The sequence below is a fragment of the Hypanus sabinus genome, chromosome 3, assembly GCF_030144855.1.
Source record: "Hypanus sabinus isolate sHypSab1 chromosome 3, sHypSab1.hap1, whole genome shotgun sequence".
Classification (NCBI taxonomy): domain Eukaryota; kingdom Metazoa; phylum Chordata; class Chondrichthyes; order Myliobatiformes; family Dasyatidae; genus Hypanus; species Hypanus sabinus.
In genome coordinates, this window is record NC_082708.1 from 183567402 (window position 1) to 183639490 (window position 72089).

The 72089-nt window shown below is 43.8% G+C and overlaps 1 protein-coding gene across 1 annotated transcript; it reads right to left on the minus strand.

Moving 5' to 3' along the window:
• Positions 1-3889: 3889 nt before the first annotated feature.
• Positions 3890-51872, minus strand: LOC132391945 (RING finger protein 145-like). Its single transcript, XM_059965752.1, has 10 exons — positions 50710-51872; positions 46504-46612; positions 35927-36018; positions 30973-31208; positions 29617-29795; positions 23224-23364; positions 17058-17240; positions 8154-8301; positions 6807-7163; positions 3890-4665 (listed from the first exon to the last, which is right to left on the minus strand). The coding sequence occupies exons 1-10, from the start codon at positions 50876-50878 to the stop codon at positions 4057-4059; spliced, it is 2223 nt and encodes a 740-aa protein (XP_059821735.1). The 5' UTR covers positions 50879-51872; the 3' UTR covers positions 3890-4056.
• Between the last annotated feature and the right edge of the window lie 20217 nt (positions 51873-72089).

Below are 72089 nucleotides of genomic sequence, written 5' to 3' on the forward strand. Positions count from 1 at the left end.
CTTTTTATGTTATGTGTCAATGATTTGGATGAAGACGATACCAAAAGTAAGTGGGGGAGCAGGAGTGGACAAGAGGTCCACAAGAATGATACCAGGAATGAAAAGGCTAATGCATGAGGAGTGTTTTATGGCTCTAGGTCTGTACTTGCTGGAATTTAGAAGAATGAAGGGGAGATCTTATTGAAACCTAACTAATATTGAAAGGTCTGAGTAGAGTGAGTGTGTAGAGGATGTTTCCTATAGGGGTGTGTCTAGGACCAGAGGGCACAGCCTTGGAATAGAGAGACAATCATTTAGAACAGAGATGAGGAGGAATTTCTTTAGCCAGAGGGTGGTGAATCTATGGAATTCATTATCAAGGACAACTGTGGAGGCCATTTCATTGAGTATATTTAAAATGGAGTTTGATAGGTTTTTTGATTAGTCAAGGCTTCAAAGGTTACAGGGAGAAGGCAGGAAAAATGGGATTGAGAAAGATAATAGATCAGCCATAATGGAATGCCAGAGCAGACTCAATGGGCTGAATAGCCTAAATCTGCACCCGTGTCTTATGGCCTTATTTTCCTGATTTTCAGGGAATAAAGTTCTAACCTATTCAACTATTCTCTATAAATCAAATCTTCAAGTCCCAGCAACATCCTCGTAGAGTTGCTCTGTATTCTTTTTATCTTACTGCTAACTTTCCTGTAGGTACCATACTCCAAATTACGGCATCCCAATGCAAGTAATTAATTTATCCACTTTACACACATTCTGCAATGAATTTCTCTGTTCTTCTCCTCCTCCTCCCACAGTCCACCTGTCCCCATGTTTAGCCATCCATGAATACTGAAACTGCATTTCCCAATCTGGAATTCAAATACTTTTCTCAATGTTCACATTCCATCCAGGTAACCGATCCCAAGAAGGCTATCCAATCAGACAGCTGATGCAATAACATTCAGAAATCCAGAAAATCAAAAAAAAGTTGGAGATATCATTTCAAATATTGGAGGATTGAAAGGGTTTTACTTTGAATGATAGGTTTAATTATGAATCGGCATCTGCTCAACACTGAACTGATTCTGCAACCAAAGGACTCACTTTCAAAGATTCTAAAACTCGTTCTCAATATTGTTTATTACTTTTATATATTTTTTTGTATTTGCAGAATTTAGCTTCTTTGGCACAGGTGAGAGATTGAAAATTGTACCACAATAACCTCTCACTCAACATCAGCAAAACCAGAGTGCTGATTATTGACTAGAAGAGGAGGATGAGGAGACCACAGGTCCATGAGGCAGTCCTCATCAGGAGAATCAGAGGTGGAGAGGGTCAGCAACTTTAAATTCCTTACCATTATTATTTTGGAAGACCTCTCCAGCATGCAAGTGCCATCACAAAGAAGACACTGAAGTGCAACTACTTTCTTAGAAATTTGCGCAGTTTTAGCATCTCATCTACAACCTTGACAAACTTATTTAGATGCATAGTGGAGAGTATATTGACTGCATGCATCATGGCCTGACATTAAAACACCCAATGCCCAAGAACAGAAAAGCCTACCAAATGTAGTGGATACAGCAAAATCCATCTTGGGTAAAGCCCTCGCCCACCATCGACGTTGAATGTTGTCCTAAGAAAATGCACCCCTCAAAGACCCCCCAGGCTGTGCTCTCTTCTCACTGCTACGTTCAGGAAAGAAGTACAGGAGCCTTAAGTCCCAAACACTGGGTTCAGGAACAGTTATTACCCTGCAACCTTCTGGCTCTTGAACCAGCATGGATAACTTCACTCACCAACACTCAACTGACTCCACAACCACAGGACTCACTTTGAAAGACTCTACAATTCATTCTCAATATTATTTATATATCCATAAAATCTGATTTCTTTAGCATATTGGTTCTCTGCGTAGTTTTTCATTGATTCTACTCTTTGTATCTACTGTGAATGCCCCAAAGAAAACAAATCTCAGGGTAGTATAGGGTGACATGCATGTACTTTGATAATGAACTTATTTTAAATTTGGATGAGTCTATCAGCATGACAACTTAATGCTGAATACAAATTCATGGTCAATATCACCATCTAGTGGTAAGAGTCGATATGGCAGCAAGATAAGGGTAGGAGTTAGCATAACTCTTTATAGTACCACGCTGCTGTCTTTAAGGAGTTTGTACATTCTCCCTATGACCACCAGGGTTTCCTCCATGTGCTCTGGTTTCCTCCCATATTTCAGAGACTCACAGGCAGGGATCAACAGGTTATGCTATGTTGACACCAGAAGCATGACAACATTTCCAAGGTGCCCCCAATACATCCAAAGTTCAAAGTAAATTTTATTATCCAAGTGCATATATGTCACCATATAGAACCCTGATATTGAATTTCTTGCGGGCAACTCAGCAAATCTATAGAATAGTAACTATAATAGGATCAACGAAAGATCAGAATGCAGAAGACAACAAACTGTGCAAATGCAAATATAAATAAATACAGTCAGCCCTCCTTATCCGCGAGGGATTGGTTCGTGGATACCAAAAAACACGGATGCTCAAGACCCTAATTTAACCCGTCTCGGTGCGGTGGACATTAGGACCGGTGGCAAAGTGCTGAATTTGCAGTATTTCTGTTCATGAAAATGATCACGATCATGATTGAAAATAAAGTGGAAATAATAAAGCAATTGGAAAGAGGTGAAATGCCATCGGTCATGGAAAAGCGTTAGGCTACAGTCAGTCAACGATCGCAGCAACAATTTTAGAGGATAAAGTGAGAAAGGTCCTGCCCCGATGAAAGCTACAATTATTACTAAGCAACGCAGTGGTTTAATTATTGGGTTTTGGGTTTTTGATCCTCCACATCAACCCGGCACGGATGGAGAGCACGCTCGGGAGCGATCTGTCACTGGATCGAACTCGGGAACTTTCGTTCCTGAGCCCGGTGCTGAAACATACGTTCTTTAGTGTTTTAATATGCATAGAAAGGTAAAATATATACTATATACTAAGACAAACATTTGACTAGCTGACGCTAATACCAGATGTATCCGTTCCAACTTACTAAGAGAGCTTCCGATTTTTTTTCGATCCCGATCCACAATAATCTATGCACATCGTCCCGTATACTTTAAATCATCTCTAGATTACTTATACCTAATACAATGTGAATGCTATGCTAAAATAATTGTTACACTGCATTGTTTAGGGAATCATGACAAGAAAAAAAAGTCTGTACATGCTCGAATAACAAGTGCTGGAAAAACACTTCTGGGTTTTCTCGATTTGCGGTTGGTTGAATTCGTGCATGAAGAACTTGCGGATAAGGAAGGCCGACTGTAGTAGTAAATAACAAAAACATGAGATAATGAGATAGAGTCCTTAAAGTGAGATCACTGATTGTGGGAACATCCTCTGATTTTGTTGGCCATTGACATAGGACGACACAGCTCACAGTATGCTTTGATATACATGTAACAAATAAAGCCAGTCTTTAATGCTCTGCCTTTAGCAACCATTATCCAGAGCTGAACTGTTGACAACTTAGGCTTTAATTTTACTGACCCTCAGTAAATTTTGGTTCTTTGAGTTATGAAATAAAATTCAAATACCAACTGTTGCCCTGTATAAAGAGCAAGGAGACCCAAATTAAAATTAGAAACCATCTCAGACGAGTCGACAAAGGAGACTCCACTTGAAGTGTCAGCTGTTTATTCTCCCTCATAGATTCTGCCTGACTTGCTGAGCTCCTCCAGCATTTTGTGTGCATTACTAAATTATTGGATGTGAACCAATGTACTTGGAGACTACAGATTGGCTCGTGCCCCTCTCTGCTTACCTGCCCTCAGTGGCATCTGTGTCAAAAAACCCTTTATCCCTGCTCAACGAGAGGCAAGCTAATTAAAAGATCAGAATTAAACCACATCTTTTTAATTAGACAGACCTCACCACCCTGATTGTCAACATAAGGCAAATTGTGTTTTCTCAGCCATACAGTTTATAGAAGTTTATAATTTGTTTCCCCATTTGTGTTGTGCTCCACATGAACTCATCCCTGTTCAACCCGTAAGCTGAGTCATTTTCCTGAGAAGCTGCTCGTGTGGGAGAACGGTGAAGGTTCCCCGTTCTCCGTCAGTGTCCCAGCCGAGTCTGGTAAGTGTTCCAAATCCAAGCTTGTGACCAGCGGTCCACTGCCCAGGCTGTCCACTCCATTCCCTCCTTGAGGGCCAGGCTGGAGGTCCAACTCACCATGTGGAGCCGCCTCGAGGTCTGGGTTCTCCCTCTCCACCCAGTCCCCGCCTCCTGGAGACAAGATTCCCTCCGACTCGTCCATGCATGGCTCAGGGGTCTGTACCATCTCGGATGCTGGACACTCTCCATCGCCCTGATCCAGCTGGGAACTCTCTCCGCCTTCAGTACTCCAGGTAGAACCGTCCTCGGAAACAGGAACCTCCGCCCGAGCGCCTGATCCCTCGGGGCTTGCTGAGCCCACATTGTCCGCTGCGGCTGGGATCCCGCCATCCTGATGCTCCTCCCCTGCTGGCGGAGGAGGCTCCTGCAGGGGGGAGGACGGCTTTATGAGCTGGTGGCACATGGGGCAGGTCTTCTGCACGTAGAGCCAGCGGCGGAGGCAGGAGGAGTGGTAATAGTGGCCGCACAGAGTGATGACAGCCGTCCTCATCACCTGTCAGAGAGAACTCACTATTAAAGCCTGCACAGCACACACACACACACATAAACGTTCACCATCGTTCCCACTCTCTGCTCACCACCTGTGACTCCTTCCCCAGGCCAACAACAATACTAGTGTAGAGAGAATGCAGGTGCTGGAGTCTGGAGAAGCACACATACCCATATACACACATAGATAGGGTGTGAGATGACAGGTCGGGCAGAACGCAATGAAATTCCTCCACTGAACGTGCAAGGATTCCAGGGGCAGAAGAGAATGCTCCTGAGCCACCTGATGAGGAAACTGGGGTTTGGGGTGGGAGATTCTGTGACCTGTGCACATTCCCCATTCCGGTTCCCCTCTCATCCCTTCTCTTCTCCTCACCAGCCCATCACCTCTTTGCCTTTCTCCCATGGTCCACTCTCCTTCCCTGCCAGATTCCTCCTTTGTCACTTCCGTCACCTTATCCACCAATCTCCTCCCAGTTTCTTACATCATCCCCCCACCCACCTTTCCCCTCACCTGCCAGCTTGTACTCCTCCCACTCCCCATTATTCTGGCTTCTCCCCTTTTCTGGTCTCAACCCTTTCTTTGACTCTTTAATCCCTTCCACAGACATTGCCTGACCTGCTAAGTTCCTCCAGCATTCTGTGTGAGTTGCTCAAGATTTCCAGCATCTGTAAAGTCTCCCATGTTTTTGAAAACACATGCCACCATTCTCAGATAACTTATGAGTCTCTTGAACAGAACTCTGGTACGGCAAGTTAGACTTAATCTCACAACATCCTTGTTGTGGCCTTGGCACATTACCTGCACTGTGTTTTCTCTGTAACTGGAATACTAGATTCTGCCGTTTTCCCTTTGAATTACTTCAATATACTTATATAACAGAAAACCTACTCTAAAGTTAATCTAACCCTTTCCTCCTACATAGCCCTCCACTTTTCTACTATTTATGTGCCTATCTAAGAGTTTCTTCAATGTCCCCAATGTTTCTGCCTCTACCACCACCCCTTGTGGCGTTTCCATGCCCCATCAGTCTTTTAAAAAAAATTACTACCTCTGATATCCCCCTATGCTTTCATCCAATCACCTTAAAGTTATGCCTTCTCATACTCGTCCATTTGCACCCTGGGAATATGTCTCTGGCTGTCCACTCTATCTGTGCCTCTTAACATCTTCTACAACTATCAAGTCACTCATCATCCATCATTCCAGAGAGAAAAGCCCTAGCTCACACAACCTGTCCACATAAGACACGCTCTCTGATCCTCACCACCATTCAGGGCCCCAGACAGCCCTTCCAGGTGAGGCGACACTTCACCTGTGAGTCAGCTGGTGTGATATATACTGTGTCTGGTGCTCCCGGTGCAGCCTTTTATATATTGGTGAGACTCAACGCAGACTGGGAGACTGTTACGCTGAACACCTACGCTCTGTCTACCAGAGGAAGCAGGATCTCCCAGTGTCCACACATTTTAATTCCACGTCCCATTCTGATGTGTCAATCCATGGCCTCCGCTACCATCGAGATGAAGCCACACTCAGGTTGGAGAAACAACATCTTATATTCCATCCAGGTAGCCTCCAACTTGATGGCATGAACATTGATTTCTCTAACTTCTGTTAATGCCCCTCCTCCCCTTCTTACCCCATCCCTAATTTTTATTTATTTATTCTTTCTCTTTCCCTCTCACATTAACCCCTTGCCTGTTCTCCATCTTCCTCTGGTGCTCCCCTCCCTTCTTTCTTTCTTCCAAGGCCTTCCGTCCTATGATACTCCCCCTTCTCCAGCCTTGTATCCCTTTTGCCAATCAACTTCACAGCTCTTAGCTTCATCCTCCCCCTCCTGTCTTCTATCATTTTGGGTCTCCCCCTCCTCAATCTCATTACTATCTCTTTTTTCCATTTGTCCTGGTGAAGGGTCTCGACCCAAAATGTTGACTGTACTTCTTCCTATAGATGCTGCCCGGCCTGCTGCGTTCCACCAGCATTTTGTGTGTGTTGCTCTCTAATCCAATCTAATTTGTGCCCTCTCCAAACCTTTCACATCCTTCCTATAACGAGGCGACCAGAACTGAACACAACATTCCAATTACAGGGGGAACAAGCGGGAGGAAGGAGACAGGAGGTGGATGGTTTTCTGATGCTACCTGGTAGCAGATAGCGCAGACATCGCCATAGTCCTGGAGCTGCTGGGCAGTGGCATGAGGCAGAGCGCTGATCTTCTTGGCAGCCTCCCGGCGGAGGAGGAAGCTGTTCCAGCCAGCCCTCGCCCGCAGCCATACGTTGAAGTAGGAATGGACGATGATGACCGAGGCCCCCATCCAGCTCCACTCGCCCAGCACCGACTCCAGGCCACCATACGCCACCACGCAGACGGCCACCAGGAACTCCAGCACCCGGCACCCACTATTCACGTAGTAGATCACGTCCTCCAGGTCCTCGATGGGATCTTGCCGCAGGTGCTCCACCAGGAACAGCCCGTAGATGAAGAGGGTCCCCGTTACCTGTTTTCATTCATTTTAAACATAAAATATATTCCTGATATAGATTAAATACAACACAATAAGACAAGATCAGAATTAGGCAGACAATGAGTCTGCTCCACCATTCCATATCCTTCTCAACCCCATTCTCCTGCCTTCTCTCTGTAACTTTTGATGTCCTGAATAATCAAGGACCTATCAATCTCTGCTTTAAATATACCCAATGAATTGGGCTCTATAGCTGTCTGTGGCAATGAATCCTACAGATTTACTTTCTTCTCGCTAAAGAAATTCCTCATCTCTGTTCTAAATGGATGTCCCTCGATTCCGAGCCTGTGCCCTCTGGTCTGAGTCTCCTCCACTATAGGAAACATCCTCTCCTGGTAATAAATATTAGCTTTATTTGTTGTGCAGGTGGCACAGCAGTGTAGCAGTTAGTATAATGCTATTACAGCAGCAGCGATCGGGGTTCAATTCCTGCCACTGACTAAGGCATTTGTACGTAATCCATGACTGCATGGTTCCCTGCAGGTGCTCCACCTTCCTCCCACATTCCACAGATACATAGCATTAGTTTTTGGGCACGTGTGTGCAATTGAGTGGAATGGGATCTTCGGGCCGGGTGGGCCAGTTACTGCACTGAATCTCAAAGTTTAAAAAAAAAATTATAAAAACATACTTTCAAACAAATGGTGAAATGTGTCACTTGCATCAACGACCACCACAGACCGAGGGCATGCTGGGAGCAGTCGGCAAGCGTCGTTATGCTTCCCATGCCAACATAACATGCTACAACTTACTAATCCTTACCCGCATGCCTTTGGAATGTGGAAGGAAATCTGAGCACACGGAGAGAACGTACAGACAGCAGCAGGAACTGAACCACAGTCCCTGGTGATGCAAAGCATTGAACTTGCCGCTACACTACCATGCCACCACACTACCATGCCACCCAGAAATGGGTCAGACACTTCACACGTGCCCGCCCTTCACCCCTTGGTGCTGACCCACCTGCAGGGAAGTCAGGGCGCTGCTGGAGATGATGATGAGCAGCCAGAAGTCCATCTCAAAGAATTGTGAGATCTTGTAGGCCATGAAGCTTGGGAAGACCAGCAGGAAAAGACACATGGTGACTGCTCGGAAATGTTTCCACAAACTCCTGGCATGGCGGGGCAGAAAAAAAAAACAAACAAACAGGAAAGTAACTAGTAACAGCAATCAGGATAGAGTCACAGGGCTCCACAGCCCTTTGGCCCACCTAGTCTATACCAGCCTGGTCTTCCACCTAGTCCCATTGACACTCACCTGGACCATGGCTCCCCAAACCTCACCCATCCATGTACCTATCGAACCTGCTCTTAAACGTTGAAATGAAGCCCACACTGAGCACTTCCATAGCTCGTTCCGCCGAATGAACAAGCTCCCCCTCAGATTTCCCTTATATATTTTGCCACTCCCAACAACAAATCACCCATCATGGGTAAAGCCCTCCCCACCACTGAGCGATACCTACACGAAACGTTGTCACAGGAAATCAGTGTCCATTATCAGAGATCCCCACCACCCAGGACATGCTCTCTGCTCACTGCTGCCATCAGGAAGGTGGTACAGGAGCTTCAAGACTCACACCACCAGGTTCTGGCGTTACCCCTCAACCATCAGGCTTAGGAACCAGTGGGGATAACTTCACTGAAATGTTCCCATCATCAACGGACTCACTTTCAAGCTCTCTTTATCCCATGTTCTCAATATACCTTTCTTCTTGTACTTGCACAGTTAGTTGCCTTTTGCACAACAGATGAATGACCCAGTTGATACATCTTTCATTGATTCTATTATGGGTATTATTCTATTATCGATTTATTGAGTATACGCACAAGAAAATGGATTACTGGGTTGTATATGGTGACATATGTCCTTTGATAAAAAACTTACTTTGAAATTTGAACCTGTATTTCTCATATCACCCAACCCTATCATAATTACCCCTCATAACTGTCTACCTTTATCAAATTTCCCCTCATTCTCTTATGTTTCAGAGAATAAAGTTGAAGATGAGGCGTGGCAGTAGTGTACAGGTTAATGTAACGCTATGTAATGCTTTGGTTAAGACTTTTACTGCTAATTCTATACAGTATTTCATTTAGAAGCTTTCTGCAGAAGCAGTGTGTCCTGCTGATAGCATGTTTGGGTTTTGGCTAAAGGGGCTATGATGTTCAACTTAGAAACGTTATGTCAGTCAGAGGGTGGAATTGGAAGATGATTCTAGAGAAAGCTGGGAGAGTCATTTGTGATGGACACTGGTGGGAGTTGAGGAGAGGATCGGAGGGATGATTACTGAAGAAGCCGTTGGAAGGAGTGCCCCCAGTGCACAAGGTGCTTTGTGCAGGTGAATGGTTCCAAGGAGTAAGGGCCAATACTCCAGAGAGAGCACCAATTTATTCGAGATGGATTTCCAGTGATTTTCGGGATGTAGTGCGTTTTCACACACACTTGGGTCCAGCACGCGAGTAAAATGGACAACTTCAAGATGAGCCCCAACTGTATGTGGACATGGACTGGGTTAACTGTAATGGGCCCTTTGATTTTCTCCCCTTTTTCTTTTTCCTACTATCTGCCTGATAAAGCTGAAATTTTTCAAAATATTTCCTTTAACATTCTGCTTTGTACGAATTGTTATTTTTTGCCAACTGGTAATTGTGTTATGGAAAATTTATATAGCATCCTCTCCAATCAAGGTTTCTTAATCAAAACATCACGACGTTCCCGTTTGGTTGAACTCCAAATCATACAGACCCTAGAAATATACCGTTTATGAAAAATGGCCTTCTCACTGCCGAGTCCTGTGGCTGTTTAGTGGGGCCAGCAACAAACCAAGTTTCCATACAAGCCATTACAACACTAACGACTGAGTTTCAATTCTGCTTTTCTCAAAGGAGCTTGTAAAATCTTTGTGACCACGTGGGTTTCCTCCTGGTGCTCTGGTTTCCTCCCACATTCGAAAGATGTACAGGTTAGTAGGTTAGTTGGTCAAATGGATGTAATTGAGCAACATGGGCACACAGGGCTAAAAGGACCTGTTACCATGCTTTATCTTTAAAAATAATAAAAATAAATGCCTCCCTAAACTAATCCCTTCTGCCGACACAATGCCCGTATCTCTCCATTCCATGCACACTCATGTAACTATGTGGGAGCCTCATGAATGCCTCTATCACATCTGCCTCCACTACTAACCCTGGTAACCCATTCCTGGCATCACGTACCTGTCCTCTCTAAGCACCTCTGGTTAGATTGCCACCACCTTCCCAACAGCATACTCCATGCACACACCCCTCTGTGTGAAAAAAGTTCAAACTTTAAACACAAGAGAGTCTGCAGATACTGGAAATCCTGAAGAAGGGCCTCAGCCTGAAACATCGAACCAATGAAAATTCATTTCCACAGATGCAGTCTGACCTGCTGAGTTCTTCCAGCATCTGTGTTGTTCAAAGTAAATTTATTATTAACATATGTATATGGTGACATATACGATCTTGTTCATTTTCTTGCAGTTGTTTACAGAAAAATAAAGAAACACAATAGAATTTATGGAAAAAACCATAACAGAATGACAATGTGCAAAATATGCAAATAATAACAAAAAAGTAAATAAATAATACTGAGAACAAGAATTGTAGAGTCCTTAAAGCGAGTCTGTAGGTTGTGGAATCAGTTCAACATTGAAGTTATCCAGGCTGGTTCAGAAGCCTGACGGTTATAGGGTGACATCTGCTCCCGAACCTGGTGGTGTGGGACCCTAGGCTCCTGCACCTGGTGGTGTGGGACCCTAGGCTCCTGCACCTGGTGGTGTGGGACCCTAGGCTCCTGCACCTGGTGGTGTGGGACCCTAGGCTCCTGCACCTGGTGGTGTGGGACCCTAGGCTCCTGCACCTGGTGGTGTGGGACCCTAGGCTCCTGCACCTCCTGCCCGTTTTTGCAGCATGCTGGAGGATTTGGCAACTCATACCTCCTAATCGAATATCCTGGTGAACAAAGTCTGCCAAAATTTCACTGGTCTCAGTTTCAAGTATACAAACAGCATGGATTAGGTATGTTAATCCAAAGAAATAGGCCATGACCAGAGAAACACACAAAATGGTGGAGGAACTCAGCAAGTCCGGTAGTATTTACTGTATGGAAATGAATAAACAGTCAACATTTCAGGCAGAGACCCTTCATCAGTACTGATCGTGCCAGGGATTAGACTAACTCAAAGATTCTGAAGCAGAAAATCAAAGCCATTTCTCCTTTCTCTCCGAGACTGACCAAGGTCGTCACCATGAAACATAGGTGCTTGGATCTCAAACCTCCAGAAACAACCCTGTAGCACAAACCTGAGAGACTGGTTAACAAGATCCTGTCTCATTTTCTGCTGGTGAGGAATGCTCAAATTCACGTTTACTGGCATAGACATACACACAGGACATAAATGCCATGAAAGTTAGCTTTTTGCAGCAGCACAGAATATTGCAAACATAAGACGACAAAAACAATTAACAAATTCTACACAACTTCCATGACAAAATAAAGCCAACATGAGTGAAAGGGGTGAGGGAAGGACAATGGACAATAGGTGCAGGAGTAGGCCATTTGGCCCTTCGAGCCAGCACCACCAATGTGATCATGGCTTATCATCCACAATCAGTACCCCATTCCTGCCTTCTCCCCATATCCCTTGACTCCGCTATCTTTAAGAGCTCTATCTAACTCTTTCTTGAAAGCATCCAGAGAATTGGCCTCCACTGCCTTCTGAGGCAGAGCATTCCATAGATCCACAACACTCTGGGTGAAAAAGTTTTCCTGAACTCTGTTCTAAATGGCCTACCCCTTATTCTTAAACTGTGGCCTCTGGTTCTGGACTCCCCCAACATCAGGAACATGTTTCCTGCCTCTAGCATGTTCAATCCCTTAATAATCTTATATGTTTCAATCAGATCCCCTTTCATCCTTCTAAATTCCAGTGTATACTGTTACGCCTGTGGCCCCCTCCTTTTTGAGAATCACAGGATCACTATTGATTCGGGTCAGGAGACCCAGGAAATGAGAGAGAGACATGCAGATTCCTTAATGTTTGGAATGTGTCCTGGGCCTCCGAGAGACAAAGCCAAGGATAACGGCCATTATCTCTTGGAGACGGAATTGTGTATTGAGTACTGTACGATTCATCGAACCCCCCAGGCAATGAACAGAGGGGGGTTGGTTGAGGGATTGCATCATCCCAACCTGATTGACATCTGAGACCCTGTGAGTCAGGATAAAAGAGGGTCTGGGGAACAGCCCCTTTAGACGCACCAGGAGGAACGCTAGAAATCCCGTGACAGCATTAATAGCGACAGCCGGTGGGGCTTGCGTACGTCCTGTTCCTTGGCCTAGAAATTGGCGGGCGTCCGCGTAACGGCTTAGCTAAAAGGACCGACTACAAAAAACGAACTCTCAAAGGATCGACATCATAAAAAGGAAAAGCTGGCAAGTTTAAACATCTGTCTTTCTCCAACCAAAGGCTGCAGCCTGAATGAACTAAAGTGACTTTTATATTTCCATCCGGCAATACATTATCCCCTAGACAACGATAGAGCTATTTCTTATTGATTATTATTATACCCGCGCTTTCAGATTTAGTATTGATGACGCATATGATCTGTATGTTTGCATTGATATTATTTTTGTGTATTTTTATCAATAAATACTGTTAAAAATAGTACCATCAGACTTCAACGGACCTCTCTATCTTTGCTGGTAAGCGACCCAGTTACGGGGTACGTAACAATTGGGGTTCTCGTCTCTGGATTTGACACCAAATTGGGAGGCCAGTGAATCGGGCTTGTAAGTCCAAACTTGGATCTGGTACGCGGGTAGCCAGACAGGAAACCAGCAAAGATGGATGTGGATGAACTTATAGAAAACCCCGCTAGTGGGACGGCTCAGTTAGAGTTGGAGAAATTAAGGTTGGAACATGCAATTAAGTTAAAGCAGCTGAGGAGAAAGAAAGAGCCGAGAGAGAAAAAGAAAGGGCCGACAAAAAAAGGGTGCATGAAATTCAGTTAAGACATCTGGAAGCAGCTGAAAAGGAGAGAGAGGGCCGAGAAAGAGAGAGAGAGTATGAGGAGAAGGAGAAACAGAGGCAACATGACTGGGATATGGAGAAGTTAAGGCAAGAGCGAAGAGTTCAAGGGTCAGACCGAGAGGAGCGGTTTTATGTTAGTAGGGAGTTTAGGTTAGCACCTCCATTCGAGGAGACGGATGTTGATAGTTATTTCGTGCATTTTGAAAAGGTGGCAGTGAATCAGAAGTGGCCCAGAGATCAGTGGGTGGCGTTGTTACAAAGTGGGTTAAAAGGGAAGGCAAAACGGGCATATGTGGCGTTGTCTTTGAAGGAGTCTGAGAATTATTACAAAGTAAAGGAGGCCATTCTCCGGACTTACGAATTGGTACCTGAAGCGCTTAGACAAAAGTTCAGAAATTTAAAGAGAGGGTGGAATCAAACGTATACCGAGTTTGCCTATGAGAAGGGTGTGCTCTTGGATCGTTGGTGTGCAGCAGGAATAGTGGACGAAGATTTTTGGCGTCTCAGGGAGTTAATTCTGATTGAGGAATTTAAAGGTTGTGTTTCGGATGATATCCGGATGTATTTGAGTGAGAAGCCGAATAAGTCCATCTCCGAATTTGCTAGGTTCGCAGATGAATATGCCCTAACCCAGAAGACAAAGTTTTCCTCAAATAAAAGTTACCAGAGAGACCGTGGAAACAGTAGAGAAAGCCCGCCGGAAGCTAGTGGTAAGATTGAGGGGGAAAGGCCAGACGGCCAGAGATTTCCGGGCTTGACCTGTTTTAATTGTGGAAAGGGGGGACATATTGCATCTAGGTACTTTGCTCCGAGGAAGGAGACAAGAAAAGGGAAATCAGCCATCCCTATTGGATGTGCCGTGGTAATCAGTAAATTGACAAGAGAGCCCCAGGTAGACAGAGTACAAAAAGGGTCTGAGACTTGTATGTCAAATGGAACCGTGTCTGTAAGAGAGGGAAACACACCAGTTCCAGTGCGGATCTGGAGAGATACGGGGGCTGAACTGTCATTGATTAGCAGTAAGGTACTGGATTTTGGTCGCAAGACGGGCATGGTAGATTTGAAAGGAATAGGAAAAGGGACGGAAACGGTGCCCTTACATAGGGTCATTATGAATTGTGAGCTGGTATCTGGACCAGTTGAAATAGGGGTGCGATCAGAATTCCCGAGAACTGACGCGGACATCCTTCTTGGTAACGATTTAGCCAGTGGTAAGGTTTGGTCAGCAATGAAGCTGACGAGTCGGCCTGTGAGTGTTGCGGTCCCGCCCCTAGATTCCAAGATCTATCCCGCATGCGCGGTCACTAGCAGCATGTTGAGAAAGGCAGCTGAGACGGAGAACAGTTTAAATCAGGCCAGTATCGATTTGGCCGAGACGTTTTTACTGACCCTGTACAAAGGGGAGGGGGGGGGGGGAAACAGAGAATAGAAAAGTGAAAGAGAGTAAGGGAGAGGAGGTAGTCCTGCCCTTAGCGAGGAGAAAATTTATAGGGGCACGACGTAAAGATGAGAAACAGAAAAAGCTGTTAAAAGGTCCAGAGTTGGACATGGACAATCTGTCTGGTTTGGCAGAACTGTTTGAAGAAGTTGAAAATTCTAAAGGTGTTCCCGATAATGAAATGAGGGCGGTCCTAGATGAAAAAGATACCATTACCTTGAAGAAGTCTGCTGGGTTGGCAGATGAGGTTGTTTCAGCCCGCGGGGGTGAGTTTACTCTGGAAGGGAGTTGCCCAGAGAGTAGCTGGGAGAATCAGGGGAATTTAGAAGTTGGACTGGGTACGGGTATTGAAAGCCTGGAAGAGGCAAATGTCCTGTTTGAGTGTGTCCAAGATGTGGATGCATGTGGTACTGAACCTAGTAATGGAGCTCAGAAAAAGTCTGACGTATTTGATTCAGTTGAAAAGGAATGCAGTCCTTGTGGGTCAGATGGACTTGGTTCAGTGAAGAAAGGGTTAACCTTGGTAACAGTGGGAAGTGAGAGTTCCCAGGTGTTTGTGCTCGAAGGTGTGTTAAAAGTTAGTGAGGAGGTCAAAAGTGGTGAGATGAATATTATTATTGAAGGAAAAGGGAAATATGTAGTTCCCAAATTGAATGAAGAAAATTTAAAGGCTGGACTGATATCAGAAGCAACAACCCGGCTACAGAGACAATGGCTTGGTACCAGAAAGCCTGTGAATCAATTACAGGTTGAGTTGGAAGGTAAAGGGACCCCACACGCTATTGTTATTCCAGAGTGTGGTGCGAAAAGGCAGAATTTGAAATGCTGTTTGAACAAAGAGTTTAAACTGAAAACTAATAGCCTGAAGGGTCCTGAAGAGAAAACTAGCAACTTGCGTAAAATTAAAGAATTGGGTGGAAATTCAGAAGATGGTCTAAGTTTGGAACACATTGTTGATAAAATAACTCCTACGGAAGGAGCGGACGAAAGCCTATTTCGCCAGGGTGCACAAGCTCCCCACGTGGGAATTAACCGGAAAAGAGGCGAGGGTTAATGGGGACGCCATTTTTAAATAGCAGAGGCCGGTTTTAAGGGATTTCGACAAAGCATGTGAATAATAAAGACAACCCTTTAGTTTTGTTTGCTAAAGAAAATAAGAAATAAAAATAGGTGGTTATTAAATTGGAGTCTGATGCTACAAGACTTTAGTAAGGTACAAGATGTTAAGATATTAAAGTAAGTGACAATGTAATCGTTAACTATCTAGATGCTGAATTGAATGTATAACCGTATTACTCTGTAGTGAAAAAAAAACTTTTGTATTGTGTTAGATTCTAAAATCCTGTAAGACTCTGTATTACTTCGTTTTTACTGATGGTAAAAACATGTTGAAGAAAGGGGGTGTTACGCCTGTGGCCCCCTCCTTTTTGAGAATCGCGGGATCGCTATTGATTCGGGTCAGGAGACCCAGGAAATGAGAGAGACACGCAGATTCCTCAATGTTTGGAATGTGTCCTGGGCCTCCAAGAGCAAAGCCACGGATAACGGCCATTATCTCTTGGAGATGGAATTGTGTATTGAGTACTGTACGATTCATTGAAGCCCCCAGGCAATGAACAGAGGGGGGGGTTGGTGGAAGGATTGCATCATCCCAACCTGATTGACATCTGAGACCCTGTGAGTCAGGATAAAAGAGGGTCTGGGGAACAGCCCCTTTAGACGCACCAGGAGGAATGCTAGAAATCCCGTGACAGCGTTAATAGCGACAGCACGGAACTCTCGAAGGATCGACATCATGAAAAGGAAAAGCTGGCAAGTTTAAACATCTGTCTTTCTCCAACCAAAGGCTGCAGCCTGAATGAACTAAAGTGACTTTTATATTTCCATCGGGCAATACATTATCCCCTAGACAACGATAAAGCTATTTCTTATTATTATTATACCCGCGCTTTTAGATTTAGTATTGACGACACATATTATCTGTATGTTTGCATTGATATTATTTTTGTGTATTTTTATCAATAAATACTGTTAAAAATAGTACCATCAGACTTCAACGGACCTCTCTATCTTTGCTGGTAAGTGACCCAGTTACTGGGTACGTAACAATACAAGCTCAGTCACTCCAATCTTTCAACATATGACAGTCCCACTGTCCCGGGAATCAAATATAGTTAAAGATAGAATTGGGGATTTTCAAGTTGCTTCAGGAACCAGAGAGCTGTGGGAAGAAGCTATTGTTGAAGCTACAGGTGTGGGTCTTCAGGCTCCGATAACTCCTGTATTGAGAAGATGACGTGGCCTAAATGGTGGGGGTCTTGGATGATGGACATTGCCATCCGGACACGGAAGGAGGGGAAGTGCTGCTCACCTGTTCCTGGAGGCTCCAAGCGCCAGGACGATGGGGTCTGTGATCTCCAACATGGACTGCAGGATTGAGGCAACAATAATGAAGAGTATGATGCTGAGGAGGAAGGTGCGTTGCAGGACGTGCAGGTCGATCAGATCCGTCTGCAGGGCCAACAGCAGGAATGTCACGCCCTCCGTCACGCCTCTAGAGGGAAGAGTGCATTAGCACAAGGGAAAAGGTACCAGCACACCACCAACAGAACCCCACCTTCAATCTTCAACCAGTGACATTAAAAGTTCAATACTCAATCAACATCAACCAACCATGCCTGCATCAACGGTGCTGAGATTGATAGTGCTGAGAGCTGCTAGTTCCCAGATGCTAACATCACCAATAGTCTGTCCTAGTCCAACACTATAGGAACCAGAGCTAAAAAAGCACAATAACACCTCTGCTTCCTTGGGAGGTTAAAGAAATTTGACATGTCCCCATCAACCCTTACCAATTTTTAAAATCGCTACATCATAGAAAGCATACTCAGAAGCACCACAGCAGCTGTGTACGGGACTACAAGAAACTACAGATAGTTATGGTCACAACTCAGATCGCAAAAAAAGTACCCTCCCTTCTATGGACGGTATATACTTCTTGCTTCCTTGGTAAAGCAGCCAATATAATTAAAGATCCCAGCCACTCTGAACATTCTCGTCTGCCCTCTCCCATCAGGCAGAAGTTACAAAAACCTAAAAGCATGTACCACCGGTCTCAAGGACACTTTCTACCAGCTGTTAAAAGATTATCGAATGTTTCCGCAGTACAGTAAGATAGACTCGTACAATCTTGCAGCTTGTCTACCCCCACTGTACTTTCTGTAGCTTTTACACTTTAGTCTCCATTGTTATTGTTTTACCTTGTTCTACCTCTAGATAGGGTAAGTGCAAGCAGGCTTTTTCCACTGAGGTTGGGTGAGACTACAACTAGAGGTCATGGGTTAATGGTGAAAGGTGAAATGTTTAAGGGGAACATGAAGGGAAACTTCTTCACTCAGAGTGGTGAGAGTGTGGAACGAGCTGCCAGGGCAAGCAGTGGATGTGATATTGATTACAATGTTTAGGAAAAGTCTGGATAGGTGCATGGATAGCTAGGGTATGGAAGGCTATGGTCTGGGAGCAGGCTGATGGAACTGGACAGATTAAATGGCTCGGCACAGACTAATGGGTTGAAGGGCCTGCTTTTGTGCTGTAGTTATCTATTACTCTACCTCAATGCATTGTGTATGACTTGATCTGAGTGAACAGTATGCAAGACAAGCTTTTCACTATCTCAGTACATCGAACAATAATAAATCAGTTCCAATTGAGAGGCAGGCAGATCAGAACAGGGTGTGCGTCACACTTTTAAGGATGTCTTTCACCTGAGGAACCAAGAAAGAATTAATGATCCCATTCCAGAGAGAACATCTCGCGTCTCCGAGCAACAGACTGTTCCAATGAAAGGCTATTGGCCCTAAAAGTACATCTCTTCTCTCCATCAAGCTGCTAAATATTCTCACTTTACTGTGTTTCTCTCCCCCGGCCAAATTTTCCAGTGTCCACGATACTTCCATTTGATTTATTACTGTCACATGTACAAAGAGAAAGTGAAAAGCTTGTCTCGCATACTGTTTATACAGTTTAGATCATTAAACAGTGCACTGAGGTAGGAGGGTGAAACAATAACAATGAGAATGAAGTAAAAGCTACTGAAAAAGTGCAGTACAGGATCATAACGAGATAGATTCTGTGGCCAAGAGCCCATCTTAGCGTACAAGAAGACCATGAGATAAGACAGAAGCAAAAATCCAGTCTGCTCCAGCATGACATCCATTTCCCTCTCAACCCCATTCGCCTGCCTTCTCCCTATAATCTTTGATGCCCTGACTAATCAAGAACCCATTAGCCTCCGCCTTAAATACACCCAATAACTTGGCCCCCACAGCCACCTATGGCAACGAATCACACAGAATTACCACCCTCTGACTAAAGAAATTCCTCCGTCTCTATTCTGAATGGATGTTTCTCTTGAGGTGTGCACTCTCGTCCTAGCTTCCTCCACTATGGAAAACATCCTTTCCACATCCATTCCATCTAGGTCATTCAACATTCCATAGGTTTCAATCAGATTCTCAGTCCCTCATTCTTCTAAATTCCAGCAAGTACAGGCCCAGAGCTATCAAATACGCCTCATATGTTAACCTTTTCATTCCTGGGATCATTCTCATGAATCTCCTCTGAACCCTCTCCAATGTCAGCACATCCTTTCTAACTTTGTCGTCATCTAAACCCTCAGTGCCCTTTCTAACATAAGGGGCCGAAAACATCTCTCATTACTCCATTCATCCTTGCTTTTATATTCCAGACCTCTCAAAATAAATGCTACTGTTGCATTTGCCTTCCTTACCAACATAACCTGCACAAGGACTACTAAGTCCTTTTGCACCTCCATTTTCTCTCCATTTAGAAAATAGTCTGCACTTTTACTTCTCCCAAAATGCATGACCATACACTTCTCAACACTGTATTCCACCTGCTATTTCTTTGCCAATTCTCCTAATCTAAGCCCTTCTGTAGCCTATTTCCTCAACACACCTACCCCCCCAGTTATATTCTTAGCGTCTGCAAATTTGACCACAAAACCATCAATTCAGTTATCCAAGTCACTGACATACAACATAAAAACAAACAGTCTGAACACCAACCCTTGAAGACCACCACTAGTCACTGGTAACCAACCAGAAAAGGCTTTCTTTATTCTCACTCCTTGCCTCCTGCCAATCAGCCAACACCTTATCCACACAAGTATCTTTCCTGTAATAGCACGGGCTCTTTTCTTGCTAAGCAGCTTCATGTGCGGTACCTTGTCAAAGGCCTTCTAAGAATCCAAGTACCCAACATTCACCAATTCTCCTTTGTCGTGCTTGTCATTTCCTCAGAATTCCTTTAAGGAAATCATGCTGACTTTGGCCTATTTTATCATGTGCCTTCAAGAACCCCGAAACCTCATCATTAACAACAGACTCCAACATCTTCCCCATCACTGAGGTCAGACGAACCTGCCTATATCTTTTCTTCTGCCTCTCTTCCTTTAAGAGTGGAGTGACATTTGTAATTTTCCATTCCTCCAGAACCATACCTTCAGACTTTTCAGCTTCCCAAGTACCTTTTCCTTAATAAAAGCAAAGGTGTTCACTTCTGCCTCCTGACAGTCAGTCTCAGACTTCCAAAATACTGCTAGTGCATTCTACAGTGAAGACTGATGCAAAATACTTATTTAGTTCTTCTGCCATTTCTTTATCCCCTCTTACTAGCTTGTCAGCAGCATCTTCAGGCAGTCTGATATCTACTCTCGCCTCTCTTACTCCTTATATATCTGAAGCAGCTTTTGGTATCCACTGATATTATTGGAAGTTGACTTTGACCTCTCTTGTCAGCCACGGTTGCATCATCCTGCCTTTAGAATACATCCCAAAGGAGGAGTATCAGCTATCCTGGACCTTCCAAATTGTTTTCAGAAGCTCCAGCTATTGCTGCTCTGCCATCATCCCAGTGTCCCCTTCTAATCAACTTTGGCCAGCTCCTCTCTCATTCCTCTGTAATTTCCTTGACATTGTAACACAGATACATCTTACTTTAGCTTCTCCCTCTCAAATTGCCAGGTGATTTCTATTGTATCACGATCACTGTCTCCTTTACCATAAGCTTTCTATCAAATCCAGTTCATTACACGACACCCAATCCAGAACAGCTGATCCCCTATTGGGCTCAACCGCAAGCTGCTCTAAAAATCCATCTCGATGGCATTCTACAAAGTCTCCCTTGGGATCCAGCACCAACACTATTTTCCCAATCTACCTGCATATTGAAATCATCCATGACCATCATAGTATTGCCCTTTTGACATTACTTTTCTATTTCCCATTGTAATTTATAGCCCACATTCTGGCTTCTCATCAGAGGCCTGTATATAATACACATCTGGGTCTTTTTACCCTTTGCAACCTCTTAGCTCTACCCAGAAGATTTCTATATCTTCCGATCCTATGTACCCCTTTGTAAGGATTTGATTTCTTTTTTTTTAAATCAACAAAGCCACCCCCTCACCTACTTGCCTGACCTTTGGATGTGTATCCTTGGATGTTCTCACAATTACCCTCTTTCAGCCATGTCTCAGTGATGTCCACAATGTCATTCCTGTTGATCTCTAACTGCGCTACAAGATCATCTACCTTATTCCACATGCTGTGTGCATTCAAGCATAACATCTTCAGTCTTGTATGTCACCCTTTTCGATTTTGTTCCACATTCAGTGGTTGGTAAGTTGATGGAGAAGATCCTGAGAGACAGGATTTATGAACATTTGGAGAGGCACAATATGATTAGGAATTGTCAACATAGCTTTATCAAAGGCAGGTCATGCCTTATGAGCCTGATTGAATTTTTTGAGCATGTGACTAAACACATTGACGAAGGTAGAGCTGTAGATATAGGGCATATGGATTTTAGCAAGGCATTTGATAAGGTACCCCATGCAAGGCTTATTGTGAAAGTAAAGAGGCATGGGATCCAAGGGGACTTTGCTTTGTGGATCCAGAACTGGCTTTCCCACAGAAGGCAAAGACTGGTGGTAGACCAGTCATATTCTGCATGCAGGTGACCAGTGGTGTGCCTCAGGGATCTATTCCCAGGACCCCTACTCTGATTTTTATAAATGACCTAGATGAGATAAATTTGCTGATGACACAAAGGTTGGGGATGTTGTGGATAGTGTGGAGGGCTGTCAAAGGTTACAATGGGACATTGATAGGATGCAAAGCTGGGCTGAGAAGTGACAGATGGAGTTCAACCCAGATAAGTGTGAGGTGGTTCATTTTGGTAGGTCAAATATGATGGCAGAATATAGCATTAATGGTAAGACTCTTGGCAATGTGAAGGATCAGAGGGATATTGGGGTCTGAGTCCACAGGACACTCAAAGCTGTTACATATTGACTCTGTGGTTAATTAGGCATACAAGGCCTTCATCAATCGTGGGATTGAGTTTAAGAGCCGAGAGGTAATGTTGCAGCTATATAGGACCCTGGTCAGACCACACTTTGAAGATTGTGCTCAATTCTGGTCGTCTTACTACAGGAAGGATGTGGAAGCCATAGAAAGGATATAGAGGAGATTTACAAGGATGTTGCCTGGATTGGGGAGCATGCCTTATGAGAACAGGTTGAATAAACTCAGCCTTTTCTCCTTGAAATGAAGGAGGATGAGAGGTGTATAAGATGATGAGATGCATTGATCGTGTGGATAGTCAGAAGCTTTCCCCAGGACTGAAATGGCTAGCACAAGAGATCATAGTTTTAAGGTACTTGGAAGTAGGTACAGAGGAGATGTCTGGGGTAAATTTAAAAAAAAAACGCAGAGAGTGGTGAATGCATGGAATGGGCTGCCAGCAGCAGCGGAGACGATAGGGTCTTTTAAGAAACTCCTGGATGGCTACATGGAGCTTAGAAAAAGAGGGTTATGGGTAAAACCTAGGTAGTTCTAAGGTAGGGAGATGCTCGGCACAGCTTTGTGGGCCGAAGGGCCTATATTGTGCTATAGGTTCTCTATGTAATACTCCAACTCATCTCACTGACTACAATTTTGCCCCATCATTTGTCTGTCCTTCCTGACAGTCTCACTACACACTGCCTCTGCTTGTAAAGCAACAGCCCTATCACTCTGGTTCCTGTACCAAATTCATTTAAAACTCCCCCCATGTTTAGAGCAAATCTGCTTGCAAGGATATTGGTTCCCTTCAGGGTCAGGTGTAGCCCATCCTTTTAGTACAGGTCATACCTTCTCCAGATGCAACGCCAATCTGAGACCCACCCTGGAGCCTAGGAGACAACATACTATCCTGTTGTCTCTACTGCAACCACAGAATTGCGGGACTACTCCTCTAAATATGGAATCCATTCAAGATTCCATAGATCCTACAGAGGTACATTTATGAATCTGATAACACTGGGATGGAAGCTATCCTTGAGCCTGGTGGTTCATGCTTTCAGCCTTTTTCATCTTTAGCCTGATTTCTGGACCTGTTCACTGCTGTTTGTGGGATCGTGCTGTGCACAGAATGGCTGCCAAAGGGGCGGAGAGCCCAACCTCCCTCCTTACCTGTGCATGAGGTTGCCATTACGAAAGCCTGAGTAGCCTTGGAGGTAAATCTTGCAGAGAGCCAGCAGGCCGAGTGACAAGCGGGAGACAGCAAACGTAAGGCCAATTATGGAGTACGGTGTCACACAGCAACTGGCCACACTGTCAGAGGGCAAAGGGGAAAGAATCAAGTTTGCCATCTGACCGTACATGTATACAACCAAACAAAACAAGGTTCTTCCAGAATATGACAAAACAAATCACACACAGCACACAAACCAAAATTACACTACCTATAAGTTAATAAAACATAATTCAAAGTGCACGCAGGTTGCAGCACTGGTAAAGAGTAAACAGCTCTCTGGCCTAGTAGCAAGACCCCCATCGTGGCAGTGTTCATTACAACACACACAAAATGCTGGAGGAACTCCGCACTATCTATGATAATGAATAAGCATTCGATGTTTCAGCCATGGCCCTTCTTCAGGACTGGAAAGGAAGGAGGAAGACGTCAGAATAAAAGTGTGGGGAGAGGAAGGAGGACAGCTGAAGGGGTGAAGGGTAGGAAAATTAAAAGGGCTGGACAGGAAGGAATCTGATAGGAGAGGAGAGTGGACTATGGGAGAAAGGAGGAGGGGCACCCAGGGGAGGTGATAGGCAGGTGAAAAGAGTTAATAGGTAAGTGTGGGGAATAGAAGAAGGGGTGGGTTTTTTTTTTAAAACCAGAAGGAGAAATCAATATTCATGCCATCAGGTTGGAGGCCACCCAAACAGAATACAAGGTGTTGCTCCTCCACACTGAGGGTGATCTCATTGTGGCGTACAAGAAGGGCGTGGATCGACATATTTGAACAGGAATGGGAATTGGAATTAAAATGTTTGGCCACCAGGAATTTCCACTTTTAGCAGATAGAGCGGAGGTGCTCAACAAAGCAGTCTCCCGATTTACAACTGGTCTCACCCAATGTAGAGGAGGCTGCATCGTGAGCACTGGACACAATAGAAGACCTCAGCGGATTCACAAGTGAAGTACTGCCTCACTTGGAAGGACTGTTTGGGGCCCTGAATGAAGCTGAGGGAGAACGTGAATGGGAGGTGGATGCTTGCAGGGTCGTGCTGAAAGGGAGATGAGTGGGGACGGATGAATGAACTAGGGAATCTCGAAGGGAGCTAACCCTGTGGAAAGCAGAGGGGTGGGGAAAGCAAAAGGTAGGTTTGGTAGTTTCCCTTTGGAGATAGCAGAGCCGAGGAGGATGATGTGTTGGATGCTGAGGCTCGTGGGGTGGTAGTTTCACTTGTCCTTACCTATCACTGCTAAGGCACTGGGAAGATGGGGTGAGTGCAGATGTTCAGGAAAATGGAGAAGCGAGTGAGGGCAGCATCAATGGTGGAGGAAGGGAAACCCTGTTCTTTGAAGAAGGACGACATCGTAGAAAGGATTGCCACATCCTGGGAACAGATGTAGCTGAGAAGGAACTGAGAAAAGAGAATAGCATTTTTACAGGAGTGAGGGTGGGAAGAGCTATAGTCAAGATAACCGCGGGAATTAGTAGGTTTATAAAACATATATGTCGATAGTATGCCTCCAGAGATGGAGATGGGAATCAAGAAAGGAAGGGAAGGTGTCAGAAATGGACCAAGTGAGTTTAAGGGTAGGATGGAAGTTAGAGGAAAAGTTGATGAAATTGACAAGCTCAGCAGGAGTGCATGAAGCAGCACCAATACAGTCATCAACAGTGCAGGAAGAGTTGGGGAGTATTACCAGGGAAGGCTTGGAACATGGAGGTAGGCAGACCTGGGGCCCACGTGGGTGCCCACGGCTACCCCTTGAATCTGGAGTTAGTGGGATGAGCCAAAGGAAAAATTGTTGAGGATGAGTACCAGTTATACCAGGCAGAGAAGGGTGTGGAGGAGTGGAGCTAGCTGGTTCTTTAATTAAGAAAGGGTATTTGTTAGTCTCACTGCCCAAGGGAATTTAGCTGTTACCCATTCTAGCAAAGCAAAACCCTCCAGTCCAGAAAGGTCTCAACCAGAAACATCAACAGTCCATTTCGTATCACAAATGCTGCTGAGGTTTTATGAGGCTTTGCTTAGGCAGCATTTGTAACAGTGGGGGGAATTTTGGTCCCCATATCCAACAAGAGTTGGAAAGGAGAGTCCAGAGGAGGTTCACAAGAATGACCCTGGGATTGAAAGGGTTAACACACGAGTAGCACAAACGCAAAGCACAGGTTCATTTCCTGCTGCTGTCTGTAAGCAGCTTGTTTATTCCCCCTATGACTGCTTGGGTTTCCTCTGGTGCTCCGGTTACATCCCACATTCCAAAAACATAGGTTAGTAGGTTAACTGATCGCATGGGTGTAATTGGGTAGCACAGGCTCACTGGGTCAGAAAGGCATGCTAACATGTTGTACCTCTAAATCAGCAGGTCAGGCAGCATCTATGGAGGGAAATGGACTGTCCTCATGTAGAATCTCTCCCGAAAAGTTGACTGTTCATTTCCCTTCACAGATGGTGTCTGGCCTGCTGAGTTCTTCCAGTGTTATGTTGGTGTTGCTCACGATTTCCAGTATCTACAGAATTGATTATGGCTACATATGAGGAGTGTTTGATGGCACTAGGGCTGTACTCGATGGAAATTTTTATGGAAAAGGGGTTTCTTCTTTTTTCTTTGTTACTGTGTATGTAATCAAAATGGCTTCTTTGTTTTGTTAAAAGCAGGAATGCTTCTTTGTTGCGAGAGAGTGCTGGAAGCTTGTTTGGGTTAAAATTTACTGATAACGAGAATTGTATTCCTTTGTAAACCAATTGGGATTAATGTTGTTCTTTCTTCTGAGTCTGTAAGCTATTGTTGGCGGGCTTTTGGGGAGATCGGCGCGAGGGGTTGAGAGAGAGGACGCGATGCTGTAAGCTGGGCGAGGAACGGACCCCAAGCGGGGGTCCAAGGCCAGGAGGTACTCCGAGGAGAGGAGATGAAACTAGATGTGCTTGGTTGACCACTTCGGATGGTCCTAAGCTGCAAGTCGAGGAGTTCGGAGGGGATCGAATGGTGGCCAGAAGACTTCAGTAATTGAGCTCCAACGGTTGTGCACGAAGTGGTTTGGACTTTGATAAGTTTGGCGCCTTTTCTTTTTTTTTCCTTCTTATATACTGTATCGTTATTAATCACTTAGTTATAGTAACCTTTATAAATTGTACTCATTTAATCGCTTCTGGTGTACTGTCTGTTTTTGGGCGAGGTGGGGACATCACACAGCATCCCCACCAGCTGATTACCCAGTTTGGCGGGGCCGGAGGCTGCTCCCCCTAGACGAGAACGAGCTGAGCGAGCCTGAGGTGACCCAGGGGGTTACATTTTTAAAAAATGAGAATTTCACTGAAACCTACCTGCTAGAGTGGATGTGGACAGGAAACCTCCGTTAGTAGGAGAGACTAAGATCAGGGGGCACAGCCCCTTAATAAAAGGATATCCCTCTAAAACTAGTAATAAAAAATAATAATTTTGTGTCTAAGAAAGTTCTCAATCATCCAGGTCATTGTATATCAAGGCAAATGAACTTGCTGCACACAAAACGCTGGAGGGACTCAGCAGGCCAGGCAGCACCCATGGAAAACAAGTACAGCGGATGTTTCAGGCTGAGGCCCTTCAGAACTGGAGAAAAAGAGATGAGCAGTAGAGTTAAAGGTAGGGGGAGGGGAGAGAGAAAAACACAGGGTGATAGGTGAAACCAGGAGGGGTTGGGGAAGGGGTGAAGAGCTGGGAAGTTGACTGGTGAAAGACACTGGCTGGAGAAGGGGGAATCTAACAGGAGAGGACAGAAGTCCCTGGAAGAAAGAAAGTGGGAGGAGCACCAGCAATGGACAGGCCAGATGGGGAATGGTGAATGGGTGGGGCCTTAGCAAAAGTTCAAGAAATCGATATTCATATCACTAGGTTAAAGGCTACCTAAGTGGAATACAAGGTGTTGTTCCACCAACCTGAGTGTGGCATCGCGACAGTAGAGGAGGACATGGATACACATTTTGGAATGGGAATGGGAAGTGGAACTAAAATGGGTGGCCACTAGGAGATCCTGCTTGTTTTGGCAGATGCGTGGCGAAGCAGTCTCCCAATCTACGTCAGGTCTCTCTGATAGTCAAGAGGCCACACCGGGAGCACCGGACACAGTACAAAACAGATTCACAGGTGAAGTGTCGCCTTCACCTGGACATAGTGTTTGGGGTCCTGAATGGTAAAGTAGGAGGTGTAGGGTCAAGTGTAGCACTTGCTCTGCTTGCAAGGATAAGTGCCAGGAAGGAGATCAGTGGGGATGGACGAATGGACAATGGGGTTCGCGTAGGGAATGATCCCTGCGGAACACAAAGTTGAAGTGGGGGGCAGTAGGAAAGATGTGTTCAGTGAAAGGATCTCATTGGAAATAGCGGAAGTTGATGAGAATTACGTGCGGGACGCAGAGGCTGGTGGGTTGGTAGGTGAGGAAAAAAGGAACACTATCCCTGGTAGAGTGGAGGAAGGATGAGGACACAGATGTGCGCGAAATGGAAGAGATGCGGTTGAGGGCAGCATTGAATATGGAGGAAAGGAAGCCCCTTACTTTGAAGAAACTCTCCTTCTTTCTGGAATGAAAAGCCTCATCTTTAAGAGCAGGTGCAGTGGAGACAGAGGAACTGAGAGAAGGGGGTGGCATTGTCACAAGTAACAGGGTGGGAAGAGGTATAGTCCAGGTTGCTGAGAGAGTCCATGAGTTTATAAGACATCGGTAGATAAACTGTCTCCAGAGATAGACAGAGAGAGATCGAGAAAGGAGAGGGTGGTGTCAGAAATGGACCAGGTAAATTTGAGGGTCAAGTGGAAGTTGGAGGTGAAGTGGATGAAGTCTGCATTCTGCAGGGCTCATTCCCTACATGATTCCTTTGTTCATTCTTCCCTTCCTACTGATCTCCCTCCTGCCACTTGTCCTTACAAGTGGAACAAGTACTATACCTGCCCCTACACCATTTCCCTCACTACCATTCAGGGCCCCAAAAAGTCCTTCCAGGTGTGATGACACTTCACCTGTCAGTCTGTTGGGGTTTTATACTGTGTCCAGTTCTCTCTGTGTAGCCTCCTGTACATCGGTGAGAGCCAACATAGATTGGGAGACTGAATCTACATTCCTTGTAGTTTTAAGTATCGAGATCCACACTTTAGGAGTGTAGTTCAAAAAAGATGACCTACCAATTATCTTTTGAGGGCGATTGTTTAAATTTAAGAGACCAGCCAAAGAAGACCTGAGAGCTTGAGCAGGATTAAAAAATAAAAATGACTCTGTGATGTACTCCAGTCCCAGACCATCAAGAATGTTAAAAACGAGTAAGAGAACTTTAATCAATTCCAAAGGACACAGAAAGCCAATGCAGAGTAGTCAGGACAGGAGCGATATGTTCTCTCAACATGGCTTTGGTTATAAGTCTAGCAATGGTGTGCTGAATGAGTTGAAGTTTATTGATAGATTGTTTTGGAAAGCCAGCATAAAAGTGCATTACAGTAATCTAGTCTATTTGATATAAAGATGTCTAAGCTGAAATGAGGTGGAATTTCTTTAGCAGAGGGTAGTGATTCTGTGGGATATATTGCCACAGAGGGACGTGGAGGCCAAGTTATCATATGTACTTAAGGCAAAGATTGGTAGATACTTGATTGGTAGTAGATTGGGAAAAAAAATTGGCTAAGATTGAATAGCACATTCAATGTGGCAAATGGTCTAATTTGCTCCTATATCTTATGGTCTCATGACCCATTGAGTTCATCCAGCAGATTGTTTGTTGCTCCAGATTCCAGTATCTGCAGTCTTGTGTTGAACCATACAGCGTACTCTTAATCATCCAGATCAGAGACCTTCTGTATCCGTGCCATTTTCCTGCACTATTCCCCAGATTCCCTGAATATTCAGAAACCTAGCGAGTTCTGCACTGAATGCCTTAGATGAGATTCCGTAAAGGGTAGAGCATTCCAAACAGTCTCCAGTCAGCAAGTGACAAAATATCCACTTCTTTCTGGACTGCAGACACTGGGAGCTGAAGCAAAACACAATCTGCTGGAGGAGCTCAGTGGACTGTGCAACATCTGTGGGAATTTAGGAACTGGTGAAAGACTGTTAATCTGTCACATGCACAATGAAATGTGTTGTTTGCATCAACAAACACAGTCCAAGGATATGCTGGGGGTAGCCTGCAAGTGTCGCCACACTTCCAGCCTTTTAAAACACCTCTATCACATTTGCCTCGGCCACCATTTCAGGCAGTTTATTCCAGGCACCCACTGTGTTTAAAAAAACACATACATCTCCTTTGAACTTATGCCACTCCCTCTCACCTTTCAAGTTTGGTAGCCTCCAAGGGAAGGTAGACAGGGGAGAGGAGGGTCAACCATACCTGGTGAGGAAGACAAAGATGAGGCCCTCATTGGAAGCAGCTGTCTGGCTCTGCGAGCTGAGGTAGAAATAGATCTCGGCGGCAAACAGCATCAACCAGAAGACGGTGAAGAGGACAGGCACAGCAAACTGGTTCCACAGCATTATTCCAAGGCCCAGCATCCCATACAGCTCACTCCCCTGCGCAAAAACCGCAAGGAGTCAATGCTTGTTTTCACCATGAGGACCACACACACACCCAGCCCCATCCCCTCAGTTCCTTTCAACCACTGGTTCTCGAATGAACTGGTGAAACTTAGCCAAAGGCCCCATCCAACCCAGAAATTTTTAAAAAATTAGTTTTATTTGTCACATGTGCATCAAAACAGACAGTGAAATATATTGTTTGCATCAATGACCCACATAATCCCAGAATGTGCTGGAGGCAGCCACAAGTGTCACTATGCGCCCAGTGCTGACATAGCACGCCTATATTTTACCAATCCTTATCCATGTGTGTTTGGAATGTGAGAGTAAACCGGAGAACCCAGAAGAAACCAGTGTCACAGGGAGAATGCACAAAGCCCTTTCAGACAGTGATGGGATTTCAACCCCCATCACCTTAAAGTGTAACTAGCCGCAACACTACCAGATTGCCTCCCCCCGCCCGATACAAAAGCATGAAATCTTTTCACTGTACCTCTATAGACTTGACAATAATTAACCCATTCCAATTCCTAACGGTCAGTATATTCCACAGTGAACAAGGACACAGGCTGTAGACACGTGGGAACACAATCATCAACAGACACTCCCCTGTAAGTCACATTTCACCCTGAACTGAAAATATACTGTCACTCGGTTCTAAATCCTCACTTTACTCCACACATCAGAAAGAAATCATAAAAATCTACCGAATATTGAAAGGCCTAGATAGGGTGGACACCGAAAGGATGTTGCCTAAAGTTGCAGAGTCTAGGATTAGAGGACACATTCTTGGAATACAAGGATGTCAATGGAGACAAGGAAAAATTTCTTTAGCCAAAGATTGGTGAATCTGTGGAAATCATTGCCATAGATAGCTGTAGTGGCCAATTCATTGGGTATATTTAAACTGGAGGTGGGTCAGTTCTCAATTACTAGGGACAGTAAAGATTACACTGAGAAGGGAGGCGAATGAAGTTGAGAGTGATAATAAATCAGCCATGATAGAATGGTAGAGCAGACTGGACAGACTGAATGGCTTTATGGTCTAAGAAATGCAGCAGTTTAAGGACTCAGTTTACCACCACAAAATGCCAGCTCCCAAGACTTGGTTCTGTCATGCCTTGGGACACGCCCACAGTTAAAAGCTCGGTCACCCTCAGAAGTGACCTACCTGCACAATTTCGCGGTAAGCTGACTTGGCCAGGTAGAAGGGCACAAACATGTTGCATAGCAAGAAGTAAATGACCTCAAAGGTGGTGAGGGCCACAGTCAACTTGTTGAGGAGGAGAAGGACATTGAGGGGCATCATGCAAAGTCGGGCTAGCAGGGGAAGCAGATGAGCACTGAACAACCAGAACGGCTTGGACTTCATGAAGTAAGAACAGAATGAGAAGACCAAGAGTTGACCTGGGAAGGGAAAAAAAAAGTTTAAGGTCAGAAAATCCTGATCAAATTCATTAAATGCAAACAGTATTAAAACACATTTGTTTAATATCAAGACAGACACCTTGTGATTCCCTTCTCCATTCATCTGATCTTCCTCCTGGTACTTATCCCTGCAAGTAGAAGTGTTACATCTGCCCATTCACCTCCTCCCTCACCTCTATTCAGGGCCCCAAACAGTCTTTCCAGTAATACATCACCTGTGAGTCTGTCAGTGTGATCTACTGTATCTGGTGTTCCCAGAGTGGCCTCCTCTACATCGGTGAGACCCAATGTATATTTGGGGACCACTTTATCGAGCACCTTCGCTTCATTCGAAACTGGCAGGACTTCCCAGTGGCCAACCATTTTAATTCCAATCCCATTCCTATTCCAACGTACCAGTCCATGGGCACCCCTACAGCCAAGATGAGGTTGGAAGAGCAGCACCTCATATTCCATCTGGGTAGCCTCCAACCTGATGGCATGGACATCGGTTTCTGTAACCACTCACCCTGTTCCCCTTATCCCACTGGCCTCATCACTTTCCTCTGCCCTGTCCATTCCCACCATTCCTCCCTCCGGTTGCCCTGCCCACCTCCTTCCCTTTATTCCATGCTCCACTGCCCTTTCCTATCAGATTCCATCAGTCTCAGCCCTTTTAAAGATTAGCTATATTTGTCATACATGCATCAAAACAGTAAAATGTGTCATTTTCATGTCAACAACCACAGTCCAAAGGTGTGCTGGAGGCTAATCACGAGTGCTGCCATGCTTCCAGTGCCTACATAGCATGCTCACAACTGATTAACTACAACTTAACGTCCTTTTGGAAAATGTGGGAGGAAACTGGAGCGCCCAGAGGAAACCCATGCGGTCACAGCGAGAATGCACAAATTCCTTACAGAAAGCAGCAGAAATTGAAGCTCGGTGTTCTGACTGCCAGCACTATAAAGCATGATGCTAACCACTATATAATCTTGCTCCTTTTGTCACTTCCACCGAGAGTCATACTGCACAGAAACAGGCCCTTCAGCCCACCTGCTTCATGCAAACCAGGATTCCCATCTAAGCTCAAGCCATTTGTCCGTATCCCTCTAAACCTCTCAGATTCATGTACCTACCCTATCTATCACCTATTTCCTGCTAGCTTCTAACATCACATCATTCCCACATCAACTCCCTCACCCGGATCTACCTATCACCTGCCAGCTCGAGCCCCACCCCTCCCAACTTTTTAAATAGTCCATCCCTCTCTTTCTTTTCAGTCCTGATGAAGGGTCACAACCTGAAATGTTGACTGTTTATTCATTTCCATGGATGCTGCCTGACTTGCTGAGTTCCTCCAGCATTTTGTGTGTTACTCTGGATTTACAGCAGAATCTCTATCATTTATATATAATTAAATTTCTTCTTCCCTCTATTCCCCTCCAGCTTCCATTCCTATCAGGATCCTTCAGTTTGTTGTCAATTCCAATTCCAAATATCTCCCCCCAGTTTCTGACACTTATCCCACTCTCCCCCACTCTATCTGCCCAACATCCTCTCACCCAGATCCACCTATCACCAGCCAGCTCTTGCTCCAGCCCTTCTCTTCACTGTTTTATAACAGTTATCTCCTCTGTCAGTCCAGATGAAGGGGCTCAACCTGAAATATTAACTGACCATTTTCCTCCATAAATGCAGCCTGAGCCGCTGTGTTCCTCCAGTATTCTGTATGTGCTGCTGCAGATTCCAGCATCTGCAGTCATTCGTGTGTCTGACAAAGAACAATCTGCAAAACTTCCCTCCTCCCCGGAATAAAGAAGTGATTTGGTGTGCTCAAACTCACCTTAAGATAGTTCACATTTCAAATTAAGTTTAATATTAACATATGCAATTATCTCCATATACTACACCAAGATTAGTTTTCTTTATAGGAAAACAAATACAATTCAATTTATGAAAAACTATAAATAACAAAGACTAACAAACAACATACAGTTTCAAGAAAATTTTGTGAACACTTTGCAATTACCTGGTTTTCTGCATTAATTACTCATAAAATGTGGTCTGATCTTCATCTCAAGTCACAATAATAGACTAAAGCATTCTCCCTAAACTAATAACACATAAGTGTACTTCCTTTTGTCAATACTGAATACACCATTTAAACAATCAGTCTACGTTCAAAAAAATGTGAATCTCTGGGGTTTTTCACCCAGAGAGTGGTGGATATGTGGAATGCTCTGTCCCAGAAGGCAGTGGAGGCCAAGTCTCTGGATGCATTCAAGAGAGAGTTAGATACAGTTCTTATAGATAGTGGGGTCAAGGGATATGGAGAGAGGGCAGGAACGGGGTACTGATTGTGTATCATCAGCCATGATCACAGTGAATGGTGGTGCTGGCTAGAAGAGCTGAATAGCCTACTCCTACACCTGCTGTCTATTGTCATGGCTTCTACAAAAGGTATTTAGAGTCAGGTGTTCCAATCAATGAGATGAATTTGGAGGTGTGGGTTGTAGAGGTTCCATGCCCTATATAAAAAAAAAGACAGAGTCAGGTTGCTTACAGAGCTGCTTATATGCACCATGCCTCAATCAAAACAACTTTCAGAGGACCAAAGAAGAATAGTAGATATGCATGAAGCTGGAAAAGGCTACAAAAGCATTTCTAAATACCTGAGTGTTCATCAGTCCACAGTAAGAGAAAGTGTCTACAAACGGAGGATTTTCAGTACTATTGCTACTCTCCCTTGGGGTGGGTGTCCTACAAAGATCACACCAAGAGCACAATGTGCAATGCTGAAGGAGGTGGAAAAGAACCCAAGGGCAACAGCCTGCAGGAAGCTCCAGAACTTGCTAAAGTCTCTGTTCATGTGTCCACTCCAAGAAAAACACTAATCAAGATTCATGGAAGGACACCACAGAGAAAACTATTACTTTCCAAAACAAAAACATTTTTGCACATCTCGAACTTGCAAAAAAAACCTGGATGTTCCTCAATGCTTCTGGGACAATGTTCTGTGGACAGATGAGACAAAAGTTTAACTTTTTAAGCAGAAATTCACTCTATATTTGGAGGAAAAAGGGCATTGCACATGAACACCAAAACCTCATCCTAACTGTGAAGCCTGGTGGAAGGAGCATCATGGTTTGGGGCTGCTTTGCTGCCTCAGGGCCTGGACAGCTTGCAATTGGTGAGGGAACAATGAATTCAAATTGTATAAAGACATTTTACAGGAGAATGCCAGGGTAGCGGTCTGTCACCTGAAGTTTAATCAAAGTTGGATGATGCAACAAGACAATGATCTGAAACACAAGGGTAAATAAACAACAAGAATGGTTTAAAAAGAGAAAAAAAAGGTGCTTTGGAAAGCCAAGTCAAAGTCCAGCTCTTAACCCAATTGAGATGCTGTGGGATGACCTGAAGAGGGCTGTTCATGCAAGGTATCTCAGAATTATTGATGAACTAAAACAGTTTTGTATGGAGGAATGGTCTAAAATTCCTCCTCGCCGTTGTGCATGTCTGATCAGCAGCTAAAGGAAATGTTTGGTGGGTATTATTGCTGCAAGGGAGGTTCCACCAGTTATTAAATACATGGGTTCACATACTTTTTACAGCCTGGACTGTGAATGGTTAAACAACATTTTCTATAAAGACACGTAAAGTACAATTGTTCATGCATTATCACTTTAGGCAGATTGTGTGTTTATTATTGTGACTTAGATGAAGATCAGACCACATTTTATGAGCAATTATGAGTAATGAGTAATTACTGCAGAAAACCAGGTAATCGCAAAGGGTTCACAAGGTTTTACTTGCAAGTGTAGTGTACAAAGGTCAAGTCGTGCAAATAAAGTAAATAAATAAATGCTGAGAACACGAGTTGCAGAATCTTTGAAAGTGAGTCCACCAGTTATGGGATCAGTGTTGAAGTAAGTGAAGTTATCCACAGGAGCCTGGTGGTTGAAGGGTAATAACTGTTCCTGAATCTGGTGGTGTAACTTAGGAAGAAAAGCAGAGTTGTTCTCTGAGCAGCTGGTTCAGGGAGCAGAATTGAACTTCAAGTAATGAAGGCACACAGGGAGTGGTGACAACCAACTCATCTACACAGACAGTAGAAATGAAATCAGAGCTTTCTCAAGTCAAATGGGACACAGGATAAGATAGTCATTCACTGCTTAACAAGGAAAGAATGGGGAATGGCTTGGGAATAAGGCAGCACAACAGCACGGAGGTTAGCACAATGCTTTACAGTACAGGTGACCTAGGTTCAATTCCTGCTGCTGCTTGCAAGGAGTTTGTACATTTTTCCCATGACATGTGGGTTGCCTCCAGGTTCTCTCGTTTCCTCCATAAATCTGAGGATATACAGGTTAGGATTAGTAAACTGTGGGCACATTATGTTCGTGTCTGAAGCAGGGCAACACTTACGGGCTGTCCCCACACATCCTTTCAGATTACGCCAGTCGCTGATGCAACAATGCATTGTACTGTGTGTTTGTTTCAATGTACATGTGACAGGAAAGGGGACTGACTGAGGGTTCAACCAAAAGCACTAGAAACAACTGGACAACACCAACCAAGCAGAAATAGCAAACACTTGTTGGGCCAAATGGCCTTACGTGCTACACAGGCCTCTTGGCCATAGAATCCACTCATTTCAGTCTTTCGGTGAAATCAAAGACACCCTACAGTCAATGACGGTGCGGAAGCCCCACCTGTTAGTGTACCGACAAAGCGCTGGAGGGCAGCCAGGTCCAAGAATACCGCTCCATCGTACCCGGACTCAATCTCTCGGAGAACATAGTCCCTGCAGAGAGAACAAAACAGAGCAGTGCACACAGCTGCTCCACACAACACAGTTCCTATGCATGGTGGTGACATCCATGTATACACACTACTCCACACAGCACAGCTCCTACATCTACTGCAGACGACACAGTTCCTGTACATGGTGGTGATGTCCCTGTGCACACATCTACTGCACACGACATAGCTCCTGTACATGGTGGTGAGGTCCTTGTTCTGCTACTTTGTCAAGTTTAAGCTTATTGTTACTCAACCATATATATGTATATAACCAAATGAGACACTGTTCCTCCAGACCAAGATGCACAGAACAGTACATATAACTCTCACACACACACACAAAGTAAAACTACAAATAAACAATAAAATAGTAAAATTTATTCCAGAAGATTTGGGCAAGTTTATTGATGATAATAGTTCCAAGCACCGTACCACACAATCACTGTTATTGCAAATTAAACCTTAGGTACAGGCCTGGAAAGGAGAATGAAGGTTTATAGGCCATCTCAGAGGTAAGCTAGATTGACCATGAAGTAGGTTACAAGGACAGTACCTACAATGGGCTAAACGGCCTGAATTATCAATGTTTTTATTTAGCGATACAGCATGGTGACAAGTCCTTCTAACCCAACAGGCTCGCACCACTTAATTACACTCATCTGACCAATTAAACTTGTTCTATGCTCTACACATGTTCTATGTACCCACGTTTTCTTCATGCACTTCTTTACCCAATGGAAAAATCTATCAATAAACTTTGACTGTTGGTTACTGGTTTACTATTGTCACATGTGGGGTGATGGGGTGGAGATAGGTCTCTACCAAAGGAGGCACAAGACACTTCTTCCCTATGCTAGTGTGCAGTCACCCTTGGACAAGCAGCACCTGCTTAGCTCCCTGATCATGGTCATGGAAAGACCATGATAGCCCACAAAATATAATACAGCACATAATGAACTTGCAGGAGACAGTCAGGTGGAAGGGCATAACAAGGTAGATGATGAGGTTAATACTTTATCTTTATTGAATGACTGATCCATTCAATAGCCTTTTAGCAGCAGATAGAAGCTATCCTTGAGCCTGGTTGCACACACAAAATGCTGGAGGAACTCAGCAGGGCAGGCAGCATCTAGGCAGCCAAAATGTCGTCTGTTCTCTTGTCCAAAATGCCGCCTAGCCTGAGCTCCTCCAGCATTTTGTGTGTTGCTCAGATTTCCAGTATCTGCAGATTTTCTCGTGCTTGAGCTTGGTGGTATGCATTTTCATACTTTCGTAGCTTCTGCCCAATGGGAGGAAGGAGAAGAGAGAATGTCCAGAGTGGGAGAGGTAGTTTATAATGTTGCCAGACAGAACCCATGGAGGGGAGGCTGGTTTTCATGATCAACTGGTCAGGTCCACAACTTTCTGTAGATGTACTAACACCAGAGTACTGGAGGAGGCCTATATATAACACCTCCACTGCGATAAAGCAACACCGATGGATGCGTCATGTCATCTGGATGCCTAATTCACATTTCCCCAAACAAATCCTTCACTTCTAGTCAAAGGAAGTTTTTGCCCTGGTGGGCAAGGGAAACGTTTCACAGATAATATCAAAAATCAGCCTGAAGAAATTCAACATTAAAGCTAAAACTGTAAAGACATTGCATGTAGTGACTCACTCAGCCATTCAGGAACAGCTTCTTCCCCTCTGCCATCTGATTCCTAAATGGACATTGAACCTATGAACAGTATCTAACTTTCCATTGTTATTTCTGATTTTGCATTTTAACTGTTTAATCTATATAGAACCATAGAACATTACAGCACAGAAACAGGCCCTTCGGCCCTTCTTGGCTGCGCCAAACTATTTTTCTGCCTAGTCCCACTGACCTGAACCTGGACCATATCCCTCTCATCCATGTACCTGTCCAAGCTTTTCTTACATGTTAAAAGTGAGCCCACATTTACCACTTCATCTAGCAGCTCATTCCACACTCCCACCACTCTCTAGCTCAGGGGTCGGCAACCCGCGGCTCTTTCACCTCTGTGTTGCGGCTCCCTGTGGCTTTGGAAAATAAATGATGAGTATTTAATTAAAATGTATTTTATGTTAGTTTGTTAGTTTTTGAAATGTAATTCTAAATTTGAAGATTACGGTGATCTTGTACAATCTAAATAAAACGTGTTTTTTGTCGCTATTAATATACGTCACCACTGCCAATGCCTGACACCCGCCGGTGCGCGATTTCTTTAATTTTTCGATCCAAGGTCGGCTAACTATGGAGAATTCTAAAAAAGAAAAGTGACTGAAGGAAACAGAACGTTTAATGATACGTGGGCAGATTCATTTGCTTTTACTGCTGACGAGACTGGTTTACCGGTATGCTTAATATGCAATGAGAAACTCGCAAACAACAAAAAGTCAAAAGTGGCAAGACATTTCAGGAATAAACACGCAGCCTTTGCTCAAAAATATCTGGATGGAGATGAGAGAAAAAAAGCCGTTTCAGAACTGATGCGGAAGGTTGATCTGAGCAAAAATCATTTCAAGAAGTGGATGAAGTCTGGAAAATCAACGACATATGCTAGTTTTGTTGCCGCTCAGGAAATAGTCAGGCACGGGAAGCAATTTACAGATGGTGAATATATAAAAGAATCTTTCATTAAGATTTCAGAACATCTATTCACAAACTTTAAAAACAAGAGTGAAATTGTGCAGAAAATCAGGGATATGCCCCTCTCTGCAAAGACTGTCAAAGACAGAACCATAAAAATGGCAGAAGACATCACAAGACAGCAAATTAAAGACATCAATTCAGCTGTGGCCTACTCAATTGCCTGTGACGAGTCTAAAGACAAAGGTGATATTGAACAAACAGCGCTGTTCTGCTGGTATGTAAACTCTGCCAGGCCACAGGAAGAAATGATTGAGTTGATACCTCTAAAAGGCCAAACACGGGGGGGGGAGGACATCTGTGAGGCTGTCTTGAATTGTTTAAGAGCCAAAGTAATAAAGACCACCCACCTGGTGTCAGTAGCTACCGATGGGGCACCAAGTATGACAGGAGCGCACAAGGGATTTGTGGTTTTACTGCAGAAGTCGCTGGACAGAAAGCTGCTGACTTTTCACTGCATCTTGCAGCAAGAGGCACTGTGCGCTCAAACATTTCCTCTGGAATGCACAGAAGTAATGGATGTTGTCATTCAGATTGTAAATAAAATAATGGCAAAAAGTTTAAATCACCGTCAATTCCGTTTGTTACTGGACGAGCTGGAAAGCGCATATTCTGATTTCCTGCTGCACAACAAAGTCCGGTGGCTGTCAAGAGGGGAGGTGCTGAAACGCTTTGTTGCGTGTCTGGAAGAAGTGAAAACTTTCCTGGGCAGCAAAGGGCTCACCTTTCCTGAGCTAGAACAGCCAGAGTGGCTGTAAAAGCTACACTTCATGGTAGACATGACAGTGCACCTGAACACGCTGAACACAGCTCTTCAGGGGAAAGGACGCACAGCCCTTTGGCATGATTTGGCATTCGAGCGCAAGTTGACAGTGCTTGCCAGAGATTTACAGAAAGGCACATTGTCTCACTTCCCCAATTTGGGAGAGTTCAAACAAGCTCACGACATGATAAATTCGGAGTATTTACATTCTGCAATCATCGCAATGCAAACATCGTTTGGGAAACGCTTCTGTGAGTTCAGAGAGGAAAAAAACACATTATCCTTCCCGGTCACTCCCCTAAGCATCGATCCATCCCTACTGAATACGACTGCATTGGCAGGTGTGAATCAACCTGATCTTGAGATGGAACTGGCCGACATAGCCGACAAAGACATATGGGTCCAATTTTAGACGCTTGACAGCAGACCTTGCAGATGTTGCCCGTCAGAAGGCCGTTCTTGCTCAGAATCACAAATGGAGTGATATTGAAAACTCCTCAAACCGGACAAACTTGTGTTTGAAACATGGAATGCTATCCCCTACATTTATGTAAACATTATAAAGTACGCGGTTGGAGTCCTGTCGATCTTTGGATCCACATATGTATGTGAGCAGGTGTTCTCCAACATGAACTTTATTTAAAACAAACATTGCGCACGCCTCACAGATGACAGCTTGCGATCCTGTGTAAAGATGAAGGTGATGTCATACAGCCCTGATGTGCAGACGCTGTGCGCTGAGGTCCAGGAGAAGAAATCCCATTAACTAAGTATGATAAATATTTTAATTGCCTATTATTTTACGTATATCCAAATTTTTTCATTGTTCAGTGAAATAGTACTTTTATTTTTCAGGTTGACAGCTGGCTGACGTTATTTTTGGTTTGCTGCTGGTGGACAATTTAAATTTGGCGTTTTTCATAAATACAAGAAGGACTCAAATAGATTGAGTATTTTACTTAAAAGTAACCTTCAACCCAACGTCTTTTTTTCGGAGATCAAAATGTTTTTTTTGCATGCAGAAATGTAATTTCGTTTTCTCTGCAGGAGTTCATCGATTTCATAAATGCAACACATTATAGTTTGTTTATATATAGCATAAATGCAAAAAAAAACGTTGTATGCAGTGTTATTTCATTTTAAATGTCAAACGGGTTTTGTGGCTCCCAGTGTTTTCTTTTCTGTGGGAAACGGGTCCAAACGGCTCTTTCAGTGGTAAAGGTTGCCGACCCCTGCTTTAGCTGAAGAAGGCCCCCCCCCCCCCCTCAACCAATGTTCTCTTTAAACTTTTCCCCCTTCACCCATGTCCTCTGGTCTTTTTCTCCTCTAGCCTCAGTGGAAAAAGCCTGCTTGCATTCACTCTATATATACCCATCATAATTTTATAAACCTCTATCAATTCTCCCCTCATTCTTCTACGCTCCAGGGAATAAAGTCCTAACCTATTCAACCTTTCTCTGTAACTCAGTTTCTCAAGTTCCAGCAACATCCTCGTAAACCTTCTCTGCACTCTTTAAACCTTATTAATATCCTTCCTGTAATTAAGTGACCATAACTGCACCCAATACTCCAAATTCGGCCTCACCAACATCTCATACAACCTCACCATTACATTCCAACTCTTATACTCAATACTTTGATTTATAAATGCCAATATACCAAAAGCTCTCTTTACGATCCTATCTACCTGTGACGCCACTTCTAGGGAATTTTGTGTCTGTATTCCCAGATCCGTCAGTTCTATAGCACTCCTCAGCGATTTACCATTTACCTTGTATGTTCTACCTTGGTTTGTCCTTCCAAGGTGCAATACCTCACACTTGTCTGCATTCAACTCTATCTGCCATTTTTCAGCCCATTTTTCCAGCTAATCCAAATCCCTCTGCAAGCTTTGAAAACCTTCCTTACTGTCCACTACACCTCCAATCTTTGTATCATCAGCAAATTTGCCGATTCAATTTACCATATTATCATCCAGATCATCGATATGGATGACAAATAACAATGGACCCAGCACTGATCCCTGTGGCACGCCACTAGTCACAGGCCTCCACTCAGAGAAACAATCCTCCACTACCATTCTCTGGCTTCTCCCATTGAGCCAATGCCTAATCCAATTTACTACCTCACCAAGTATACCTACCGACCGAATCTTCCAAACTAACCTCCCATGCGGGACCTTGTCAAAAGCCTTACTGAAGTCCATGTAGACAACATCCACTGCCTTCCTTTCATCCACTTTCCTGTTAACCTCCTCCAAAAACTCTAATAGATTGGTTAAACATGACCTACCATGTACAAAGCCACGTTGACTCTCCCTATCCAAATACTTATAGAACCCATCTCTTAGTACTCCTTCCAATAATTTACCTACTTCTGACGTCAAACTTACTGGCCTATAACTTCCCGGATTTCTTTTAGAGCCTTTTTTAAAACAACAGAACAACATGAGCTATCCTCCAATCTTCTGGCGCCTCACCCGTAGATACCGACATTTAAATATATCTGCCAGGGCCCCTGCAATTTCAACACTAGTCTCCTTCAAGGTCTGAGGGAATACCCTGTCAGGTCCTGGGGATTTATCTACAATGATTTGCCTCAAGACAGCAAGCACCTCTTCCTCTTCAATCTGTATAGGTTCCCTGACTTCATACTTGTTTGCCTTATTTCCATAGACTCCATGCCAGTTTCCTTAGTAAATACAGATGCAAAAAAACCCATTTAAGATCTCCCCCATTTCTTTAGGTTCCATACATAGCTGACCACTCTGATCTTCAAGAGGACCAATTTTATCCTTTACTATCCTTTTGCTCTTAACATACCTGTAGAAGCTCTTTGGTTTATCCTTCACCTGGACTGCCAAAGGAACCTCATGTCTTCTTTTAGCCCTGATTTCTTTAAGTATACTTTTTATACTCCTCATGCACCTTATTTGCTCCCTGTTGCCTATACATGTTATATATCCCTCTCTTCTTGTTTATCAGAGTTCTAATCTCCCTCAAGAACCAAGGTTCCTTATTCTTCACTTTGCCTTTAATCCAAACAGAAACATACAAACTCTGCACTCTCAAAATTTCTCCTTTGAAGGCCTCCCACTTACCAATCACATCCTTGCCAGAGAACAACCTGTCCCGATCCACGTTTTTTAGATCCTTTCTCATTTCTTCAAATTTGGCCGTTTTTCCAGTTTAGAACCTCAACCCGAGGACCAGAACTATCTTTATCCATGAGCAAGTTGAAACTAATGGTGTTATGGTCACTGGAATCAAAGTGTTCCCCTACACACACTTCTGTCACCTGTCCTAACTCGTTTCCTAATAGGAGATCTAATATTGCATCTTCTCTAGTCGGTACCTCTATATATTGATTTAGAAAACTCTCCTGGACACATTTTACAAACTCTAACGCGTCAGTATTTACTTATTTTTTTCTACATTATCATGTATTGCATTGTGCTGCTGCCACTAAATTAACAAATTTCATGACCTATGCCGATGATAATACACTTGATTCTGATTCTTATTACTGAGAAATCTGTACAAGAGGGAGCTGTGCTACATGAGAGTGACATCCACAGTGCCACAGAGGACAAGCAGCAGCTGCGAAAGGAGAGAATGAACAACCAGAAGATCCAACCCCTAACCACAGCCACCACTTACTCTTGCCCACTCTGCAGCAGAACATGTGAATCCCGGATCAGCCTCTACAACCACCCAAGGACTCACTAATAGACAACTTCTGAGGAGAACATCATACTCAACACGAGTGATTGCACTACTACTCTGCAGCTTCTTGTGGACTTGGGCAGAGCAGTGTGCATCCAAAAGGACACTTTCTAAGTTGCACCTGAAAAACTAGGGAAATGCTATATTTCCTTCACATTTCCTCAATGTTTTCCTCTACAGAGTGCCGAATGACCTGCTATCTGCATTTTCTGTTTTTATTTCAGAAGCATGCCAACACATGCAGGCGGCCCCCATCACATATTTAGAATGTGTTGGTTGATGACACAAACAATGTATTTCATTGCATGCTTCAATTATTTATTGTAAGGGTTTGTTGTTTCTTTCCCTTGTTCATGTTGTCATTAAGTAAGATCACGGTGCTCTGATCTTGGCTTCAGTTCCCCATTATAAATCAAGCATGATGGATTGGCAGAGCAGACTCGATGGACCAGATAGCCTAATTCTGCTCCTATGTCTTGTGTTTGTTGCAGAGGTCAGATGGTAAGGGCCATTAAAATGCTATGGGTACAAACACAGCCAACTCTATTTTGACAATACGACATTTCTTGACCGTAAGAATGGGGGAAACAGAACATTACAGCACCTACTTCGACCCTTTAACCTACTCCGAGATCAACCTATCCTTCCCTCCTACATCTACTGTACCACCATATTTTCATCCATGTGCCCAAGAGTCTCTTCAATGTTCCTAATGTATCTGCCTCTACCACCATCCTTGACAGTGTGAAAATCAAACTATTTTTATTGCACCTGGATTGCCCTGTAGTTCCAATATTCGCCCATTTCAACATATGACGACTTTGCAATTCTCTTGGGTCGAGAATTCCTAAGATTCACGCAAGCTTTTGTTTTCGGTGAGGTTTACAGCGAAGAGGTTTTCCATATTCCTAGCCAGATGCATCAGAGCTTAGAGTGGCAAATGCTCTGCTCAGGCTCAGCACATCACAGAAAATAGTCCCATCTCCATTGACTGTCTACACTTCCTGCTGTCTTGGTAAAGCAGGAAAGACCACACATACCCCAGATATTGTCTCTTCTTCCCACATCCATTGGGCAGACAATTATCATTCCAACCAGCTTGGAGCAATAATCCTTTTATCCGTCACTTTGTCGTTCATTCATTTATACAGGCTCCCAATTCACAATGCTACTATTTAAAATTTGCACATTTACTTCTCTTGTTAACCTTCTAATCTCTTCCAGCCTCTGAATTTGGTTTAAAGCAAACTCTGGCCATTTGTGACTCCCTCATATCTTTCACCTCTATAACTGATTGCCCTGAGCTCCCCAAGCCTCAGACCCTGAACCTTTATATTAAAAAAAAGTAGCAGGGAAAGTTTAGATTGATCATAAAGTAGGTTAAATGATAGGTACAACATCATGGGCCAAAGGGCCTGCACTGTGCTTTTATGTTCTATTCAAAAGACTGAAGACATCTAACATCAGACTCAAGACACTTATAACACTTTGAAACTGGTCTCTAGTATGATTAGACAGTATGATTAGAGTCTAGTATCATTAGACTCGACAATCTACCTCGTTACAGTCCTGCACCTTATTGTCTAGCTGCACCGCACTTCTCTGGCACTGTGGCACTTTAATCTGCATTATGTTATTGCTCTTTCCTTGTACCACCTCAATGCATTGATGTGATGAAATTATCTCCACTGACAGCAAGGCAGTCTAATGGTTAGCGTAACACTATTACAGCACCAGAGACACAGGTTCAGTTCCCGCCACTGACTGCAATGCTCCCCAGCAACAATGTGGATTTCCTCCAGGTATTCCAGTTTCCTCCCACATTTCAAAGACTTATGGATTAGTAAGTTAATTGGTCACATGGGTGCAATTGAACAGCACTGGCTCATTGGGCCAGAAGGACCTGCTTCCATGCTGCATCTCCAAATTAACAAATACAAAAATTTTACTTGAGAACAGCCTTTTCACTACCTCAGTACATTTGACAATGGTAAACCAACACTAAGATGAGGCATGAAGGAGCAGGGGCCCTGGCAGAAATATTTAAAATGTCGATATCTACGGGTCAGGTGCCGGAGGATTGGAGGATAGCACATGTAGTTTCATTGTTTAAAAAAGGCTCAAAAAGTAAGCCGGGAAATTTATAGGCCGGTAAGTTTGATATCGGTAGTAGGTAAATTATTGGAAGGAATACTAAGAGATAAGATCTACAAGTATTTAGATAGACAGGGACTTATTAGAAACTGTCAGCGTGGCTTTGTGTGTGGTAGGTCATGTTAGAGTTTTTCGAGGATGTTACCAGGAAAGTGGATGAAGGGAAGGCCGTGGATGTTGTATACATGGATTTCAGTAAGGCCTTTGACAAGGTCCCGCATGGGAAGTTAGTTTGGAAGATTCAGTCACTAGGTATACATGGAGAGGTAGTAAATTAGATTAGACATTGGCTCACTGGAAGAAGCCAGAGAGTGGTAGTGGAGGATTGCTACTCTGAGTGGAGGTCTGTGACAAGTGGTGCGCCACAGGTATCAGTGCTGGGCCCATTGTTATTTGTCATCTATATCAATGATCTGGATGATAATGTGGCAAATTGGATCAGCAAATTTGCTGATGATACAAAAATTGGAGGTGTAGTGGACAGTAAGGCAAGTTTTTAAAGCTTGCAGCGGAATTTGGACCAGTTGAAGGAATAGACTGAAAAATGGCAGATAGAGTTTAATGCGGACAAGTGTGAGGTATTGCACTTTGGAGGGTCAAACCAAGGTGAACATAGAAGGTAAATGGTAGGACACTGAGGACTACAGTAGAACTGAGGGATCTGGGAGTACAGATACATAATTTCCTAAAAGTGGCTTCACAAGTAGATAGGGTTGTAAAGAAAGCGTTTGGTACATTGGCCTTTATAAATCAAAGTATTGAGTACATGAATTGGAATGTAATGGTGAGGTTGTATAAGATATTGGTGAGCCCGAATTTGTGTGCAGTTTTGGTCACCTAATTACAGGATATATTAATAAGGTTGGAAGAGTGCAGAGAAGGTTTACAAGGATGTTGCCGGGACTTGAGAAACTGAGTTACAGAGAAAAGTTGAATAGGTTAGGACTTTATTCCCTGGAGCATAGGAGAATGAGGCGTGATTTGACAGAGGTGTATAAAATTATGATGGGTATAGATAGAGTGAATGCAAGCAGGCTTTTTCCACTGAGACCAGGGGAGAAAAAAAACCAGGCAAGAAGGGCCAGAAGGCCTGTTTCTGTGCTGTAATGTTTCATGGTTCTAAGTGCAGATTCAAACGGTGTGGTCTTTTAAGTTGGGTCTACACCAAAAAGTTATCCAAGACTAACCTGCAGGTGCAGTGTCCAACGTACAGAAGTAAAGCGGTCAGCAGGTAGAGGTAAAACTTCACCAGGTGCTGGAGAGGCAAGACAAGAACCATCACGCTAAGGAAGTGACCTGCAAAACAAACAGTGAAATTCAGCAACAAAGGTAAGGAACTCACTATCAGCAATTCCTCAAATACTCTGCCACATCTCAAGTACTTCCTGTAGAAGCCTAATTCTGCCTTATGGGGTGACGGGTGCACATGCTCCTGTTTATGACAATGGTGCTGTGGTTGGGAGGGTTGAGTATTCCAAGTTCCTATGAGTGAACAACACCAATTGCCTGTCCTGGTCCAATAACATTGACACCATGGTCAACAGAGCTCACTTCCGCATCAGACTGAAGAAATTCTATATGTGCCCTTTGATGTTCACCAATTCTTATTGTTACGAACCCCGTAACTGGGTTACTTACCAGCAAAGATAGAGGCATCCGATGGAGTCTGATGATACTATTTTTAAACAGTATTTATTAGTAAAAATACATAAAAATAATATCAATGCAAATATACAGGTAATATACATCGTCAATACTAAACCTAAAAGCGCGGGTATAATAATAAACAATAAGAAATAAGCTCAATCGTTGTCTAGGGGATAATGAATTGTCCGATGGAAGTATAAAGTTCGTTTCAGTTCGCACAGGCTCCAGTGTTTGTTTGTCGCTGTGTTGCAATTGTTGGAGAGAGAGAGATAGATAGAAGAATGGGAACAGTTACCGTTATTGTTTTTGCCAATCTTCCTTTATGATTTCGATCTGTCAGTGTCTCGTTGTTGTGGCCGTTCAAGTATGACCTCTCCTTTAGCTAAACCGTTCTTCCGTGATGAGCCCGCCACCCAGGCAAGGGAGGACGCACACGAGCTCCCACCAGCTTTCGCTATAAAACGCTGTCACTGGATTTCTAGCGTTTCTCCTGGTGTGTCTGAGTGGTGTTCCCCAGACCCAACTTTTATCCTCACTCACGGGGTCTCAGATGTCAATCAGGTTGGGATGATGCAATCCCTCAACCAGACCACTCTGGTTGTCCCTGAGGGGTTTCAATGAATAGTACAGTACTCAATACACAATTCCTTCTCCAAGAGACAATAGCAGTAATCAGTGGTTCCATTCCGTTTTTGTTAGGAGACATTCCATCTTGTTGTGTATTCTGCGTTGTCTATAACAACTGCCTTTGCTGTGACCCTGTGTCTGTCTCTGTCTCTCTCTCTCTCTCTCTCTCTTTTCTGATATGATGTGAATCTCTCTCATTTCCTTGGTCTCAGACCCAAAATAATAGCGAACTTGCGATTCTCAAAAAGGGGGGTGGGGGCGACTTTGCTCCCTTCATTCGTAACATTATTTATGCACCATAGAAAGCATCCTATTTGGATGCACCACAGTTTGATATGTCAACTGTTCTGCCTATGTCCACAAGAAAGTGCAGAGTTGTGGACGTTGCTCAGCACATCACAGAAATCAGACTTCCCTCTATGGATTTGGTGTATACTTCTTGCTGCCTCAGTAAAGCAGTCAACAAAATCAAAGATCCCACCCACCCCACACAATCTCTCTTCAGCCCCAGCTCCTATCAGACAGAAGATACAAAAAGCCTGAGAGCACATATCAGCTTCTATCCCACCATTAAGACTATTGAGTGATTCTCTACTATGATAAGATGAACTTCTAACCTCACCATCTACCTCGTTATGATCTTGCACCTGTCTACCTGCACCTGTCTACTGTCTATCTGCACTGCACTTTCTCTGTGGCTGTTATGATGATGAGATACAACCCAGAATGCACTGGGACACATCATCAGTGATGTAAGCTGAGGTCATCAGGTGTTTCAGGTCTTTCAACATCAGACACTCTCGCCCAAGTGACCCAGCCAGGGTTGGTCAGGTCCTGGCTTTTGTCCCAGTAGCATTCTGTCCCATGGGTCACACCTCTTGATCCATAGACATCTAGAGGCTCATTCAGCCACAGTCCTGATGGCCCTTTTCTTTAGAGAACCACCCCCTATCCTGTAGTACCAAGGAAAGAATAGGTTCTGCAAAGCGAGGAGCCAGCAAACCTCTACACCTCACCTCCACTTCATTCTTCATTGTTATTGTTTTCTCTTGTACTGATGTGATGAATTGATCTCCACGGACAGTATGCAAAGTAAGTTTTTCACCACCATAGTACATGTGACAATAATAAACCAATTTGGCCCTTAGCCTTCTTTACTTCCTATTCCATTAGTTAAACCCTTAAAATCTTAAAAGGCTTGTTGAATTTTATAATGTATATCAAATCATTTCCTAGTCATAAATCTTTGCTGACTGAATCTAATCTTATTCTTATCTAAGACAAGGGAGCAAAACTAGGCCATTCAGTTCATCGAGTCCGATCTGCCATTCCATCATGACCAATTTATTATCCCTCTCAACCCCATTCTCTCTGTAACCCTTGACGTCTTTACTAATCAAGAACCTATCAACTTCCACTTTAAATATACCCAATGACATGGTCTCCACAGCCTTCTGTGGCACACTGAATTCCACAAATTCATCACCTTCTGGTTAAAGAAATTCATTTTCATCTGTTCTAAAGGGATATCCTTGCATTCTAATTCTAATTTTGAAACCAATTCACTGCACAGGTTTCCTCTGGACACTCTAATTTTTCCCCCCCATCACATAAGTATGTGCACTGGTGGGTGAACTGACTGTTGTAAATTGATAAACAGAAGGGATTCTGCAGGTGCTGGAAATTCAGGGTAACACACACAAAACACTGGAGGAACTCGATAATAAGCAATGTTCTGGCTGAGACCCGTCATCAGAACTGGAAAGGGAGAGGAATTCACAGTGAGGTAGGGGGAGGGGAAGGAGTACAAACTGGCAGATGATGGGTAAAACCAGATGAGGGGGAGGTTGGTAGGCGGAAAGGGGGGTAGTTGAAGTAGGAAGTGATAGGTGGAAGAGGTAAAAGGCTGAAGGAGGAATCTGAAAGGAGAGGAGCATGGACCATGGCAGAAAGGGACAAAGAAGGCACACCAAAGAGAGAGCAGGTAAGGAGGAAAGGGGTGAGAGGAGACAACTTGGGAAATGAAAAAAAAGGGAGGTGGAGAAATTACTAGAAATTGGATGCTCTCAGATCCTGGACCCTGATGCCTTGATTACACTGGGCTTAACTTGGTAGTCAACTAGCCTATCAATGTTTGAGAGATTGGAAACAGATTACGAAAGAATGAACAAACTTCACAACTACAGCAGAGTCACAGATTAATACAGACCAGACAGAGGCCCATTGGCCCAACTGGTCCTTTGACCATCTGAGCCTTAAAGAGGCAGCATTCATCATTAAGGAGCCCTACCACCTACGAAATGCCCTTTTCTCATTCCCACCATCAGGGAGGAAGGTTCAGGACTCTGAAAAGTTTCCAAATATCATTAAGTTACAATAAAGAGCCGTAAACAGTAAAAAGGGTGGCAGGATGGAGATACATCTCTACCAAAGGGGGTGTAAGGTGCTTCTTCCTTCCGCTAGCCTGCAGGCCACCCTTCTTGGGTCATGTGAAGCTACTGGAATAGGTGGTGGATGGTCATATAAGCACTTGGTGCATTTCATAAGTCCTGGTTATGTGACCACTGATGCCAAGCAATCTCTGAAGAATATTGATAATGGCTGGGGGCCAACCGTCTTGCAAACACTACCCAGAAGGCAATGGCAAACCATTTCTGTAGAAAAGTTTGCCAAGAACAATCACAGTGATGGAAAGACCATCAACGCCTGTGAAATATGACACGGCACATAACAAATAAACAAAACAGTAGAAAACTAACTCAAATCAACAATTGCTGTAATCAACCTTTGCCTTCAAAACTGCATCAATTCTCTCAGGTACACTGTCATGCAGTTTTATAAGAAAATCAGCTAGTAGATTGTTCCAAGCACTTTGGAGGACATGCCACAGTTCTGCTAACTTTGGCTATCTCACTTGCTTTTGTCTCTCCAGATAATCCTAGACAACCTCGATGATGTTGAGATCAGGGCTCTGTGGCGGCCATCCCATCTGAAACCATATAAAAAAATCTAGGGCGCCCAAGACTTTTGCACAGTACTTCTGCATCCACAACGCTCGACTTTTGGCTTTGATAAAGTCAACCAGGATTCATAAAGAGAAGGCTGTATGTAATGCTTACCCATGTAGTAGACATTCCACAGGACATACTTGTACTTAATCAGCATCTCCACATTCCTGGCTTGGATCTGCTCGGCAAAGAGACCAACATCCCACTTGTACAGCCAGTTGAGCACCATGAGGGTGGGGAGCCGCAGGGCCACATTAGCCACTGTTTCTGCCAGAGACATCCTCCAGGATTATCACCAACTGCTGCCTTACCACCCTGGCCTTCAGGCTGAGAGTCACAGGAGTACGCAGCAGGTGGCCTGTAAACCCTAGAGTACCAGCAAGTAACATGCAGTGCCCCTTCAGGCCTGCCTTGGGTGTACCTTGAATTCGCAATCAGCCCTGTATACATCAGCTCCTGCATTCACTAAATTGTAGACCCCCATCCCTTCAAATGGCTGCTCACCCGTTCTTTGTATAAACCTATCCACTACCCTCTTGCTTGGGCTACATAAATGACTGAACAGTAAATACCTCACTGCTTAAGCTCCATATACACCACCACCCAACATACATCCAGTAAATACCCAACACGTCTCACTCCCAAGCCACAGCTATCCAGTATAAGACACAGGGCACTCACTCTTGCCCTGTCTAGTTCCCACAGTCACTGTTCAATCCACACTTATGCACTATAAAACCTTCTCTTTAACGACTTAATCAAACCTATCCTCTCCCTCTCCTCTGACCCAACAAAACTGAGTCAATGACTCTGGTCAACCCACTCTCTCTATTTCACTCTCCCTCCCCTTTCTATCCTACCCTCACCTCTGTCCCTCTCGTTTCCCTTCCTCACTCTTCCACTACCCTCTCTCCCTCTTCTGCACACTCTCCCTTACTCTTCTCCTACTCTTTCTTCTCCCTCTTCCTTCCTCACTCTCCTCTTTTCACTCCCTCCCGTAGCTCTTCCTCACTCTCCCCGTCCCTGTCTCTTTCTTTTCCTCTCCCTCCCTCCCTACACACACGGTTCCCTTCTTTCTGTTGCACTCAGTGCCTGTCCGGCTCTTCTCTCTTCAACTCTCAGCACTCCCACTTTCTTCTGAGGACACCCTCCAACCCTTGCTCTCCTTGCAGTTGAACCCTCCCCCCCAACTAGGTTGCTCTGTTCCACCCCCCTTCTCTGCTTTCCCTCCGGCCTCTCCCACCTCACACCCTCTCACGTCGCTCACTCTCCCAACGCTGCCATTGCCTCCATTTTCTCTGAACTTTTACCCTGCTGAGGAAGCGCAGCGTGGTTCCGCCCCCGCCTGCGCTGATTGGTCAGCGCGCCGTACGGGGGCTGGCCCAGCGTTCCTAAGAAGATTACACGGCATGATTGACAAAGGAGTGGGCGGGGCTAGACGGGGTTGGGGGCGGGGACGGAGAGGGAAAAGTGAGGGTTAAAAACTGAGGGAGCTTGAAAAGTAAAAAGAAAGAAAAAGAGGGGGTGAGGGTTAAAACAGGGTGAGTAAGGAGTAAAACGGGGAGTCGGGTGAAGTAATGAGCAAAACGAAGTGAGGGGACTGAAAGGTAAAACGGGGAGAATGAGTGTTAAAAACCGAGGAGGTAAAGGAATGAGGGGTAAAACAGGAAGGGCGGGGTAAACACGGAGATTGAAGGGTGAAACGGGGGAAGCGAGAGGTAAAAGGGAGAGAATAAGGGGTAAAAACAGCGAGTGAGAGAAGGGTAAAACATTGAGAGTGAGAGGTAAAAATAGGGGAAGTGAGAGGGAAAACAAGTGGAGTCAGGGTAAACAGACGATGGGTGAAAATGGGAAGTGGGGTAAAATGCAGAGAATGGGGGTAAAAATGGAGTGTGATAAAAATAGGGAGACAATCAGGGATAAAAACAGTGGAAGTGAAGAGTAAAATGGGGACTGGGGGTAAAAAGGAGAGTGAGTGGTAAAACATGGAGAGTTCAGGGTAAAAACAGGAAGTGAGGGTAAAACAGAGATTGAGGGATTAAGCAGGGAGAGTGAAGGGTAAAACAGTGAGGGGTAAAAACGGCAGAAGGGATAAAACAGAGAGAGTGAGGGGTATAAATGGAGAGTGAAGGATAAAACAGAGAGAGAGGGGTAAAACGGAGGAAGGGATAAAACGGAGAGAGTGAGGGGTATAAATGTGGAGTGAAGGATAAAACGGAGAGAGGGGTAAAATGAAGTGAAGTGTAAAACGAGATGGTAAAATGGGAATGTGAGGGTAAAAACAGTGTGAGGTGTAAAAATGGGAAGGGGTAAATATCAGGAGTAGGTGTAAAACATGAGGCGAGGGGTAAAAGGGGAGAGTGAGGGATAAAAGAGGGAGTGAGTGAGGGGTAAAATGGGGAAGTGATGGTTAAAACAGGAAATGAAGGGTAAAATGGGAAGTGAGGGATAAAATGGAGAGAGGGGTATAAACAGAGTGAGGGGTTAAATGGAGAGTGAAGTTTTAAATGGGGAGCGAGGGAAATACGGACAACAAGGGGTAAAAACAGGTAGAGTGAGGGGCAAAATAGGGAGTGAACTGGGGTAAAAATATGGGAAGTGAGGGGTAAAAATGGGGGAGTGGGGTGGAAAACAAGCAGAGTCAAAGGTAAATACAGATGAGTGAGTGAAAACAGGAAGTGGGATAAAATGGAGAGAGGGAGGGGTAAAATGGAGTGTATTGGTAAAAATGGAGAGTGTGTGGGAAAACAGAGGTGTAAGACAGAATGATGGGTAAAGACAGTTTAAAGGCAGGTTAAAAACAGGAAGAGAATGAGGGGTAAAATGGAGAGTGCATGGTAAAAACAGGTCAGAGTAAAAATGGGGAGTGGGGGTAAAAATGGAGAGGGGATAAAAGTGAGGAGTAAGGGTAAAAACATGAGGTGAGGGAAAAATAGAGTAAGGTAAAAGGGGGACTGAGGGATAAAGTGGAGAGAGTGAGGGGTAAAAATAGGGAGAGGGTGAGGGTTAAACAAGGAGTAAAGTAAAAAATGGGGAGAGTGTGGGGTAAAATGGGATGAGGGAAGTAAAATGGGCAATGAATTGGTTAAACGGTGAATGAGGGATAAAAAGGGGTGAGGGGAAAATGGTGAGACTGAAGGGTAAACCAGGAAGAAAGGAGTATAATGCAGGGGTAAAAGTGAGTGAGTGTTCAAAATAAGGAGAGTGGCAGGTAAAATGGAGAGACTGAGGGATAAAACGGGGAATGAGGAGTAAAACATGGAGTGAAGGGTAAAATAGGGGAGTGAGTGTGGGATAAAAACAGGGAAAGAGTGTGGGTTAAAATAGGGAGAGTTTGAGCATTAGAACAGGTAAAACAGAGCAAGTCCTCAGTGTCACGGTGCAAGATAGCAGAGGCCAATAGGGCAGAGTGATAGGAGGGATTAAGTGACAGGAAGCATCAGAGATGGCAGCTGTTAGAATCTGCCGGAGGAGCTCAGTGGCCTGAACTGCTGCTGCTGCACTGCCGACTCCCTTCACGGAATGGCAGCTTCGGAAGAGGTTACCTGCTCTCTGCAGTGGGAGTTCTGTAACACCCTCGCTGACTGCTCCCCCATTGTCATTTCTGACCTTGATTTACTTAGCACATGTACATTGAACTGTACAGTAAACTGCATCAAATGCATGAACAACCAAATGCGCTGGAAAAGCCCATAAGTGTCGCCCAACATTCCAGTGCCAAGATGGCACATTTACCATGTTCAGCTTCAGCAGATTCATGACTGCTCTCGTGATAATAACAAAGAAGATTAGGATCTTTCACGTAAACTGAAACCAGGTGCTCACCTGAACTGCATTTGGTTTCTCCAGCGTAGAGGAAACCATGACATGGTCACTGAATGTGGTGGACTAGATTGTAAAAATGTATGACTGAATCACTGATTCACCTGAAAGGAAAGTACAACTCCCTGGAATGGGAACAGGATGAGATGAGAATCAAATAATACAGCGCAGAATCTGGCCCTTCAGCCCATCTAGTCCCTGTTGACATGTCATTCTCCCATTCTCTCACCGTCTATGGAATAAAGTTCTAAAACTACTCAAACTTTTCTTATAATTCAAGTGCTGACAACATCTTTGTAAATTTTCTCTGCACTCTTTCAAGCTTATTGATATCTTTTCTGTAGTCGGGTGACAAGGAATGCACACAATACTCCAAATTCAACAAAGTCTTTTACAACTATAACATCCCAACTCCTGTACTCAGTGCTCCGATGTATGAAGGTGAATGTGCTAAAAGGTCTCCTTACGACTCATTCTACCAGTGACACCACATTCAAGAAATTATGGCTGTGAATTCCGAAGTCCTTTTGTTCTACTGCACACCTACAATTTGCTGAGTAAGTCCTACCCTGGCCCATCTGCCCAAAGTGCAACACCTCACATTTGCATTAAATCCCAACTTCCATTTTTCATCTTACTTTTCCAGCTGATCCACATACCACTGCAAACTTCCATAGCCTTCCTCACTAACCACTACATCCCAAATCGTGGTGTCTTCCGCATATCTAATGATTCAGTTTGTCGCATTAGTATCCAAATCATGAATATAAACAATAAACAAGAACAGATCAAGCACCAATTTCAAATCTCTTACTATCTTTCCTTTCGGTTAGTCCTGACGAAGGGTCTCGGCCTGGAACGTCGACAGCGCTTCTCCCTATAGATGCTGCCTGGCCTGCTGCATTCCACCAGCATTTCGTGTGTGTTGTTGTTTGAATTTCCAGTATCTGTAGATTTCCTCGTGTTTGCTCCGACTATCCTGCAGTGAGATTGTAGACACCCAGGCAGATGTTCACCACACTGACCCATCCCCAATGAGGGTTATAGAGTCATAGAAAGTTACCAATAGAAACAGGCCCATCTAGTCTGTGCTGAAACATTTAAACTGCCTACACCCATCACCCGTACCATACCTCTATCATACATGTACCTATCCAAACTTCTCTTAAACATTGAAATCAAACTGGCATGCACACTCACAACCCTCTTGAGTGAAGAAAGTTCCCCTTAAACAATTCACCTTTAACCCTAAACCCATGACCTCTAGTTGTAGTCCCAACCAACCTCAGTGAAAAATGCCTGCTTTCATTTTCCCTATCTATACCCCTCATAATTCCATACACCATTATCAAACCTTTCCTCATTCTCCTATATTCCAAGGAATATTGTCCTAAGCTCTTCAATCTTTCCTTACCACTCAGTCCTCCAATCCAGTAACATCTTCGGAAATGTTCTTTGTACTCTTTCAACTTTATTTACATCTTTCCTGTGCGTAGTTGTCCAAAACTGCACACAATACTCCCAATAGGGCCTCATCAAAGTCTTTTACAACTTCAACAGAAGATCCCATCTCCTTTGATTTATGCAGGCCAATGAGCCAAAAGCTTTCCTTATGACCCTATCTACCACTTGCAATGAATTATGGATCCCTTTGTTCCTCTGCACTCCTCAGTGCCCTACCCCTCACTGTGAAAGACCTACCCTGGTTGGTCCCACTGAAGTGCAACACCTTGCACTTGTCGGTTTCCATTTGCTATTTTTCACCCCATTTTTCCAGCTAGTCCAGAGCTGCAGGCTCTGATAGTCTTCCTCTCTGTAAACTACCCACCACCCCCACCAATCTTGGTGTCATGAGCAAAACTGCTGACCCAGTTAAGCACATTATTATCCAGATCATTGGTATAGATGACAAACAACAGCAGACTTAGCTCCAACGCCTGCGGCACTCCACTGGACACAAGCCTCTAGTCAGAGGGGCAACCATCTGCTGGGACGAAGCACGATTGAGTAGGTGCGTGGATGTCTGCGAGTTAGACTGACGGGATGAATTTAAAAGGAGGTCATATTTTCTTTCACAGTTTGATCGAGGCACGACTGCGCAAGTGTGAGTTAGACTGGCAGGAAGAATTTAAAAAGAAGACAGCTTTGTAGAGTGGGCATCAGAGTAGAGGGAGTCAGAATAGGATGGCTTTGGCTCAACGGGGCTTAGGCGATAATGGGTGGAGGCAGGGTAAATTACTTGTGAGGAATAAAAGTAGGAAATATGTCTGCGAGGCTGGTGTTCTGTACTGGGTGTCGGATGTGGGATATCCGGAAGACTCCCAGCCTCCCAGATGGCCACATCTGCGCCAGGTGCGTTGAGCTGCAGCTCCTTAGGGACCAGGCTAGGGAACTGGAAATGCAGGTCGATGACCTTCGTCTGGACAGGGAAAGTGAGGAGGTGACAGAGAGAAGCTATAGGCAAGTAGACATACTGGGGTCTTGGGAGACAGATAAGTGGGTAACAGTCAGGAGAGGGAAGGGCAAGAGTCAGATACTAGAGAGTACCCCTGTGGCTGTCCCCCTTAACAGTAAGTACTCCTGTTTGAGTACTGTTGGGGGCGGTGGGGGGAACGGCTTACCTGGGGGAAGCAAACGCAGCCTTGCCTCTGACACAGAATCTGGCCCTGTGGCTCAGAAGGGTAGGGAAAGGAAGAGGATGGCAGCAGTGATAGGGGACTTGATAGTCAGTGGGTCAGGCAGGTGATTCTGTGGATGCAGGAAAGAAACACGGATGGTAGTTTGCCTCCCAGGTGCCAGGGTCTGGGATGTTTCTTTCTTTTTTTTATATCTTTTTATTCATTTTAAACAAACATAAGAGAAACGTAGATATAGAGAGTTTGAGAATACATAATAGGTTAAAGTATAAATACAAATAGATGATAATCCATATATAATAACCTCCCAAACTCATAGTGATCACAAAAAAAGGAGTAAATAAGAAAAAAAAACCCTTCCAAAAAAAAACCTAACCAACATGGGCCATTGCATTATGTCAAATATACACAGTAGTGTCAATAACGCTGCACCTCCATTCAAATAACTAAGGATAATAAAAGTAAGGTTTAGGAAAAGTCAGTTTAGCTCATATGAAAATGTTGAATAAATGGTCTCCAAGATTCTTCAAATTTAATTGAAAGGTCAAAAACAACACTTATAATTTTTTCTAAACTCAAATAAAGAAATAGTTTGAGAAAACCACTGAAATATGGTTGGAGGATTAATTTCTTTCCAGTTCAATAGGATAGATCTTCTAGCCATTAACGTAACAAATGCAATCATCCGCCGAGCTGAGGGGGATAAACAACTATTATCCACCATTGGTAAACTGAAAATTGCAGTAATAGGATGTGGTTGCAATTTAATATTCAGAACTTTTGAAATAATACCGAAAATATCTTTCCAATAATTTTGCAAGCGGGGCAAGACCAAAACATGTGGGTCAATGAAGCAATTTCAGAATGACATCTGTCACAGGTTGGATTAATATAAGAATAAAATCAAGCAAGTTTATCCTTAGACATATGAGCCCAATGTACAACCTTAAATTGTATTAAGGCATGTTTAGCACAAATAGAAGAAGAATTGACTAATTGTAAAAAGCGATAAAGAACCATGTCACCTCCAAATCGGACAATGCTGTCAAACAGACAGTCCCAGTGACAGATTGCTATGTTCTAGATGGAGGATCACTTCTGCACCGCTTAAAATGGACCCGGGGTGCACCTACCGTTCAATTGCAGATGACTACGCCTCATTCACTGTCAAACACTATGCCAGAGCCACTGTAGTGTTTGATGGTTATGGGGTTGGGCCAAGCATAAAGGACTGTACTCATCAGTGTTGAAGAAGAAATTTGAATGTGAACAAGGTGAACATTACAGGGGTGACAAAATTTGTTGGATAAAAGGAGTTCTTGTTGGATGAGGCAAACAAGCAGGTAATTATCCAGCTTATCATGGAACATTTGTGACAGAGAGGCTGCAAAGTGATTCAAGCTGAAGGAGATGCAGACGTTGAGATCACAAAAACAGCCGTCACAATGTCTGCTTTCAAATCTACCACCCTCGTTGGAGAAGACACAGATCTCCTTGTACTCTTGCTCTACCATGTAGTGGTAACAAATTGCACTGAACTCCATTTCCACTCGGACAAGGCAAAATCAAATGCCTATAATATCAAGGTCCTTAAGCAGATACTCGGAGAAGCAGCTTGTAATGATCTATAGTTTCTCCATGCCGTTACTGACTCAATGTCCAGAGTATTTGGAATCGGAAAGAAGTCTGGGTTCCAAAGAATCGTCAAGAAAGAAAAGGGAGTCAGAGACTGTTTGAAAGCCTTCTGTTCACCAAAGCAAAGTCAGGATGTTGTGGAAACCAATGGCTGTAGGGCAATGGTGGCATTGTTCAATGCAAATCAGAGCGACTCCCTGGCATCTATCGGATACAATATGCTCTGCAATAAAGTTCTGAGAGCTAAGACTTTTGCCATGTCTGAAAGACTGCCACCAACCACCTCGGCGTGTAAATTTAACTCCCTGCGGACTTACTACCAAATTATGGAGAGGATGGGCTGTAGTGATGAAATGGAGCCATCTGAGTGGGGATTGGAGGGTGGAAGGGGAAAAACTCGTTCCAATGTTGACAGGCAAAAGGCCTGCTGCAGAGGTACTTGTTCAGATGATTCACTTCAACTGTTCGGGAGGGTGCAATACGCAAAAGTGTACCTGCAGAAAGCATGGGCTGGAATGCACCAGTGCATGTGGGCATTGCCAAGATGGCAACTGTGTCAATGTGACAAAGGAGCCAGTGATAGAAGAGGATGATGAACAAGACTTCAGCTGAGAAACCATGAGGTAGCATATTATGTGTCATGACTTAATACCAGAGTTGTCCCTTGATTACATCATTGATGATGTCATGACCTCAGTACAAATGCAACTTTCATTCCAGGAACTATTATTATTTGAAAAACATTGGTGAAAAGAGCATTCATTAAAACATCAGGTTTAAAAAAACTTGTAATTTGATGGTTATCAGTCAAATTTTTGACGTTTTTATGCTGGCGGCCATCTTATTTTTGATGTCATTTTGGAGACGTTCCCATGTGTCAAAATTGTCCAACTTTTGATATGTTGTTCTCCACGTGGAATAATACAATAAACAATCATAAAACCTTTTTTTGTGTAATGCTAAAGCGATCGGCTGGTGTATGTCTGGAGGGAAAATTCGTTCACTCGCCAAATCACGCCTCCCGTATATGTGGATGCTGTGAAATACACACTAATACAAATGCACACACACAATATCAAGAGCACACCAGGTACGTTTACGGAATACACTTTATAAATCTTACTAGAACTAAGTGATTAATAATGATACAGTATATATGAAGGAAAAGAAAATAAAGAAAAGGCGCCAGAACTTATCAGAGTTCAGTCAATTTAGTGCACATCGTTGGAGCTCAACCATTGAACCATTCGACCTCCACAATCTCGCACCTGGGACCACCCTCAGTGATCAACCAGCAGTGCCGCACCCGTCCACCTTCCTCGCTGTCTTCTTCATGACTCCAAAAAAGACCGCACAATCCCAGCTTCCCGACCCACAAGAGAAAATAAGAGCCAACCCAATTGGTTAACAAATGAATACAATCCCCATTATCAGCAACTTAAACCCAAACAAACTTTGAGAAGCTTCAAGAGTGCTCTGCAAAAAAAGCACTCTCTCACCAGTTAGCGTAACAAATAAGCAGTTTTACTTTTAACAAACAAAGAAGCCATTTTGATTAACATAAGCAGTACATTTGCAATTTTTTTTGTGATTAGGTGGTATATTGACCCACCTGCAAGGAGTATTATGAACAAAGCAGATGAGCTTAGAGCGTGGATCAGTACCTGGAGCTATGATGTTGTGGCCATTACAGAGACTTGGATGGTTCAGGGGCAGGAATGGTTACTTAAGAGTGCCAGGCTTTAGATGTTTCAGAAAAGACAGGGAGGGAGGCAAAAGAGGTAATATTGACTGGCATTTCCCTAGAGCAAGGGTTTAGACAGGGTAGAGTTTGTTAAGTGTGTTCAGGCAGTTTCTTGACAAAATATGTAGATAAGCTTACAAGAGGAGAGGCTGTTCTTGAGCTGGTATTTTGAAGTGAACCTGGTCAGGTGTCAGATCTCTCAGTGGAAGAGCATTTTTGAGATAGTGATCACAATTTTATTTCCTTTACAATAGCACTGGAGAGGGATAGGAACAGACAAGTTAGTAAAGTGTTAAATTGGAGTAAGGGGAAATATGAGGCTATCAGGCAGGAACTTGGAAGCATAAATTGGGAACAGATGTTTTCAGGGAAATGTACGGCAGAAATGTGGCAAATGTTCAGGGGATATTTGCGTGGAGTTCTGCATATATATATTCCAATGAGACAGGGAAAGGATGGTTGGGTACAGGAACTGTGGTGTACAAAGGCTGTTGTAAATCTAGTCAAGAAGAAAAGAAAAACTTATGAAAGGTTCACAAAACTAGGTCATGATAGAGATCTAGAAGATTATAAGGCTAGTAGGAAGGAGCTTAAGAATGAAATTAGGAGAGCCAGAAGTGACCATGAGAAGGCCTTGGCAAACAGGATTAAGGAAAACCCCAAGGCATTCTACAAGTATGTGAAGAGCAAGAGCATAAAATGTGAGAGAATAGGACGAATCAAGTGTAACACTGAGAAAGTGTGTATGGAAGCGGAGGAGATAGCAGAGGTATTTAATGAATACTTACAGTAAAGGACCTTGGCAATTATAGCGATGACTTACAGCGGACTGAAAAGCTTGAGCATATAGATATTAAGAAAACAGATATGCTTTGAGAAGGAGAAGCTGAAGTCAGATGTATCAGTACTACAGTGGAGCAAAGGGAATTACAGAGGCATGCAAGAGGAGATGGTCAGAATTGATTGGAAAGGAACAGTGGCAAAGGTGGCAGCAGAGCAGCAATGGCTGGAATGTCTGGATATATATATGTATGTATCAAAAAAGGAATAAGTATTCTAAAGGAAAGATAACACAACCATGGCTAACAAGAGAAGTCAAAGCCAACATAAAAGCAAAAGAGAGGGCATATAACAGAGCAAAAATTAATGGGAAGTTAGAGGATTGGCAATGGATGGCAACTAAAAAGTCACTAAGGTAAAGATGGAATATGAAAGTAAGCTAGCCAATAATATTAAAGGGGGAATACCAAAAGTTTCTTCAGATACATAAAGTGTAAAAGAGAGGCAAGAGTGTGTATCAGACGCTGGAAACCCAGTGCTGGAAAGGTAGTATTGGGAGACAAGGAAATGACGCACAAACTTAATAAGTATCTTACATCAGACTTCACCGTGGAAGACACCAGCAGTATGGCGGAAGTTTCAGGAATCAAGGGTCATGAAGTGTGTGAAGTTACCACTTCTAGGGAAATTGGAAGGTCTGAATGTAGACAAGTCAACTGAATCAGATGGTGTACATCCCATTGTTCTGAAAGTGGTGGCTGAAGACATTGTGGAGGCATCAGAAATAATCTTTCAGGAATCACTAGATACTGGAATGGTTCCGGAGGACTAGAAAATTGTAAATGTCACCTCATTCTTCAATAAGGGAGAGAGGCAGAAGAAAGGACACAGTAGTCAGTTAGCCTAACCTCAGTGGTTAGTGGTTGGGAAGATTTTGGAGTCGACTATGAAGGATAAAGTTTCAAGGGAACTTGAAGGCACATGACAAAATAGGCCTTAGTCAGCGTGGTTTCCTCAAGGAAAAACTTGCCTGACAAATCTGTTGGAATTCATTCAAGAAATAACAAGCAGGATAGACAAAGGAGAATTGATTAATGTTTTGTACTTGGATTTTCAGAAGGCCTTTGACATTGTGCCACACATGAAGCTGCTTAAGAAGCTATGAGCTCATCATATTACAGGAAAGATTCTAGCATGGATAAAGCAGTGGCTGATTGGCAGGAAGCAAAGAGTGGGAATAAAGGGAGCCTTTTCTCGTTGGCTGCCAGTGACTAGTGATGTTCCACAGGCATCTGTGTTGGAACAGATAATTCTTACATTATAGACAATAGACAATAGGTGCAGAAGTAGACCATTCGGCCCTTCGAGCCTGCACCACCATTTTGAGATCATGGCTGATCATCTACTATCAATACCTGGTTTCTGCCTTGTTCCCATATCCCTTGATTCCCCTATCCATAAGATACCTATCTAGCTCCTTCTTGAAATTATATGTATAACGCCTTGGTAAAGTTTTCTGCTGCTCTGCTGTGAGGTGTTTTTATTTTAACATTTTTCTGCAAAAGCAATGTGTCATGCTAATAAGAGCATTTCTTGTCTTGTCCATACTGCACGAAAATGCAGGAGCATTTTGTCTTTGGCTAAAGATAAGGAGCCATGTTGTACAATTTAGGAATGTTGTGTCAGCCAATCAGGAATGTCTTAGTACATGTTACACAACTTTCTGTCCAGTGGGTTGCTTGAAATCGGCAGAAGCTGCAGAGTGGGGCACAAGGGAAATGCTTTGTGCAGAAGAATAATTCAAAGGAGGAAGTGCCAATACTCCTCAGTTAGCCAGTTTGTTCAAGATGGTCTTTGAGAGAAGTTCAAACTGTGGCTGGTGTCTTATGTGAAGAACATGGGTTCAGCACGTGAGTAAAATGTTACACCTGACTATTCCATAAATGAACTCCAGCAATTATGTGCACATTGGACTGCTTTAACTGTAATGAACCTTTTTATCTTTATTTTCTTTTCCTGTCTGATAGACTTGAAAAATTGGTGTATATGTTTTCTTTATAATTTTATGCTGGTGTATGATCTGTCATTTCTCGGCAACCAATAATTATGTTTCAGCAGCATTTAGACAGCATCAGTATCATCAAAGTTCCTTAATGCAGTGTCGGGAAGTACATGGCCATGCAATTTGGTAGAAGAAATTAAAGGTTTGACTATTTTCTAAATGGAGAGAATATATAAAAACTGAGGTATGAAGGAACTTGGGAGTCCTCTACAGGATTCCTTACAGGTTAATTTGCAGGTTATGGCTGCAGGTGAACAAGACGAGTCCACCTTATCCATATCCCTCATGATTCCATAAATGCCTGTGAGGACGCCTCACTTTATGCTACACACCAGGTAATAAAGATCCAGTGTAGGCACTCAGGCCCCCTAGTCCAGGCAATATCCCTGTAAATCTCTTCTGCCTCAACTCCAACTTGACAATGTTTTTCCTACAATAGGATGACCAAAACTATACACAATGTTCCAAATGCAGCCTCACCACATTGTTAGGACTTCATTCCCTGGATCACAGGAGAATGGAGGTAGATCTTATAGAGGTATACAAAATTATGAGGGGTATGAATAGGGTAAATACAAGCAGGCAGTTATTAATGAAGTACAAGATTAATGATCTTGTAGTCAGGGATACTCTTGGAAAGAGTGATAATAGTATGATTAAATTTTGCATACAGATGGAGGATGTAATAGATCTAAAATTAGTGTGTTCCACAGGGGATGGCCTCTACATTCATATAAGGCTTTTTCATTTCCTCAGAAAATCCAGTTTTGCAACCGACAAGTTACTTCAGAAACAAGATTTTTGTTATCTACACAAATATAGCAACATTCCTGAGTAGCCAGATAGTCGTTATCAGATCTTAGAACTAATCTTTGTTCTTTTACAGGGACAGTTGTGAGTGTACACTATAGGAGAAAATATATAGGATATATATAGGAATATAGGAGCAAATTGTGCTCCTATATCTTATGGTCTTACAGTTGTGGGCATCACTGAATCATTGCTGAAAGAAGATCATGGCTGGGAGCTTAACATCTGAGAATACACATTGTATCATAAGTACGGGCAAGTAGGCAAAGAGCTATGGTTACTGTGTTGTTAAAAAATGAAATCAGATCCTTGGAATGAGGCAACTTAGGAACAGAAGATGCAGGACATTGTGGCCAGAGTTAAGAGACTGCAATGGTAAGACGACCCTAATGGGAATTATATACAGGCTCCCAAAAGTATCCAGGATGTGGGATGTAAAATTCAACGGAAATAGAAAAGGCATGATTGGAAGGGGACATGAGCAGGGATGATGGCAAAACAGCAGTGGCTGTAATTTCTGAGGGCAATACAGAAAGTCCAGCGTAGCCACTTCCAAAGATGAAGAACCATTCTAAAAGGAGGATGAGGCAACTGTAGTTGACAAGGTAAGTCAAAGTCAGCAGGCAAGCAAAAGGGAAGCTAGAGGATTGGGAAGTTTTTTTAAAAACCAACAAAAGGCAACTAAAAAGACTGGGGGGGGGGAATAAGATAAAATATGATGGTATGCTAGCTAATAATATTGAAGAGATACCAGAATTTTTTTTTTCAGATAAAGCGAGAGTGGATGTTGGACTGCTAGAAAATGATTCTAGAGAGATAGCACTCAGAAATTGCAGACACACTTAATTTGCATCAGTTTCCACTGTGACAGACACTAGCAGTATAACAAAAATTCAAGAGTCAGGGGTAGAATTGAGTGTAGGTACTATTACCAAGGAGAAACTGCCTGGGAAACTGTTAGATCTGAAGGTAGATATGTCAGCTGGACCAGATGGACTACATGCCAGAGTTCTGAAACAGGTAGCTGAAGAGATTGCGGGGACACTAGAATCATAGAACACTACAGCACAGAAACCGGTCCTTTGGCCAATGTGGTGTGTGCCAAACCATTGATCTGCCTAGTCACATCGACCTGCACCTGGACCATATACCGCTCTTTTGTATGTACTTATACAAATTTCACCTGCCTCATAGGCCTGATTTTATTCTCACAAATCAATGAATTTCTTGTAAAAAAAGATCACTCCCTACTTGTACACAGTTTTTTCCTTTTGCTTGTTTTCTCTTTCCGCTCTTTTCTATAAGTGTATACCTCAGATAAATACTTTGTGGAGATTTGTGACATATATGATTATATGATATATATGTACAATGTCTGAAATACACCTTATGGAAATGTTTGTTTAATGATGAACTTCAATTCAAAAAAAATTCAAAAAAAAAATAAATTAATGTCAATCCCACATCCAACACTTGCCAGGCAGGAAAGTTGCATGCTCCTCTTGCAGCATTCGAGAGGGACGGGAGACCTCTCTGATGACTGCACCTGCAGGAAGTGCATCCAGCTGCAGCTTCTAACACTCCATATTAAAGAGTTGGAACTAGATCTGGATGAACTCAGGATAATTCGGGAGGCTGAAGGGCGATAGTTTGGACAAATAAAGATAGGTGGCGAGTAAGTAGTGCTGAGGAAACATTGTGATTGCAGCAGGACTTAGACAAGCTGGAAGAATGGGCAAAAAAAAGTGGCAGATGAAATAGAGTGTTGGGAAAAGTTTGATTATGCATTTTGGAAAAGGGAACAATTTGGCGGATTATTATCTAAATGAGGAAAAAATTCAAATGCAATGGTGGCATTTATTTCGGTGGAGTAGAATATAAAAGCAAGCAGATAATGCTGAGGCTTTATAAGACACTAGTCAGGCTGCACTTGGAGTATTATCAACAGTTTTGGGCCCCATACCCAAGAAAGGATGTGTTGTCATTGGATAAAACCCAGAGGAGGTTCACGAAGATGATTCCGAGAATGAAGGGGTGAACATACAAGAAGCAGTTGGCACTTTTGGGCCTGTACTCACTGGAATTTAGAAGAATACATTGGGATCGCATTGAAACCTACCGAATGTTGAAAGGACTACATAAGGTGGTTAAGACACGTACATTAGAATGCTGTTCATAGACTTCAGTTCAGCATTCAACACAATCATCCCTCAGAAACTGATTGGAAAGCTGAGCCTACTGGGCCTGAACACCTCCCTCTGCAACTGGATCCTAGACTTCCTGACTGGGAGACCACAGTCAGTCCAGATCCGGAGCAGCATCTCCAACACCATCACACTGAGCACGGGGGCCCCCCAGGGCTGTGTGCTCAGTCCACTGCTGTTCACTCTGCTGACCCACGACTGTGCAGCAACACACAGCTCGAACCACATCATCAAGTTCGCCGATGACACGACCGTGGTGGGTCTCATCAGCAAGAACAACGAGTCAGCTTACAGAGAGGAGGTGCAGCGGCTAATGGACTGGTCCAGATCCAACAACCTGTCTCTGAATGGGTACAAAACAAAAGAGATGGTTGTTGACTTCAGGAGGGCATGGAGCGACCACTCCCTGCTGAACATCGATGGCTCCTCAGTAGAAATCATTAAGAGCACTAAATTTCTTAGTGTTCACCTGGCGGAGAATCTCACCTGATCCCTCAACACCAGCTCCATAGCAAAAAAAGCCCAGCAGCATCTCTACTTTTTGCGAAGGCTGAGGAAAGTCCATCTCCCACCCCCATCCTCATCACATTCTACAGAGGTTGTATTGAGAGTATCCTGAGCAGCTGCATCACTGCCTGGTTCGGAAATTGCACCATCTCGGATCGCAAGACCCTGCAGTCGATAGTGCGGTCAGCTGAGAAGATCATCGGGGGTCTCTCCTCCCGCCAATAGGGACATTTACACTACCCGCTGCATCCGCAGAGCAAACAGCATTATGAAGGACCCCACGCACCCCTCATACAAACTCTTCTCCCTCCTGCTGTCTGGGAAAAGGCACCAAAGCATTCGGGCTCTCACGACCAGACTATGTAACAGTTTCTTCCCCCAAGCTATCAGACTCCTCAATACCCGGAGCCTGGACTGAGATCTTACTGCCCTATTGTCTTGCTTATTATTTATTGTAATGCCTGCACTGTTTTGTGCACTTTATGTAGTCTAGTGTAGTTTTTTTTCTGTGTTGTTTTTTACGTAGTGCCATCTAGTTTTTGTATTGTGTCATGTAACACCATGGTCCTGAAAAAACATCTCATTTTTTCTATGTACTGTACCAGCAGTTATGGTCGAAATGACAATAAAAGTGACTCGACTTGATGTGGAGAAGATGTTTCCTAAGGTGGGGGTATCCAGAACCAGAGGGAACTGCCTCAAACTTGATGGGCAACCCTTTAAAACAGAGGTAAGAGGATTTTTTTTTAGCCAGTGAGTAGTAAATCTGTTTAATGCTCTGAAACAGACTGCGGCGGAGGCCAAGTCTGTGCCTATATTTAATGCGGAAGGTGACTATTTCCTGATCAGTCAGGGCATCAAAGGATATGTGAGAAGGCAAGTGTATGGGGTTGAGTGGGATTCATGATCTGCCCTGATGGAATGGCAGAGCAAACCCAATGGGCTGTGTTAACTAGCCGTGGGTGTCTTGTACCTGTCATGTGACCATGATGTAATTGAAGTTATGCTGGACATGAGGTAATGGTCTTGTGATGGGAGAGTGACATCATTTTCCCCGCCAGTGAGAGGTCATGTGATTGTTTTTTCAACCGGGTATAAAAAGAGAACCCCACCATGTGACATGGACAGTTCGTCGCTGAATTCGCTACTGACTCCATGCTGCTGCATATTCCGATATTATGACGCAGTTTCATATAAAAGTGGAGTTTTATTTTCTGCCTCAAGTCTCAAAGGTTAGTGCCGGCAGTTTTGCTATATTACTGCCAGTGAAGTCAGTGGAGAGTGAAGATTCGTCAGAGTTCGGACACACTGAGGGATTTGGGAAGTTAATGTCGACAGTGAAACAGATTTGATCTTTGTTTAATCTTCGCATGAGGAAGTAGTAACTTGTGTCCGTGATAATTCCTGCTTTGCCAATAAAAAAGAGCAGTGAGTTGGATACAAAGTTTCCCCAAGGAAAGGTCAGTGCCTTTTAAGCCGTTTATTTCCTTCGATCGTAAATCCTCCGGGAAAAGCATACTGAAACTAGGATCAGCAGTAACGTGATGAAAGAGAATTTAACACCCTTTTAAAAGAAGTCTCTCCTTTTAACTTACTGTGTAAAACGTTGGACTTTCGCATTACTACTTTAAGAACTGTTTTCGCATTACCGCTTTAAGAACTATTCGAGCTGCCGGATTGCAGCTGACTTCGGTTTACGTTAGTCGTTTGTTTACTTGTAGGTTTTTATTGTGATTAATAAATGTTTTACTTGTTATAAAAAAACCTGCCTCAATTATATATTCATTGTTGCTGATTTGTAACAGCTGAATGGCCTAATTCTGCTCCTATGTCTTAGCGTCTAAGGCAGGAGATTGGGGCTGAGGAAAATTGGTTCGGCCATGATGAAATGGCTGAGTACACTCAATGGGCCAAATGACCTAATTCTGCTCCTATGTCCTATGGTCTTATGGACATACACAGAGGTAGTACCCTGAAGGTGCAGGATGAAGAGACTGGATGACAGTCAGGAAAGGGAAAAGAGTTAAATGGCCAGTGGAGAGTACCCCTTGGCCAACCCCCTCAACAAGAGATACACCACTTTGGATACTATTTGGGGGAACGTCCTAGTAAAGGAAAGTCACACCATTCAGATCTTTGGCACTGAGCCTGATTCTGTGACTCAAAAGGGAAGAGGGGAGAACATTTCCTTACACTGTTGGTGATAGGTAATAAATGTCACCCAACAAGAAGGAAGAAGGGCAGAAGAAAGGAAATTGTAGGCCAGTTAACCCATCTACACTGGTTGGGAAGATATGTTGGAACTCTTTGAGGAAATAAGAAGCAGGATAGACATAAGAGAAGCAGTGGATGTTGTTTACTTAGATTTTCAGATAGTATTTGATAAGGTACTGCACATCTGGCTGTTGAACAAGCTAAGAGCTCATGGTATTACAGGAAAGCATGGATAGAAGATTGGTTGACTGACAGAGAGTTGAAGGCAGAGAGTTGGAATAATGCAGGCCTGCTTTTATTGGCTGCCAGTAACTAGTGACGTTCGGCAGGTGTTGGGATTGGGACAACTTGTCTTCATATTATACCTGGACAATTTGGATGATAGAATTGATGGCTTTTGGCTAAGTTTGCAAATGATACAAAGAAAGGTAGCAAACCAGCAGTGAGTCTGCAGAAATCAGAGGCGCAAAGGACCTTAGGAGCCCTTCTGCAGGACTCCCCAAAGATGACCTTGAAAGTTTAGTTGATTGTAAGAAAGGCAAATGCAATGCTGCCGTTCACTTTGAGAGGACTAGAATACAAAAGGAAGGAGATAATGCTGATGCTTTATAAGGCTTTGGTCAGATTGAATTTGGAATATTGTGAGCAGGTTTGGGACCCCTCTTCTAAGAAAAGATGTGCTGGCATTTGAGAGGTTCCAGGGAAGGTGAATGAGGATGATTCCAGGAATAAAAGGGTTAACATATGAGGAATGTTTTTTAGCTCTGGGCCTGAACTCATTGGATTTTATAAGAATGGGGGGGGGGGTGATTTAATTGAAACATATCGAATGTTGAAAGACCTAGATAGAGTGGAAGTGAAGAGTAACTTTCATATAGTCTGTGAGCCTAGGACCAGAGGGCATAACCTCAGAACAGAGGGTGTTCATTTAGAACAAAGATGAGGAGGAATTTCTTTAGCCAGAGGGTGGTGAATCTGTGGAATTCATTGCCACAGGCAGCTCGGGAGGCCGAGTCAGCGTATATTTGAAACGGAGGTTGATAGGTTCATGATTAGTCAAAGCATTAAATGTTACAGCGAGAAGTCAGAAGAATGGGGTTGAGGGAGATAATAAATCAGCCATGATGGAATGACAGAGCAGACTCAAGCAGCTGAGTAGCTTAATTCTGCTCCTATGTCTTATGGTGTAATTGAAGAATACATCAGCGAGGCTGTGTCTGGCTATTGTATTCAGTTTTAGTCACTCTGCTGTAGGAGAGATGCCGTTCAGCTGGAATAGGTGCAGAGGAGGTTTCTGGCACTGTTGCTGGCACTCGAGGGACTGAGTTATGGTGAGAGGTTGGGCATGTTGGGACTTGGTTCCTTGGACTGCAGGAGACTGAGGGTGACCTGGAGATGCTGCCTAGCCTGCTGTGTTCTACCAGCATTTTGTGTGTGTTGTTGACAGGTATATAAAACTATGAGGGCATAGATAGTGTGAATGCGTGATTATTTTCCGCATGGTTGGGAAATCAAGGATCCGAGGGCACCGGCTTACCATGATTGGGGGGATTTAATAGGGAGCCTGGGGGAGAATTATAACCCAAAGGGCAGTCTGTATGTAAAGAGGGTTTCTTCTTTTTTGTTAACTAGCAGGAATGCTAATTTACTGATAACGAGAATGGTATTCCTTTGTAAACCAAATGGGGATTAATGTTCTTTCTTCTGAGTCTGTAAGCTTTTGTTGACGGGCTTTTGGGCAGATCGGCGCGAGGGGGTCGAGAGAGAGGACGCAATGCTCTAAGCTGGGCGAGGATCGGACCCCAAAGGGGGGTCCGAGGCCGGGAGATTCTCCGAGGAGGGGGGGGGGATGAAGCTAGATGTGCTTGGTTGACCACTCGGAGGGTCCTGAGCTGTTTGGAGAGTCCGAGGAGTTCGGAGGGTCCTGAGCTGCGAGTCGAGGAGTTCGGAGGGGATCGAATGGTGGCCAGAAGACTTCAGAAATTGAGCTCCAATGGCTGTGCACGAAGTGGTTTGGACTTTGATAAGTTTGGCGCCTTTTCTTTAATTTTCTCTTCATATATACTGTATCGTTATTAATCACTTAGTTATAGTAACCTTTATAAATTGTACTCATTTAATCGCATATGGTGTACTGTCTGTTTTTGGGCGAGGCGGGGACATCACACAGCATCCACACCAGCTGATTACCCAGTTTGGCGGGGCTGAAGGCTGCTCCCCCTAGACAAGAACGAGCTGAGCGAGCCTAAGGCGACCCAGGGGGTTACATGTATAAGGAACAAGCTGCCATATGAAGTGGTTGAGACAGGTATTGACATTAACAACGTTTAAAAGACACTCAGAGAGGAATACGGATAGGAAAAGTTTAGAGGGATAGGGGCCAAATTCAGGTAGAAGAGTCTGGCTCAGATGGGGATTCCTCCAACCCCTGCCCTCTGCTTCCTCCCTATTCATTACCCCTCTACCTCCAGGTTATCCAAACTAGCTAACACAATTAGCTCAAGAATTATGTTGTAATTAACAGGTCTGTCCAAATCAAGTTCCGATTGTCTCTGGGACATTGATACCATTGACCAATCCTTCCAGACTGGTCTCCGTGATTGGCTCCAGAGTGATGACATCACTGACTTAATTGACAAAGTTTTTGGCTATGATTGGTCCCAGGATTCTGTCATCTCCAACAGGTTCTGCAACAATGGCTCCTGCGTTTTTTTCTGGTTCGTCCCCATGGCAATGGTAATTGGATCAAGACATTTGATGTCATCATGCAGCCTGACCAATTCCACCCATGTTGGTTTCTGCCTGACCTGTCTCGCTGGTGATTGGCTGGCCTGTGACCCAGTAATGAGCTCCTCTCAGCACTCACCTGTCACATGTGGGCAGTCCTTCAGCAAAAGCATCAACCAATAGCTATTGGCTGCAGTGGACTGCCGTCATCCACTGGCTCCCATCCTTCAGCATCACTGATTGGCTTCTAACAAATATCTTTGCTTATTGGCCCACATATGGATCCCCACTGGGTAACCTCATTGTCTGGCACATCGTTGGACACCAGCCCAACAGCTTTGTACAGTTTC

What these genes read in the sequence shown, in the direction of transcription:
- LOC132391945 (XM_059965752.1), bottom strand. Translation starts at nt 50,878, where the DNA reads ATGTCTCTGGCAGAAACAGTGGCTAATGTGGCCCTGCGGCTCCCCACC. An exon ending in GTTGGACACTGCACCTGCAG is followed by an intron (nt 36,019 to 46,503) that starts GTTAGTCTTGGA and finishes TTCTCTCTGCAG; the next exon opens with GGACTATGTTCTCCGAGAGA. An exon ending in AATGGCAACCTCATGCACAG is followed by an intron (nt 17,241 to 23,223) that starts GTAAGGAGGGAG and finishes TCTTCCCTCTAG; the next exon opens with AGGCGTGACGGAGGGCGTGA.